Genomic DNA, 64207 nt, shown 5'->3' with positions numbered 1-64207 from the left:
ACATCAGTCCGCTGCTGCTCCAGTCAGAGCAGCAGCAACCGAAATGCTGACCCTCATCTTTCACAAGGTCCCACTTCCTATTCAACACACATTTACATCAGCTAAAAAGAATACACGTGTGTGTATGTCTATGTGTCTATCGTCTGCACATTTCTGTGTGGTGTGGGTTCCTGAATGTGCTCGCAAGAAACAGTTTGGGTGCATGTGTGCTGTAGTACATGTGTGTTCCTGCGTGTGAGTGTGTGCGTGCGCGCGTGCGTGCGTGCAGGTGTGAGTGAGTGACAGAGTGTGTGTGAATGTGTTGATGGGGGATGGTGTAGAAGGATACAGTCCAGAAAAAAAAAGAGCCAAGAAAAATCAATACTTGTGTGCATTAATCACTCGGCTGCCAGGGTGACTTATGAGAACATGAGCTGAAGGATGCATTTGTGCATTTGCAGCATGAGTGCTGTGAAAAAAAAGGAGTTTGGGGAATTCAGGAAGGAGACTGGCTCCTCTTATATGACTGTGTGAGAAACAACTGCGGGATGTTCAGTTTGTCTACTCGACGGAGAATCCTGCAAATGTATGCCGTGTCTGAAAAAGGGCGTATTGTATGTATTCTTGAGAAATATCGTGTGAAAGGATTTTTGTTCTGATGTTGAAGTCAAATGTTTGGTTTTGTGTGTGTTTCAGCTGTCAGAATTGAATATTATTGCACAGAAAAATCTTTCATCTTTGTCTGTCAAACCGCTGGCTACAGAGAATATGAGACAGATTTTACAGGGCATGGTTTTCACAATTGGTGAATTCATCCAGAATTCCTTTTTTTCTTATCATAAAAACGCTGAAAGGTAAACGTACTCTTCACATTTATAAATAAAGGTTTGCGGACAATCATCTCCGAGATCAAATACTTCATTAAAAAATCAGTCAAACCGTATCCGGGCCTGTTTTTCTGGAGGAGATAAAGCAACAGATATCAGGCCGGCATGGTGGCTGTTCTCCAGCCTGCTGCTCCACACGGCCTCCGGAAAAACAAACAACTGTTGATCAAAGCCAGTGCCAGATGGTTTCACTTCAATGTTTACTGATAAATAAGAGCAATATGGCGGCCATTAGGCGCGTTGGGGAGGAGAATGATTAGGCGTTGATCTGTGTTGCGCTGTGGGAGTAAGAGACAGTTCCATCTTCAATAAGTGGGGGATAGGTGGTGCGTTTTAGTTTGGCACCAGGCATTTGAACAGGCCCCTTCACAGGGTTTATGGATGACAGGGCCCATTTGGTCTGGAACTGGTCCAGAACCCAACATGGCTGCGGGCCAAAGAACAGATTAGTAATAAGCACAGTGTGAGCTAATTACGGGCAGAACAACCAATTAATTTTCTGTTTATAAACTCCCCAAGATGTGAGGGTTGTGTTTACCCATGATGCCCTGGGGCAAGTGTGTCTCGGTGAGCTAAAATACCAGGTGGCAGGTCAGAACCATATGTCCCAAAAGGAGCTTTGGATGAACAGTGAAGAAAAGGGACACATTTATGCAACAGTGTCTGATCCCATCTTAAAAGTGTGTGTTTTAGAAAAAGAAATAACGTCACTTAAAGATCCAAAGCTCGCTGACCAAATGGATATTCCACCTTCCAAACCCCCCTTCCAATCTGAGATTAAGGCATCATCTTATTCCCCACTCAGGGTAGTAAATCAACAAAAAAATAATACAGTAAATCGCATTGAGCCCCTTAAACTTTCACACTAATGCCATTACTATTATGTCAACACTTGGTCCCTCAGCCCAGATTAGAACCAGTCAAGGTATTAAGGACACTGAAGTAAACTAATCAAATGGAGTGTGTCACTGTTTCTCTTTCATCCTGTGTAGCAAAGAAATCATCCAATAAAATGTGCTGTCATCTATAGTCAACCGAACAGTAGCCTTCATTTCACTGGCCATGAACGGTGGGTTTGCTGTTAGACTGCTCTTAGAAATCCAGAGAAGAAATGGGTATAGTAAGTTAATGATAATGATGATGGGTACCAGACCTTGAGTTCAATGATACAGTGATTCTTGGGTGACCCCTCTCGCCTGCTGGAATCCTCCTCTCCCTAACTTCCTGCCCTTCTCCTGCCCTCTCCTCCCCTCGTTCCTCTCCTCAACACTTCCCCAGTGACCGGGGACACTCGGCCCGCTCGTCCTTCACCTCTCCTTGCTTTAGCAGCAGCCCACAGCACCAGACACATCTCAGCTATCACCCCAATTCCCTGTACAGCACCAGTAAGTGGCTCTGGTCAAAACCAGCGCCCTAGATAAGGAATAGGGTGTCAGTTGAGCCCCAGTCGATGTCTCCTCTGAGTTTCAATGTGTCTCACTGCGAAGGTGAGAGTCAGCCGTGTGGAGTGTCCTGGGGTAACTGTATGATTATTCGTATTTTTGTTATCGCAAGATGTGTGTGTGTGTACTGTAAGTGTGTGTGTGTGTGTGTCTGTCTTTTGTGTGTGTGCGCAGGATGTGTGTGCTCCTATTCCTCATTTTTGGATTGCCTAGCGATTAGCAGAGCGTTGGTACAGTACGCCGTGAAGGACAGAATGGAGGAGGGGTGGGGATGGGGGGGATGGAGGAGGAAGGGGGGGGGGTGGCCGTGCTTCTCTCTCTCTCTTCATTAGCGCTGATGAGAGTCATTCGTTCAGAGAGGTGTCATAGTTGCTGAGTGGTCCTTCTAGTGGGGAGCGGGTCTCACACGAAGACGCTCTCTCTCTGAATCCTACCTCCAGAGGCAGCAGGCTTCCCTGGCGACATGCCGGCCCAAGCTCTAGTAAAAACAAAGGAATCATTTGAAAAACGTATTTATTCAAAACCAATGCGAGTAGATATTTCCTTTTGTGGGACGTCAGGTGCAGGTTAGGAACCTGGTGTTTTACCCCAGCACTAAGAATTTTGGATTAAAATATTGGCAGTGTATTTGGACAAGCACAAAAAAACGTACGACCGTGTTGCCCAGTCGTTCAGAAAATCAATTCCGAGGGAATTCACTTCCTTCTGAGCCGTAGCATATGCGATGGATAGAAAACTCCTCAGTAAGCTCTCAATACAGCTGTATTGATGTAGAGGGAAGCCATTTTCCATCTCTGTGTTGGTGTGGTGAGACCGGCCACCCTGTCGTTGACGGCCGTGACGTGGCGGGGAGGTGGCCGTGCGGAGTGGCCTTTTCACAGACGCAGCCTGCAATCTGCACATCTGCGTAGGAGTTCCCTCGGCCAATCAGAGCGCCTCAGTCGCCTCGCAGTCTTATCACCTGCGTGCAGCTGCTGTTGCCCCTCCGAGGGAGTGAAGGAGGAGAAGGGGCGGCGAGAGGGAGGGAGGGAGGGGGGGGAGGGAGGGGGGGAAACAGAATGAATGGTGTGTCCAGGACAGAGCGTCATTTGTGCTTTATGTGCTGAATGTGTTACACACGGTTTCCTGTAAGACCTGCGTTGCTGAATATTTTTGGTTTGTTCAAAATATCTAGGTAGAATGGCAGACCAGATCTGATTAAATAGAATAATATATTGCTCTAATATATATTGTCATCAGGAAAAAGGTGTGCTTTCTCAAGTACGAGGCAACTAGAGACATAATGAAAACAGGAATTCCGAGCAAAGCATGCATCGTAGCTCTGGTAATATGGCCAAAAAATACAAAATAAAAGAATTGAGAGAGAGAGAAGCTCAATCTGAATTGATTTTCCTCGTACTTTCTGCTGTACTTGAGTTGCCATGGTAACGTGGTCAGGTTTTCTGGGCCTCCTAGGGCAAGTGTAATTGTTGTCTGTTTCTCTCAGCCAGATTCTCCACCTCTCTCGATTGGTTCATCTGCAGATCACAGAGGAAAACATTCTCAAGGATGCATCATCCTCACAGAGTCTCTGCATTTGACTATGGGAGATTGATGGATCTTGTTTGCCATTCAGTCTCTCTCAACACAGTCGTTCAATCGTAAAGCAAAATATGCATCGATTTAGGCTTTCATAAGGGTAATGTGTTGGAATAGCTTGTAATTAAATTCATTGTCGCTATTTTTTTTAATCTAACCTTTATTTATATGGGCAGGTTTTCTGAGACTGAGAATGAGTTCTGACTATAAGAGAGTCCTTATTGGAATGAACTTTTAGTGATAAGAATAGTATTATCTCCCCCACTCAATAGCAGTCTGTGTGCATGTAATTGCAGGTAATAAGATGATTTTCATCATGCTCCGTTTTACATACAGGTAATCATGTCATGACTTCAAACTGGCCGTGAAAGATTCACACATTTCAACAAATACATTTCAAAATGACTCCCGCTTCTCCATGCTTGAGACAAGAGTGAGGGAGCCGTTGGGAAATCAAGTGTACAGAGATGTATCTCAAGATCTGGGCCTGTACCAGTAGAGAATAACATGGACATGTCTGCAAGAGCTGTGGAGTTTTGTCCCCAGGAATAATGAACCTGGGCTGTGCATGGCTCTGGGCGGAGACCCTGCCTTCTCAGGAGGAAGACCTGGTCCCTCACAGCTTTATTCTGCATCAGAAGAGTCCCAGGTTGACCTGGGTCTCCTCAGTGGTGTGCGGTGGAGTCGTGTCCGTAGACAGTGCCGGACCTGTCCTAATGGGCTGCCTGTTTTCCTTCACCGGATCAATGCTAATTAATACAGGCATCCCTTAGGGGACAGTCAAGTCCCCATGCGGGGAATTGTCCCCGAGCCATGCTGTAGTGAAGGTGGCTCGTCCGTACTCTCGTCGGCTACCTTTGCTTGGCGGGCCAAATTCGATTATCGCATGTGGGCAGCTCAGCTTTGTGATACCGTGACCACAGTGGTCACATGAAATCGGGACTGTCCCCTTTTAGCCTCACCTCTCTCAACCTTTCTCCCCCACCCCCCTTCCCCCCCTTCTCCCCGGAAATGCCTCCATTAAAACAAGTGAAGGTAGCAACATGAAACATGTATCTTGTGTGCCTGGCGGACCTCTCGAGGCTGCCTAACTAGCAGTTTTCTTCTGAAGTGGGAGAAATCTATTTGCTTGTGGAAGCTGCTCGCATAATCCTTTAGTTACACTTGCCAGCTGTGAGCAAAGATACAGCACTGTGGGATTTGGCCTGAATATCATTGGGAGGACAAAGAAATGAAACCGATAAAGTGTACGGGCGCAGGGCCCTTTGCATAATCCAGGCAAACCTCTAATCTGAGCTCTTAAAATTGACTCTGGAATAGAAAATGAGGGAAAACGTTACTGAGAGTGTGGCGGTTCAAGTTTAGGAGAGGCAGAAACCAAGTCACGCAATCCGTTTTGTTTTAGTCCTTCTGAAAAAATCTACATTTGGGGGTCTTGATTTTAAGCACATATTAATTCTTACATTGTGGTTGAATTTTTTTTATTTTATATACCTTATATTTGATGCTTGAAATGTTCATATGTACATATATTAGGAGAGTAGTGCACAGTAGAGCCTCTGTACCTTCTGAACAACATGAACGGGGTGCTTTGAAAGCCACATCTGGTGACACTCCAGTCTCATGAACTTCATGACGTGGAACATGTGTGTTTGTCTCTCCCTCCCGCCATCCAGTAAACAGTGTTCAGTACAGGAAGGAAAAGAAACCCCTCACTCAACGCCTCTCAATGCATCTGTCGTTCTCTCTCCTTCCCTCTCTGCATTTGTTTGCCCAGCCCTCGCCTTCCCTGGCGCCGGCATCCCGGGCGATGTGTGTGCTTTGTGCGCTTGAGTGTAATGGACAGCTGCTGAAAGCTAGCCCACCGCACAGACCAGCGGGGCGGCCTCCGCCACACAGAGACCCCAGACGACTGCAGAGGCATCAGCCCAAGGATAGAGTCAATCACGATCAAACCCTTTCCTTCTTTCTTCTTTCCTTTCGCGCGGCGCTCTGCCGACGCACGCGCCCCGGTTTGCAACATGGCCGACGTTCCTGTGTTTGGCCTGCTTCTGCCTGTCAGGCACAAGTACCATCAACGTTTCATTATGGGATGTGATCCAGTCGTAATGTATGAGAAGAAGGACATGTCGGGATCCAGAGGGTCTGTAATATTTATGAGGGTGTGAGGTAAATGGCTCCAAATCGGAGCGAAAGGGTGAAAGAGAGGAGCGAGTAGGGCTCGGAGACAGGAGCAGACATTGCTTGTACGTTGCTCTCTCAAAGGCTCGAACGCATAATCAATGAAGTGTGTGTGTGTGTGTTTGTGTGTCGTAGACCGGGCTCTGAGATGGCTCCACAGAAGCTCAACCTATTTTTACAGGGAAGACAGGTTGGTTGCTATGCTCTTTGAGAAGGTCTCCATCATGCTGTTTAGAAGAAGAAAAAAAAGATATCAAAGAGAGAGCGAGTTGGCCACTGACATCACACCTCCGCTGTGGACAGGAGCTATAGGGCTGAAATGAGCAGCCCTGGTAGGAGAATTTAGTTGATTATTGATGATTTGATTCCATTAGGCACTCCGGAAGGAGTGTGTTAACACCTTCAAGAATAGATGCTGTATTTCTTTACTTTTGGAAACGGGAAGGTGCTAATGCACAAAGGCCCCTTCCCATCTCACACCCAAAAGGTGTATCTCTCTTATTTATGATTGTGTGGATGCATACAATACGAGAAAGCACTCTACCAAAATCCGATTACACTGTGCATACATTTGGTACAGCATGTATGGTTATGAAGAGGTCATTTCATTTACCAGCCTATCATAAATAATACAAATTAAAGTTGTCCAGACTGTATTTACTGGGAGTTCACTCCTCCAGATGTTTTCCATCACCGCTGGGATTAGGAGGGAGTCATCTTGGATTAGACAATCCAGAGCTGGGGTCTTGAGGTGCTGAAGCACGGATGAGACTGCTGGGCTGTGTGCGTTGGATTACTTGATCCCAGTTTAGCCCCAAACCAGGATTACATAGTATGTAAAAATCTGGGGTGCTCCAATGTTCTACCAAAATAACATTATAAATCAGTGTCAAACAGTTAAACTGCAAACAGAAAGTAATCTGTGGCCGTGCAGGGGCACATCCAAACACAGACAGAAAGTGGGTTAACTACAATGTGTGCTTTGGTTAGACTACTAGGTTTCAGAAGTTTGCTGTTCGATGATCAATTGTGTAACACCAAAGTGTGTGTGTGCGTGTGTGTACGTGTGTGTTCGCATAAAAGAGACAAGCGACAGCAAGAGACAAAGAAAGAGAGTGCAAGCGTATGCAGTTGTGTGTATGAGGCAGGTAATCAGGCCTGCGGCACAGACAGCTCTAGCTGGTGGTAATAACGGTTATTTTCTCTTCTCCTTTGCTCAGCGTTTGTGCCTGGGCCTCGTGTCAGATAGATGAGGACGATAACATCTTCTAATTGGGGGAGGCTGGCTGGGGCTGAATGTAAGAGGGTGGGGCTGGGGCAGGGGCTGGGGCAGGGGCTGGGGTTGAAGCTTGGATTGGGCCTGGGGTGTGAACTTGGACTGAGGCTGGGACTAGGGCTGGGGATGGGGCTACGGTGGGGGTGGGGCTGGGGCTGGGGCTGGGGCTACGGCTACGGTGGGGCTGGGGCTGGTGATGGGGCTGGGTCTGGTGATGAGGCTAGGGCTGGGGCTGGGGATAGGGCTGGGGATGGGGCTGGGGCTAGGGCTGGAGGTGACAATAGAAGGGTGGAGCTAGGGCTAAGGGATAGATACATAACTTACATCTCATATCAATAATAGGCGAAAGCTAGGTGTGAACCTGAGGCTGTAGCCAGGAACACAAAGCCTTCCACAATCTAGAGAGGTGGATTCATCACCTGTAAACCTCCATCTTTTCTCTGGGGGGGGCCGCCTGCTACCAGAACAACTTCTTTACATCCAGGACCACTGTCAGAATACAAATACCCTGTGTCTGAGCTAGAGGATGGAGGAGAACTACATTATTATTACATTGTGTTTCTGTGCTTCAGGAGGAAGGGTGTCTATCTGTACCAGGAATCACATTCACAATATGTGGGACGTCGCCCACACCTTCATCACACACGATCGATTCTGCGATCGGGTGATGATTTCATTAATGTATGACATTATTGGAGAGGAAAGGGGCTGTGATTTCCTTACATAATATACCTGGCTGTGAGATTCATTTCTCTGCCATTTGCGTTTTCTGTCTCTCAGCAATTGCGTTCCCTGGGCAGAAAAAGAAAATGATCTGAAAATGAAATATGACGTGTCATTCTTGTGTTCACTGCGTATTTCCACGACGGGTCTCATGATGGTCGTCTGGAGGGAAGTGACGAGTGTGTGTGTGTGTGAGAGAGAGCGCGCGTGCATGTGTCATTACATTTCTCTTGTGTATAAATGTCTGGCATGAGTCTGAGCCGGGCTGCGTGTGGGTGCGTGTGTGTGTGTGTTTCCAGTTGTGTTTGTCACTCTTCTCCAGGGGAGTGTGTGTGTCATGTCTGATTACAGTTAACCCCTCTGAGGAGGCTGCTGCTTCTCTCCTCTTCCTCCCCCATCCCCCTTTCTCTCTCTCCTCCTCCTCCTCCCGGCTTTCAGACGGCACAGCCCCCCCCCCCCCCCCCTCCCGGTCCCCCCTCCTTCACTCTCCCGCGGGTGGCGTCTCCTTGGCAACAGTGTCAGAGTTGACTGGGGAGTGCAGATGGATTGGTGCCCTTTATCAGGTTACACGATTGCCCCATTAAAGATAACCAGCCTGTCCTTCTGAAGCTACCCCCCCCCCCAAGCTTTTCTCACCCTAAATGGACTGCTCTACCCCACCTGTCACATCTGGACAGAAAGTGCCTTGGCCCAACGAGTGTGTGTGTGCGTGTGTGTGCGTGCGCGCGCGTGTGTGCGTATAAGCATGCAAGGCGTGACCGTCTATGTGTGGCTGATGAAGGGTATCTCTCTGTGAATAGGACGGAGGGAAAGCAATTCTGCTCAAGTATCTTCCCTCACGCTGTCCTTGGGAGAGAATCAAAATGGAGACCAGTATTTCCTCTCAGAGTCACACACTGCCTGGAAAATGTTACGGTCAAAGCCTTGAAAATCCACCTCTCATCTGACACTGTACGCACAATTTCTTTCAAGGGAAGACATTTAAAAGCGCTCTAGCCAGAGGCTGTAAAGGTACATAAATCCAACTGATGAATAACTAGTGATGTTCAATTAGCACTGACTAACTGGAGGGCCTCACCTTACCTCATCGCCACGCATACATTATCCACCGTGTACAGGGAACCAGGCACATCCTCACATCTCACCTTGACCTCCGCTCCCTGGCCACGTTTCGGTCTGGGCTGAACATCCGGCCCGACCCCACCCCGGTCCGGCCAGACCCAGGAAGACAGGGATCGATGTCCTGACTGTAATTCAGACAGTCAGAGGTACTACTCTTTATCCTGGTAATGACCCCCGGCCCCGGCCCCAGCCCCAGCCCCGGCCCCAGCCCCGGCCCCAGCCCCGGCCCCGGCCCCCTGCCACTCAGCCTCCACAGCACGTGGGAGTCCTGATAGCAGAAGGAGATGGAGGGATTGAACTCTCTGGAGGCGATAAAGACATTAAACTGTCCCAGGGCCGGGTACTTTGCGTGTGTGTGCGTGTGCGCGCGCGTGCGTGCATGCGCTCTAATGCCAATTAAGATCATGAAGTGATAGCCTAGACGTTCTGTTTGTGTCGTAGGATGATGATAAACTGGAAGAAGCGGATGGGGAGGGGAGGAGAAAAGGAACAAAAGATACAAGTGATATCAGTGTCCTTGTCCTAGAAAAGCTACAGAACAACCTTAGCAGGGGAGGCCATAGAGTTTGATAGCGCACACACACACGCCCCCCCCCAAAAAAATCTGCCATATCGTCCTCATCACATTCTCAACAGAGACGCCCCCTGAGAGGGTTTGTAAACTGCCACGGAGCCTATACTTAGACCCCTTTTGCTTCACTCTCCATCCCATTTCTGCTCCCTTTTTTAGGCGCAAGGGTATCTTTCCTATCTGATCTGCATCAATAAACCTCGGTAAGCAAGGCTTTTAATGCCTAATTGCCCTGTAATGAGCTGTCGCATTATGCAGAGTGCTGGGGTTCAAGCTTATTAGTTGCTTGGTTGCCCATAACATTTTAGTTCTTCCTCCCCTGTTTCAATTTTACACGATTGTCAATGAGATTTTTTTTTTTTCTCTGTCTCTTTCTCTTTTTTCACTGTCTGTCTAAAAATAGAGTCCTATTATCCCTGAGGCCTAGCTTGGGCCCTTACACAGTGTGTCAGCAATCAGCATGCCGGGTGCAAGACTAAAGAAATCACAATGGCTGCTGGCGCGCTAACGCTAGCTAATTCTAGTGCTACAACGCCCTGCTTGGTTGAAGTTATTTGATTGAGCAGAGGCATATAATCTCCATTTTTAAGGTTTTCTAACAGTTCATCTATATAGGTCTGCAAGCAATTCAGCTTCCGTTTCTTTCTTACAGAGGTACTGGATTTGGACTGAAGACAACAGTCCACATTGACTCTATTCTATGTGTCAAGCTTCTAATTCTAGGACTATTCTAGAACTCTTGATTTAATTGGACCTCTACCTTTATTCACATCAGCTGAGCATAGTAGCCTACCCTCATTATAAAACTACATTTTCATCTTTCCCCGTCAGAACAAGGTTTAAAATAGAAAAAAGAGGAACTCGAAAGGGCCTGAGGGCAAGTGTTGACATTGTGTTCCTAGTCGGCGCCCCGTTCTGCCAACCCAACCTCAACACCCCCCCCAACCCATTACTCCGAGGTAGACAGCGTCGCTAAATGGGGGGCCCTGTTACTGATTCATCTAAATCTACATAGAGTACTGTAGCGCCAGAGGGCATGCACAGATGAAAGCGTTTTACCGTACGTGTGTGTCGTCCCCCCCCCCTCCCCCCAACTGACTGGGTCCTCTGTTAACTTGTCACTTCCAATCGCCAAAGAAAAGCGAAGAAATGCCGTGCGGTGTGTGGGTGCACGTGCACACAGACGTGGCACAGGCACTCGCACACCCTCGTCTCCACAGTGCAAAAATGACAGAGCGATCCCCCCCCCCCCCCCCCCCCCCCCCTGCTAACGGGTCTCAGATGATGAAAGAGTGTTTTCTGCGTGTGATTTGGGATCTACGGCGCGTGGATCAGAGAGACTGTGTTCGAGCGTTTCTCTGTCTGTCTCTCTCTCTCTTTTCCCCTCCCTCTCTCTGCATAATGTGCTCTCCGTTACCTGTTATGGTACAAAAACACTCGACGTGTATGGTGACATCCAGGTTTCCAGTTGATATCTAAATCTCCTGTGTGTGTGTGTGCGCGTGCGTGTGTGTCATTCCGCTTTGTCTGTGTGATGCTCAGACTGTCTCACCGCCGTCTGCGCGGATGTCACTGTCACTGCAGTTGCCAAGGCGAGGGAACCCCCCACCCTTTGACGTCATGGCGTCAGACGTCAACGACTGTGTGATTGACAGGGACTTGTCCATTTCATTTCATTAGTTCTGATATGACAGGGATGATCTGCCTGCGTGCTCACGTTGATCTGCCTGCTTGTGTGCGTGTTGGCGTGTGCATGCGTGTTCGTGTGTGTGTTTGTGGGGGTGTTTGTGGGTGTGTTTGTGTGTGTGTTTGTGTTTGTGTGTGTTTGTATAAGTGTTTTTGTGTGTGTTTGTGGGTGTGTTTGTGGGGGTGTTTGTGGGTGTGTTTGTGGGTGTGTTTGTGGGTGTGTTTGTGGGTGTGTTTGTGTGTGTGTTTGTGTTTGTGTGTGTTTGTATAAGTGTTTTTGTGTGTGTTTGTGGGTGTGTTTGTGTGTGTGTTTGTGGGTGCGTTTGCGTCTGGGCTTGTGCATTCACGTTAAAGAGTGTATAAACAGAGGGTCTGTTTACTGTGTATGTATGCATGTGTCATACGTGATCTCACACAGGGGTTAAACTTGATTTAAAATGCTGAGTGTGCACCCGTGGGGAAAAAGACGATACTTGAATCCAAATTCAATGTATCAAACAAGTACTTCATACATTTTCTTTTTTATACACAACTGGAAGCATACAGACTTAAAGACTTGCGTTTCACAAACGTATTTACAACTTGAATATACTGTATGTATAAGTATGTTTTTACTTACACATTCTAAGTATGCCTAGTGTAGCCTTTAAGAATATTTCTTTGCTTGTGTAGAGCCATTTTTAAGCTCTACGTGTATGTGTGTGTGTATGTGTGTGTGTGTGTGTGTGTGTGTGTGTGTACACTCCTGGCCACTTGTGAGTAAGATTATATTAAACTGTACTGAATGGACCATAACTTCAATAAGCCAGTCCATGTGTTCACATTGAGCAGGTGCGTCCTCTCCACAAGGCTGGCCTGTCATGTATGTTCTAATGCCTCGGCGCTGTGTTACACCCGTGTGCGTGTGAGCGCCGGGGAGGCCTTGGGAGGAACGCCACCCGGACGTTTGTCTTGATAGGCTGGACTTCGGGGGTGTGTGTACATGTGTACGAGGAGACCCATAAACCACGGCGAGGACGACCATTGGCGACAGCTGCCGTATAATCAGATGACCTCTCCTTCAATCTGGGCTGGATGTCGGTGTGTGTGTGTGTGCGTGCGCTGGGCGAGAGGGAGTGTGTGTGAGCGGGGTGTGCCTGCCGTGTGCAACGGGGATGTGTGCGTGTGTGGGCAACGCGCTTGCCCGCGTGGGTTGGTTTTTTCTTGCGTCGCGTGTTAATCTTTGCGGGTGTGTCCCCCTTCTCTCTCCCTGTGTGTTTCTGTGGCGTGGTGTGCGTGTGCTGTGCATGCGTGTAGGGCCCGCGTCATGTGACTGCCGTATGTCTAACCCTGTTTGTTTGCCTGTGACCTGCCTGCAGTGGATGGTCCAGATTAACTCAATTTAACAGCCTCTGTTTTGTTTTGTTTTTTTTTGGGGGGGGGGGGGGGGGGGGGTTACAAAGCATGCTACTGTGTCAGACAGGCAAGGCTTTCACGACTGAGCCCCCCTCGCCGTGAACGCTGTCTCTCTTCCTCGTCATCGCAGCCCACCCGCCCCGCCCCCCCGTCCTCCCTCCCTCGCTCTGTCTCTACCCAGTCTCTCCTCCCTCGCTCTGTCTCTCCCCAGTCTCTCCTCCCTCGCTCTGTCTCTCCCCAGTCTCTCCTCCCTCGCTCTGTCTCTCCCCAGTCTCTCCTCCCTCGCTCTGTCTCTCCCCAGTCTCTCCTCCCTCGCTCTGTCTCTACCCAGTCTCTCCTCCCTCGCTCTGTCTCTCCCCAGTCTCTCCTCCCTCGCTCTGTCTCTCCCCAGTCTCTCCTCCCTCGCTCTGTCTCTCCCCAGTCTCTCCTCCCTCGCTCTGTCTCTACCCAGTCTCTCCTCCCTCGCTCTGTCTCTCCCCAGTCTCTCCTCCCTCGCTCTGTCTCTCCCCAGTCTCTCCTCCCTCGCTCTGTCTCTCCCCAGTCTCTCCTCCCTCGCTCTGTCTCTCCCCAGTCTCTCCTCCCTCGCTCTCTCTCTCCCCAGTCTCTCCTCCCTCGCTCTGTCTCTCCCCATTCGCGCTTCCCTCCCTCCCACTGCCTACTGTCAAGCACTCTGAAGGTAATTAGTGTTGAAAAGGACGTTTTTAGCAAAAAGCTTTCAAATGCTATTTAGTTCTCTCCTTGAGCTCAATGGGCTGTCTCTCGCTCCACGTCCTTTGATATTGTCTCTGTCTCGTGACGTCGGAGCGAAGCCTCTCCACGCTCTTCTGGGTTGTTTCTGTTCAAGTCTGCTCTCGCTGAAAGCATTTGTGTGTGTGTGTGGTGTGTGTTGATCTCTACGTGTGTAGCGTACTGCGGAAGACACCACCCGAGTCTATGTAAAGGGTCCGCAAATCCACATTCTGTGTGTGTGTGTGTGTGTGTTTGTGTGCACAATATGCATGCTGGCTTGTTTACAGTGCGGGCTGGTGGCCCACTGGGCCCATTTGGCACCTCCAATCTGGACATGCCAACATCTCGTGGTGTTGAAGAGCTGCAAAGGTCATCCTCACCACAGGGGGCGACGTCCTCACTCCTGCCACCCCACAAGGCTGTGTTTCCTCCCCCTCCGCCTCCCCGCTGGCAGCCTCCGACCCCCTGGCTCTCTGGGTCACAGGGTCACTGGACTCAGTGGCGCCCACGGCCCACGGGCATCCAGAGATGCACACGCAGTCACCCTCCTCAGCCACGAGAGCTGACACCTCCTTATGGAGTGTTGGGTAGGAGTGGTGGATGATTGGGATTGGTGGACAAGACTGTCACTCACTAAAGTTAGCCCCACCCCTCGTTGCCAACCATCACTTCCTAGCTCAGAGAAGATTCACAGAAACGTGTTTGTTAATTACAGTTCAGTGGATCTCAAAGCAAAATAAAACGTCTAAAATAAAAAGTCTAAAATTAAAGTTGATCATTTAAGTATTTATATATATGTATAGTGTGGTTTATGATTTCAAGGGCAGGCACTGTTGGTTTCCTTGGGTATGCCTACAGTAGACAGAGATATATGTATTGCTGGTATTCAACAGGAACACACTCTATACATCTTACCATCCCAGAGACAGGAGGATAGCATTACCACAGCTGTAACAGTAGCAGTCTATGCAGTTTTTATTTGTGAACAGTTTACACTGTGTGTACTGCTAACTTAATGAAACAACAGCTGAAATATAATGGCAGCTACTCTGTCCTGCCAGCTAGATTCACATTCAGTCCCTGCTTTGTGCTTTGTGCAAACATGGTAAGAAATACTTTCATATTTAGTAACCCTGCAACACACATTCAAGGGACAATTGTGAATGTAACAGTGTCAATGCTTGTGTTTGTAATGTCTCTCCACTCTCCCATTCCCCCATCTGGCTCTAGTCTCTGATCGGCCTCTTAGAGCTCTAGGTGGAGTGTGTGGAGTCGGTTGCTGCTGCCATGATGAAACACACACACACACACACAGCACCCCGCCACCCCGCCTCTCACCTCCCACTGTTGTCACAGTAACCATCTCACCTTCCCTCTCCAGACCCCATCTAATGAGATGAGTGTGTCTGCAAGAGCTGTAGGACAGAGAGAGAGAGAGAGAGAGAGAGAGAGAGAGAGAGAGAGAGAGACGGAGGGGGAGGGAGGGGTGGAGGGAGGGAGGGAGGGAGAAGGGCAGCCAGGTTTGTAGAGAGAATGAAAAGAAAAAAAAGAGGGAGGGGAGGAGGAGTAGAAGAAAAAAGATGATACACTGCAGAGAGGCTGAATCGGTGTTTTGTTCCCCTTCACTGCATCAGATATCTCCCTTTCCTGTCAATTGAAACCAAGGAGCAAGAAGTCCTTCTGTAGAAAGGAACAGATGTCCATGTGTGTGTGTGTGTGCGCGCCCGCACATGTGGTACGTGTGTGTGTCTGTGAAAAGAGAGAGAGAGCGAGAGAGGAGAAGGCCAACAGCACTTCCGTGAGTGGCTGATTACCCTGATCTAAGGAAATTAAGATTACAATCGCAAATTAAAATTCAATTAAGAACGTTCCAGGCACCGTTGTCTTGGCACACATTCCTATAGATTTAAACCCGAAAACGACATGTACAGAGATGGTACTCAAAGCTCGGCTCCCATTGGAAGGCTAGCTAGGCTACCTGTAGCCTACTGTCAATTATACTGGATGATGAGTCATTATAAGCTAGCACCAAAACCGTCCCACACGCTGGAGCGTCTGTTAAACAGAACAACGGCTCGACAAAAACCCAAGCTTCCTTCTCCCCTCAGAGTAATTCAGGTTTAGCTGTCTGTCATCTGCATCTCCCCCGCCTGTCTCCTGTCTCCTCCCACAGCAGGGACAGGGAGATGGTTGAGGTGCGGCTAAGAGCGACAGTCTGTTTGCATCTGTTGCTCAGCGTTGTCGGAACACTGCCGAGGCAGTGCGGGGCCTTGAAAGGCCCAGATGGAGAGAAGAACAGAGGCCTTTCAAGGGCTCGGCCCAGATTGGCTATTATTGACATGAGCAGTAGCACCTCAAATGCAAATGGGACCAGGTGATGGAAGTAGGTGTGGAAAAACCAACAAGAATCGATTTGAATGTTGTTTTTTTAGGTAGGTTCCGAGCCTGCTTTGACTGGAAGGACAGGGAAAAATGTGTCAGTGTCTATGTGTGAGGGTGGGTGGGTGTGTGGACCAGAGTGATAGTTCTGTGCACTCTCGTGACAAGTCACCTAAACAGTATCTCCAGAACATTCCATCCTTCCTGTCATCCCGTCTGCTGATGGAGATCTCACACATCCCCTAACCGTCTCTACATCCGTCAGCCTCAGTCTGCTGCCTGTTCTCCTACTCAAGTGGGATGGTCAATATTTACAGTCAGCAGCCTGACTCCCGAGCGAAGGCAGTCTCCGCCACGTTCCGTTTCCCTGCGCTTTCTCACCGTCGACTTAATTAGTCCCATCTCAGTTTAATTACATCAAGAGGAGGAAGTCACAATCTCAAGTAGATCAAATTAAGCCTTATGCGAATCTCGAAGAGTCTCGTCGTCGTCGCCCCCCCCCCCCCCCCCCCCCTGCCGTGGCTACAATCTCCTATCTTTTTCGGAGCGCCGGGTCACGTGACGAGGCTCGACCGCTAAATGGGATCTTGACAGCGGAGATCGTCCCGTTGGCATGGTTAAGTGACTGCCTGCGCACTCCTCCTGGTGAGAAGTGGCTTGTCCAGGGCGGAACTGAGGACGGGATCTCGATTCATGTTGAAAATGTTTTTAGTCGGATGCATATTTAGTTTACACAGCTTTGTATTCATAGGATATCCCACTGTGGTGTTCATGTGGTTATTACTGCAGAGGCTGCCTGACACAGGTAGATACGATACTTCTAGAATCTTTCGCTGCATTAAGCGTTTAGACCACGAAGCCATTTGAAGCGTGGTTGCTTTCATCAACTGTTATTTAACATACAGTATGCCAAAAAACAACGCCCTTCTCAGCCCACTGTGATTTTTTTTGCAGCCATGTTCCTAGAAACGTTGTATTTACAGTTAACAAGAGATCAAATATATAAATTGTATGTCTCAAATGACAAGACTAAACCTTTTGGTGAAGCTGTATCAATGATATCCACTCAACTCATTAAGAAACATCACGTTGGGCTCAGAAAGTCCTCCTGAGACTATGGAACCTTCAGTTTCACCTCAGTGAGGAACCGTCAGAGAAGCCAATTCAGTCGTGACCTTTCCGATATGTACACAAGGCCTGGGAGCATCGTTTAATTAATCTGCCCAAGTGGATGAGTGTCGTGACCTTGTGGCGTGTGGATTTCGGCGACAAGCTTTACTCAACGTGTCATTAACATTCTAGACGAGGGACGAGGCTCTGGCCCTGTCTCGGGCCGCCCCCCCCCCCCCACACACACACACACACGCTGCTCTCCCCGTAAGGAAATAGCAAAATAAGTGCTAGGCTTTTTGGGGCGATAAAGATATTTCAAGATTGATCTGTTTTTCCAGATAATTTATATTTCATCTTCTTTTACATGTCGTTTGACTGTCGGTCGAACACTTGTGTTTATTAGATGAATTGATACTGTTGTAGGCAGGGGCACCAGCTGCATAGGGTGGGACACAGGGTGGGGCACAGGGTGGGGCACAGGGTGGGGCACAGGGTGGGACACAGGGTGGGGCACAGGGTGGGGAACAGGGTGGGGCACAGGGTGGGGAACAGGGTGGGACACAGGGTGGGGAACAGGGTGGGGCACAGGGTGGGGCACAGGGTGGGACACAGGCTGGGGCACAGGGTGGGGCACAGGGTGGGGCACAGGGTGGGGAACAGGGTGGGGCACAGGGTGGGACACAGGGTGGGGCACAGGGTGGGGCACAGGGTGGGACACAGGGTGGGGCACAGGTGGGGCACAGGGTGGGACACAGGGTGGGGCACAGGGTGGGGCACAGGGTGGGACACAGGGTGGGGCACAGGGTGGGGAACAGGGTGGGGCACAGGGTGGGACACAGGGTGGGGCACAGGGTGGGGCACAGGGTGGGACACAGGGTGGGGCACAGGTGGGGCACAGGGTGGGACACAGGGTGGGGCACAGGGTGGGACACAGGGTGGGGCACAGGGTGGGACACAGGGTGGGGCACAGGGTGGGGCACAGGGTGGGGAACAGGGTGGGGCACAGGGTGGGACACAGGGTGGGGCACAGGGTGGGGCACAGGGTGGGACACAGGGTGGGGCACAGGGTGGGACACAGGGTGGGGCACAGGGTGGGGAACAGGGTGGGACACAGGGTGGGGCACAGGGTGGGGAACAGGGTGGGACACAGGGTGGGGCACAGGGTGGGGCACAGGGTGGGACACAGGGTGGGGCACAGGGTGGGACACAGGGTGGGACACAGGGTGGGGCACAGGGTGGGACACAGGGTGGGGCACAGGGTGGGGCACAGGGTGGGACACAGGCTGGGGCACAGGGTGGGACACAGGGTGGGACACAGGGTGGGACACAGGGTGGGGCACAGGGTGGGACACAGGGTGGGGCACAGGGTGGGGCACAGGGTGGGGCACGCTTGCTTGCGTACAAGAAGTGTGCAATACAATGCACTATACAAACTTCCCTTGCTTACCCTGCTTACGTATACCCCGCTATATGTACAGTTCAGGGACGTAGGTTTGATATCATCTTAGACAGGGACATCAATAGTACTGCCAACGCGCGGCACGACTGGGTGCCTGGGTCTGGGTCCACCACTGGATGTAAATTGCTGTAGAGGCCACAACATTGATGACGGATTTAATCTGGATTATTTTTCATTAGTGATGTGTCATGGAAAGGATTTAATCAAAATGTTCTCTTCACTCAGCCCCTTACCAACTCTATGTTTGTTGTCATATCGTATTTTCAGGCAATAAAACAGCTGGGTATTGTGTAGTAATTGAAGCAGGGATGATCCCTGAACAGTAAATATTGCATTAGGCCAGCTGTGTACTGGGAATAGGAGGACTGTTCTGTGCCTGCATACAGAAAACATCGAAAAGGATGGAGGCTGGAAATCATCTCATAAATTAAATCATATTTGCTTGTGGTGGGATTATAATTCTCATAATAATCTCAAATTTGTCTCCCTAGAGATGTCTTGGCCTTGTTTCATTCGCGGGGTGCCAGAATGAGTGTATCTTTGAATGTGAATGGTTTGGACTGCTAATTTGGGTAATCATTTTAAATTCTTGATTGATGCCCATAAACGGGAGAGGGAGGGCATCAGGGAGAGAGGGAGCGAGGGGAGATGATGAAAGGGAGAAGGGGAAGACTTCAAGGAAGGATAGCAGGTGGGGAGGGAGAGATGGAGGGAAATCGGAAACAAGGCGGAATGGAATGGAGAAGGCCAGAGAGGGAGGGAGGGAGGGGGTCGAGGCAGGTGTAGAGAAAGAGAGGGAGAGGAAGAGAAGGGCTCTGGCTTCCTTGAGACAGCTGGGGATGTGCAGCTGTCTGAGGGGCAGTGTTGCTCCCCACAGCCTCACAGTCTGGCCTCTGAATTGGGATAGAGGAGGAGGAGGAGGAGGAGGAGGAGAAGGAGGAGGAGGAGGGGGGGGGAAGAAAGATGATGAAGGGTGGAAAAAATGGTAAAGGACAAAAGGGGAAATCACTGTAGAGGGAAATGATGAATTGCTCCTATATAAGGAAAACGATCAGTGGGAGGATCCAGAAGCCATCATGGTGTTTCACAAAGTCACATATTTACTCACTTTACATCGGTCAGGTTTTAGTTATTCTCAGTTGTTAGGTGAAAAATTCAGTGTAATAAAGTTTGTCCAATATCTATTCATATTGTAAAATATACTGTTTGTTTGTAAAAAATATTAGCTCACATAGGATTAGGATTAATTCATTGTAGGTTAGCTTTGCAATAGGTTTAGTCTGGAAGGAAGCTGTCAAGAGGAGCAGGACCAAATAATTCAAATTCCTGCACCTGCATTTGTTTACATAATGCATCATTTCCCTTTGATATTTTGACCTTTTGTTGACTAGACTGATTATCAGCCTTCATTCAGTCAAATGGGGAAAATCAGTGGCAAGTCTCCCTCTTTGGCCTTGTCTGTCTCCAAAGACACTTTTAAGTGTCCTCAAAGCCTTTCTGGTATGTTTGTAGAGTCCCGGGTTTGTAGGTAAACACAGCAGAGCTGAGGGTAGACATGAGGGAGTCGGGCCAGCGAGAGAGAGTGAAGCAGACGGTAGCGCTGGGGTCGCTGTAATAATGTCTTCTCCTGTGTTTTCCCCTCAGACTGAGTTAATATGGTTTTTGCTGGGTAATGATACAGAGACGTGAGCGCATATCCCCCCAGTAATTGATCCTGCTGGCTACCGCCGCGCGCTAACGAGCTAAACGAACGGGAAACCCCTCCTAGCCAAGAGACGGGCAAACGAATCCACGCGAGTCAGATTTAGAAGAGAGAGAGGAATAAAAAAAATATACAATTTCAAATACAAAGACGTTCTGGGGTTTGATCCGTTACTATGACGGCGGCGGCGTGCTGTAACAGATCAAAGGGAGTGTTGTAAAATGGTTGAAGAGAGAGAAAGAGAGAGAGACAGAGAGAGGGCTGCTTGAGTATTCACTCCTTTTCTCTCCCGACCCCAGAGAGAAAGAGAGAGTGAGATAAAAGAAGAGAGAGAGAGAGAGAGAGAGAGAGAGAGAGAGAGAGAGAGAGAGAGAGAGAGAGAGAGAGAGAGAGAGAGAGAGAGAGAGAGAGAGAGAGAGAGAGAGAGAGAGAGAGAGGACAGCATTCTCTCTTTCATCTTTGACAACATCCACAGGGGGATTGGGGGCTATTGTGAACTTGGAGTGAAATATTTCAAAGGGGTGGTAGAAGAGAAGACCGTCTCCAACCACGTCGGCTTCTTGCTTGCGAGGAGATGAAAAACACCTGTTTTATCCACACTGCCCTTTTTCTTTGATTAAATATCAATATTTATTTTAAACCTGACACCATAGGCACACAATGGTTAACTTATAATTGCAAGTCTGAATTCAAATGTAATGAAACCTTCGGTGATATCCCAATTTTCCCAACTACACAAGAAAGTCTAGTTCTTTCTTTGCATTCTGTGTTGGTTTTGAATACGGTCTGCTTTGTAACTGTCAGTTTGTTTACACAGCATATGGCTAATTGCCTGTATTAAGCAATCCGATCTAGTTTAACTGTTGTTGATTGCCACTGAGTACATAATCAAGAATTTATTAGCAGCTAATTACATTTCATGAATATAACTGCTGGAGTCTAACCCTCACTCTTTCTTTTCTCTTTTCTCTTTCCTGCATCCTCAACCATTCCTGGGAACAAGCAGGTAAACCTTCTTGGTATTCCATGTGTGAAGTAGTGATTCCATGTTCTCGGTACAGCATAAACCTAGCTCAGTTGAGAGCCCCTGATTAGCTTGGATCCCTCATAGATATGTCACACACTCAAAAGACAAACGACCAACACTCGCCAAAGCATAAACAAAGCCTGGATTGAGAACAGCGGCTCCTATGTGAGAAAGATGTGTGCGTCTCTGTGTGTGTGTGTGTGTGTGTGTGTGTGTGTTTGTTGCTGGGGCTGAAACAGAGCTGGAGCATACATACTGAATATTCATGGGGCGTGCTTGGTGGGGCCGAGAGATAAGACGTTTATGTTCTGGCAGCCGGAGAAGAAGGGGGGGGGGGGAGAATGGGGCCAATGGGTGCCGTGGCAACGTGTAGACATCAGTGGTTTAATGGCTTGAATCTAACTCGAGCCAATTAAAAGGCATGCAGTGTGCGCCGGGGTGGGCGTCCATTCATTTCAGGGGAAATTGAGGTTGAAATGAGCCCATTGTTGGGCCACGTGGCCTGGGTGCAAACTGAGTGCCAAACCCAGCCCTGGCCCCGGCCTCCGGCCCCTGGCCCAGCCTGGCCCCAACCCTGGCCCCGCCGGCCCAGCCCAGCCCAGCCCAGCCCAGCTCCTGGCCTGGCCTGGCCCTGGCCCCTGCCCCTGCTGTGGCACCCTCTCTAAAGAGACAGACAGAGGAGAGAGGAGGGCATCTGTCCAGGCCGGAGACTGGAGTGGACAAGGAGAGGCAGTGTGAAGGAAGGGGGGAGGAAAGGGAGGGGCAAGCAGATGCAGGAATTGGGGTGGCCAGGGAGACAGACAGGAAGGCAGGCAGACAGATAGATAGATAGACAAGCAGACAGACAGACAGGCACAGACAGGCACAGACAGGCAGGCAGGCAAAGACATGCTAATACAGCTTTTCAAGAAAACCCAGTATTTATGTTTTTTTTGGACATGGTGTTCCACAGTAACAGATTCCCTATCACAAAATATTAGTCCTCCTGTTCTTCATATTCATGCCCCTGACACAACATAATCTCTGTAGAAACATCTTCATCCTCCTACTCTCTGCACACCAAGTTTCCTTACCATACATCGCATTTCATCTTCTCATGACATTGTCTCATGCACATGAAGTTAGGATGGAGACACAAAGCTTTGACAATCCCTCTCTGTGTAGACCTCATCCGGCTTGTCTGATTGGTCGATAGCATATCCCAGGGAGCCTAGCTGTCAGGGCGGCTGCTGAATGGGTCTGCATGTGACCTTTGGTTAATGTCACACGTCACAGGCTTTTATGTCACCCCAAGACAACATGACATGACAGGAATCTTTAGTGACTTTTTTTCTTTCCTAATTTGCTCCTCAAACAAGCGGCCATCATCAAGGATATTTCGAGCAGGCGGGCAACATTAATTATCCTTGTGAGTGGTCTTGATGGACAAAGGGCAGTCAGCTAGAATAGAAAGGCTGGGCGGCGCCTTTATGTGTGTGTGTGTGTGTGTGTGTGTGTGTGTGTGTGTGATTTAAGGGGTTCCCTAGAGAAAGACATAGAGGACAATTTGTGACCTGTAGTTGTTGAACTTCCCTCAAATATAGGAAGGTCCCTGCAAAACAAAACTGTACCTTCACAGCATGCTAGTAAGTATTTTAGAGGCCTCAAAACAAGCAAACATAACTACGATTTTTACAGTATTTTCAGTTTCATATTTTATTTATTTTTATTTAACCTTTATTTACCCAGGCAAGATCATTAAGAACAAATTCTTATTTACAATGATGGCCTGATGTGATATGACTACACTATAGATGATATAGATGATATAGATATGATGGCCATATCTATAGGATATCCATTTGAAAGTGTATACACATTTTCCAAATAGAAAGCCGTTCCAAAATATCAAACATTTTGGAAACTCGTAGTCTGTCAAGAGTCTTTCGCTAATAAGACAAGATGCAGGGGAAATATGTTGTGAAAGTGAGCACCAGAGAGAGTACAGGAGAGCAGAGGGCCAGTGTTAGCGGAGGGCTGAGATGGACCCGCCCAGGTCTGCAGGTAGAGTGTTTAACGAGCTCCGGCCTGATCAAGCCGTGCGTGTCATTTGATTACTGGAGCTCCACTTCTTCTTCTCTATCTCTCTCTTTCTCTCTCTCTCTCCTCCCCCTCTCTCTTCTCTCTGTCCTTTGTCCCTCTGCAGTATCTTGGTCCTTTCATTTTGCTCGCCGGTCTCACTCTACCTTCTTCTCTGCTTCCAATCCCTTTCTCTCCCTTTCTCTCCCTCTCCTCCTCTAAGGTAAATGATGGCCCGAGGCTGATGTGTGTGCTGAAGTCGGTCTCTGCTTCTTTTGTTAATCTTTAATTTGAGTCATCGTATGAGAACGGCTGTAAACCTCATATCGGGAATAGATGTTCCTGTTGTTTTTCAGTATCAGATCACAGATATGACAAAATGTTGCCTTTGGGCAAATGTGTCAGACGGTGGATATTTTGCAAATAAACGGGGATATTTCTAGTCGTTATTTAGGTCAAATCGAGCCAAGTTGTTTTTTGTGTTAAAACTTTGGTATCTGAGCAATGCATTAGGGCATATGTTTAAGCAAGTGTCCAAATGTATGCAGTATGATATCTCAATAAATTGTATATAGTGCTAGGAAAGAGGATTCACACATCTCTCAAAAGTTGTAAACGATATCCACCTTTATTCTTTATTGTAATCATTGACCGTATTGCTGTACTGTTTTCATTGTAGAGTATGGCCAGTGTCGTCAGAATGCAAAGCCTGACTCTTCTGCAAGCTTTTAAAAGGGCATGCATCAATAGCTGTATATTCTCTCACTTGACATGCCATGCATAATTTATGACAGGCGTTGTCAATACTTTTGCTATGTCTTTTTTTTCTTCTTTCCACTGTGATCGACCGATATATTTATCGCCAGCAGTTTCTGTTGCTCACTCGGCAGTGGAGCTCTTTAGCTTAGTGCAGACTGCAGACATCCTATTTTCCTACACTGTGTTTGTTTACATGGATTAGAAAATAATGGATATTGTGTTGAGAATTGTTGGTGATTGGCCCACAGCTTGATACTGTAGAGGTGTCTAAGCCCTAAGAGTATGTGAATCGATTGTATTGTTGCGGCTGTGGGTGGATTCGTCAGGTCTGGCAGTGTGGGTCTGTGTGTGTGTGTGTGTGTGTGTGTGTGTGTAGAGGCTGGTCAGGGCAGGGCAGGGTGTTGCTGTAAGTACACCCCCCAGCGCTGAAGCAACGCAACTAAAGGCAGCAAACACTGTAGCAGTTCTCCATCATGAACGGTTTGACACACAGAACTATGCAGTGAAGTCAGGACATGTGTGTGTGTGTGGGCTTATGTATGTTTGTCTGTGCTGTATGTGGGAGCATGTGTGTGTGTGTGTGTAAAGTATCTCCATGCATGCTTTTGTTCAACTGTGCACGCTCATGCCTGCCTGTATCGGTGTATCGTGTAGTGCATGCATGTCTGCTCTATGTTTCTATGTGCCTCTGGGTTTCCCGCTCACAGTGTGCTAACAGATTTTTGGACGAGGCCGCGAGCTAGATGTGAGGGAGAGGCAACAGTTGCCCTGACAACGACAGTAGCTGTCAACACCTCAGTCTTAATAGTGACAAATGGTACTTATTACATCAGCGTTAATTTCCCCCGATCTCCCTCAGATGAAGATAGTTAGCCTGCACTGATCAAATTGTGTCAGCGTAATTACTGGGAACAGACCCTATTAAAAGCCAGTGCCTCGGACTCAGTGTCCAGACTCATACTTACGCCTATCACTCACACGCATCTGGGAGAAGGCAATGTGGACAGGGGGGCTGAGATCTCTCTATACTAATATCCTTAAGTCCAGATATCAACTCAGAGAGAGAGGGAGAGAGAGGGAGAGAGAGAGAGAGAGAGAAAAAGAGAGAGAGAGAGCGAGCAAGCAAGCGAGGGGAAGATAAAGAGGGAGAAAAGGGGGTGGGGGGAGAAAGAGAGAGAGACAGGAAGAGGGAGAAAGAGAGAGAGAGAACAGAGGAGGGAGAGGAGGAAGAAAGACCAGAGAGGGTAATGGACTCTTTGTTGTTGACAAGATGGAGGCTGGTTTCTGTTACTGACACAGGTCTGTATCTGTATCCCTAACAGAACCAAGATGGAGGCACCGTAGAAAAGGTATGAAATGATTTTGATGTAACATTTTCCATACATCTAGGGGAGACTCTCAGGAGTGGCATCTCATCTGGGGAACTGAAGATAGCGAGCATCATCGGCCTCCTGAGGGGAGAAGTTGGGGAAATGTGCATCATTCAAAAACAAATGATTAAAACTCAAAATTTCATTAAAGTTTCATCCAGCTTTACAATAACTTCAATTACCATAAGCAATTTCAACAGCTTTCCAGATATGGATTATGCCAGTAGCTCAGTTGAGAATAGGCTACTGTCATCTCACTCTCACTCACTCTCTCTCTCTCTCTCTCTCTCTCTCTCTCTCTCTCTCTCTCTCTCTCTCTTCTCTCTCTCTCTCTCTCTCTCTCTCTCTCTCTTGCTTGCTCTCTCTATTTCACTTGTTGGGACTGGAATGAGAGAATGGAATTCACAAATTAGTCTAGTCTGATAGAAATATGTTAATTGCTGTTTTTAAGCTGCTGCAATAATGAGGTTATGATGGCAGACTGCTCCACATGGCACATTATTTAGCCCTGAGCCCACATCAACTGGCTGGAAGGGTGGTGTTGAAAATAGAGTGCTAAATGTAATCACTCGTTTAACAATCTGTGGGCCTACTCTACGTAGTCAAATATACATTAAAAGGGGTGAGTATCTCCAGCTGTGTGTTATGGAGATGTTTGCTTATAGCAGCCCCATTGAGAGAGACGTGAGATGGTCACATTGCTACAGTGGGTACCTTGCCAAAGACCATTGCGGGGAGAGACCAAATTGCCATTCTAACATCAGTTGGATGCTACTGTACTAACCAATGGCGCATGAATTCATCATTTGTGTCTGTTACAAAACCATGTGCTTCTGTGTTTGATGTTCTGTCAGTTTTATTACCAATGTCAAGCATTTTTTCTGGCGATTGTTTATTTGCTTATTTAAGCCTACGCTGACCATGTTGACATTAGCCAAACCTTCAATACCGTAAAAACAGGTCCAGTCACCACTGCATCTAATCAGCCTTAGGTAGAAACGCTTTTGCACCTGTAGCTAGCTAGCTAGCGGTGCTAGAAGAGTCTACCCTCCGTTTAGAATTGACCTTGTTGGGGTACACCTAGCACAGATTCGCTGTTCGAGAGTCAGGAAGAACTTTGACTACCGGACGGGAGTTGGGAGGGAGAATTACAGCGCTAATGAAACAGTATGTGCATGGAGCACATACTGTGGAACGAGAAAGCCAGGAGGGAGATGGGAGGATTAATTATGCATTCAGGTACAGTTGCTAGTTGGCTGCCCAGGCTCCAGGCTGTGTGTTTAGAAGAGGGAGCAGAGGAGAGAAGGTCCCAAGGCAGGCCGGCTGGAGTCCCACTCATAGCTTTGATGAGGCTAGAAGCACAGTAATCTCTCACGTAGGCCTTGTGCTGCGTAATCGGGCTCCCTGGTCTAACATGAAGAGAGGAGCTAGGAAGCCAACAGACAGGATTAGGCCTGTGTTCATGTAGAGGTTAATTCAGGTGAATAAACATTGTTTGTGATATACAGTATTTTGTAACATGCAAGCTGACTGTTAGTAACATAATATAGTCCACAGTGTAGTCTATACCCTGCACTCAACTGTATTTCTCTTTTTGGACCTAAATCTAATATGTCTTATTAATTCATATCTATTTACTATCACAATGCTGGAATAATGCATTGACAGAAATGTATACAAACTAGGATTTGTACATACCAAACAGACAATGCCTCTAAGATCTAAATCTGGTCCAACAATTTGTGTGATAATTATTGATAAAATAATTGTGATAGTTTTATCTGCTGTTGTCATGATTATCAGTCCATTAAACATAATTTAAGTGGTTATATTCTGTCAGGTTTTACACTGTAGACCATGTCAAGATATGTTGTTTTGTTTATGTAATGCTAATTTTGCAGACTGAATCACAGATTTTAAATAGTTGGATCAAAATCAAAGAGAAGGAACTACATGACATTTTGGAGAGAGAAAATGAACAGTACCAGCTACATGATTTATTAAGATGACATATTTCACTTGTATGATTCCTTTTATCAAATATGCATAGTTCATCTCATGGCAGCTGGGCATTTTTTGCATGGATTACAACCCATCTAAATAATGTACAACAAATGAAAATGCATCTTTAATTTAGACAGGACAGAATAATACCAGTTAGGGTTAGCAAATGGCAAACTTTTCAGCCCACACAAAAAAATCAAGTCGCTAAAAGGACTCCATTTTGTTTTTGGGTTTGCCCTTATCAGGAATGAGGGCTGTCTGAAAGAAACCCTGGCCTTGGGTGCTGTTTTGATGTTGTGCCCTAAAGAAATGGGAGGAAGAGGGCATGGCGACATGCTCAGCACCCTTACACACACATTCATTATTGACGCTCTGTGGTGCGTTCACCTCTCTACCCGTCGGTTTGTGGGGCACCAGCTGTGGTGTGTATGTGTGTGTGTGGGTGGGTGGGTGGGTGTATGTTTGTGTGGGTGTGTGTTTGTGTGGGTGTGTGTTTGTGTGTGGGCTCTTCAGTGGAAGAGATAGGAACACGTTTTTATTGACCCTGCATGCATCGTTCTAGACTCTCTAAACAAAATGGCATCTCCCTTCTGCTGCTTCACCACATGTCTGCATTCATACTGTAGTGAACATTCACACTTATACTGTAGTGAACATGCACACTTATACTGTAGTGAACATTCACACTTAAACCGTAGTGAACATTCACACAGTGGTTCCTGTCTTTAGGCTAGATGCAGAGTACAAGGGGGCTCGGTTGTAGTGTGTGCGCACTGGGTGTTTTTGCAGGGAAGTGACACAGCTATCCACTGTTGTCTCGCTCTTAATATTCTGGGCATACTTAGAGAGAACTAGGGAGAGACAAGTGAGGGATGAAGACAGGAGGGTAGAAGGAGGAGAAAGAAACCGGTAAAGATGAAGAGGTTCCGGCAAGATCTGACCAAAAAAAACCTTGAATGATAACAAAAACCTAGCGTACATTCTCTTGGTAATATACTGAGTTCATAATGCAAACCTACATAATAATAATATCAGATCAGAGAGGTTGGCTTGAGTCAAGGCACACTGATAACCCCCCCCCCCCCCCAGCGGGCACCAATTAGAGCCACCCCACTCTGGCCCACTGTGACATCACCATGGAGAGGAGCAGGCTGAGATAAGGGTTGAATCTATATTCATAACAGACTTGAAGGCTTAGCTAGACGACATAGAGTTCTCACGACTTCCCAGTTGATGTTTTGAGAACGACTTGTCGTGTTGAAGGATACAATTGAGTGTTTTGGAATATTAGAAACCTCTGCTGTACAAGAAGTCTATATATATACCCATGGCACATTTAGTACAGTTACAAACAGGGTTCGAATTATGGACGGGTTTGAGGGGGATTTGACCCCCCTAATTAAGACTTGGACCCCCCCAAAAGAGGTAAAAACAACAGGTCGGGGAGGTCGATACATGCCCTGGAGTAGAAGTTGACCCCCTCGATTGTCTTTGTATAAGTCGCACTCTGGTTACAAGTACACACTAACTAATGTACGTATGTATACCTTTTCCCCTCATGCATTAGTTGTTGTGGCTATAGCCTACAAATAGAATCATTAATCTGCGTTTTAGTAGAATGGCTCGCTTCATGCAAACAGAATTAGGCCAGAGGAGTTACCACATAGCCTTTAGCTTGGAACAACTCCATCCATCATCTCTGAGGCGAAGTCCCTACTGAAGAACTGGGTCTCTTGCTGCCTGAGTCACCAAATCCAGTAGCTACTTCCTGATTTCCTCTCTCGGAGAAGACGATAGCTTCTCTCATCTATACGTCGCGCCTTATTTAGCATGCTAAGTATGAGGGTCGGCGGAAGATATTAGATTCTGTTCCCGGCAAAGTGAGGGTGATTAGATTAAGTGTGTGTCTGGAGAACGGAGAGCTTCATCCTGGCCCAGGCCAGGGGGAATGTGATGAGGGCTGCACACTCCAATCCCAACAGCAGGCTAGCTTTCTTTGAGTGTAAAGGAGTTAATATGTTCTATTTGACAGAGATGTTTTTGTTTGTTTGAATAATTAAAAAGAAATTGCATTTTCATAAATAATATTGTTCAGAGCAATTGTTTGTATATTTATATTGTTGCCATGTTATACTCCAAATCCTGTTTGTTAATAACGTGGAAGTAGAAAACTTTCAAAGTCAATACAAAAATGGAATTAAAGAAAAAATACTGTGAGGCAATGACCAGTTCTGGCATACTGTAGGAAAAGACAATACCCATCCTGTCATTTAGAAAAGGCTTGCGGTATGCTTTAGCCAACACTCTTATTTAGCCTACCCCAACCCCCTCCCTTTGGTCTGTCACAACACAATAACACAAGCTTGACGTCTTAAAAGCCACCAGAGGAGCTCGGAGGTGCTCGGAGAGAACATTGCAGCAGCACAAGAGCGGCTAGAGAGAAATAGCATTTTGTCTCGCTCAAGATGGGTTCCACAGTGAGATTTCAGAGGACCTGTACAGAATCAAAATGGAGAACTTGAAGAAAAAAAAGGGGAGGCGATGTGGACAGCTCCCCTCTGTGCCCCGGTATTGTGAAGGATATGTGTGAAGCGATGCCCCCTCACACACAATAATGTTTCTTTTTATATTGCATTTGTTTTGGGATATGGCAAATAAAGAAGTGTTGATGATTGTGCGTTATACTGCAGCTGGTAACAAAAGCCTCTTAGACAAGATTCACTCCCACAGATAAACACACACACATACACACACACACACATACACAAAAACACACACACTACCACCTCTATGGGTTGCGCTGCTGGTTGCCAGTCTACCATTTAAACCATGTGCTGAATCCCTCTAGGATACCAACTCCATGGACTCTGTCTTATCTAACTAGGTCAATGCTTACAATAGCTGCATACTTTTCCCCCTCTTTTGCCTCGATCTGTATGAATTTGCTTTCAAATTATGCCACAAGGTTGATTGCCCATTTATGTGTATAAACATTAATAATATTAGTAGCCCCACATTAGTATAATATAAAACTGTATACCCATATTATTTGCATGTTTTTTCTCTGTTGTCCTACTTCACCCTGAGTTTGGTGGAGGATTTAAAGTGGTTGGAATCCTTGTTTTATCAAAGCTAGCTGGGTGCATAATTGTTTTGTGAACATTGACATTTCCTTGTTTTTTTTCAGTAGTATTTGGTTTTGATTTGGGGGGGGGGGGGGGGGGCAACTGGATCCACATAATTCAAAAACGCTTTGCACATAAAACCGTTGCTGTATTTCGACTGCTATTCAGATCATAGCTAGACGGTTTGTTTCCCAAACCAACATTGAAATGATACATCTTCAATTATTCTTTGCACCTAATAGAATACATTTTTATGTTAAACACGGGTTGTATTGCACAGTCTATTTTTCTCAGGCCTTATCTAGGGACACCCTTCTCCTGTTTTCAGTGGCCCTTGCTGCTTCTCATTGGCGCTGCCCCCAACTGCAGTTCCTTGGGGGCCTAAACGCTGCGTAAGCTGCCTCTGTCTTAGCATGCTCACGACAACACGGGAAAGACAATCTCCTGTAAATTGCTTTTTCGATCAGTTTTGACATCAATCAGCTCCCATGGGGATATGGTATGCAAGTGATTTCCAGAAGAAGGTATCATTCCTTATGGATGTTGACAGCCCTACTCAGTCTAGCTTGATCCCCGGAATTAACATAATATTACTGCTGAAACTGAACTGGCTGTGACACATTGTGTAATTGTGCTTACTGTGGTTGGTGTTAACTAGCGCACTGGGACCAGTGGGGGCAAGGGTCAAATGGATAGGCTATGTTTTTAGGCTTGAAGCAAAGGTCACCCGTGAATGTGTGTTGGGATATCCTGGAGGGCTTACAGCATCATTATCTCCAAATAGGTCTGTAATGGAATATAAAGTTGGTAGGTTTTTCCATGCTTCAATGACTACTTACCTGTCCTACTGGTCTGACCTGAAACATAAAAGCTCTCTCTCTCTCTCTCTCTCTCTCTCTCTCTCTCTCTCTCTCTCTCTCTCTCTCTCTCTCTCTCTCTCTCTCTCTCTCTCTCTCTCTCTCTCTCTCCCTTCTTCTCTCCCCTCTTTATCTCTCTCCTCGTGCTATTCCAGGACAGAGATATCTTATCACATCTACCGGAGCCTTGTATATCCTGGATGTGCTGCTTGAGGATGGCTTGAATAACTACCGCTGCACCACTCGGCACCGCTACACCGGGGAGACCCGACAGAGCAACAGCGCCCGGCTTTTTGTGTCAGGTCAGTGGCGGCCTACATCGTGATATTAAGAGTTTGGGTTATCTTCCCCAAAATGAAAATGAACGATGATGATATGTTTCTCTCTGTACGAGTCTGTAATGGAATACAAAGTTGGTGGGTTTTTACCTTTTGAGTAACGGTAAACACCCCCCCCCCCCTCCAACCCCATCAGATCCTACCAACTCCGAGCCAGGCATCCTCGATGGCTTCGACCGGCAAGAGGTCATGGCGTCCCAGCGCGTGGAGCTGCCCTGCAAGGCGTCGGGCTACCCCATGCCCAAGTACCGCTGGCTGAAGGACAACAGCCCCCTGGAGCCTGACAGCCGCTCCCGCCAGACCCTCACGGGCCTGCTGATCGAGAGCGCCCAGCCCACGGACGAGGGCATCTACGTGTGTGAGGTGTGGAACAGCTACGGCAACGCAGAGGTCATGGGGCAGCTGGTGGTCAAACGTGAGTCGTAGAGATTTCAATAGGGGTTATTTATTTATGAACAAATACTGTTTGATGTCACTTTCATTTATTTAGGGAGTTTCATTTATTTTTGGATCTTATATCCTTTGTTTATTTATTTATTATTATATACGTTTCCTACATATACACAGACTCACACCCAAATATGAACCTGTAGATACAAACGTATAGCCTGGCATCGACAAACCGCAAATATGGACTTTTCGACAGGTCTGCATATGCCTTTGTAAGCAGAGATTTGTTAAAACGTTTGTTGACCGAGACCGTAGTCCAAAGTCCATATTTGGTTTCTTATATACTACAACAATAATCTGTCAGAAGAATGAAAAAGCAGATGCCAAGTTGTAAACATCTCCAAGGCAACCGCTTGTTTCTAGGTCCGTAAAAGCGTTTGCAGACCTCTGCGAACTTTCAGAAGTCTGCAAACGGTTTTGCGGACTTCTTTGAACCTCTCTGGACCAATAAGAACAGCGTATTGGTCTAATTATAATAATAGTATATAACAAACAATTTGCGTATGTGTACTATTCTGGAACCTCTCCATTCATTTTCTAAATCTAATGGGCGTTATCCACAGTCGCAGACTGAAATGCCTCTGTACACAATTGGATAGAATTGGATAGATACAACCAATCTTTGTACAGTCATTGTATTAAACCCGCCCCAAATCATATAAACAGTTTTGATTGGTCCAGCACGTTTCATGCCGGAGGGAAACCTGTTTGAATGGGAGGGTGGCCAGATCCATCTGCCAGAGCACAGAAACCATGAGCTGGCAGATTGTTCTGGTTCCAGGGCTAACAAGTGTACATGCCACAAGCACTGTCACATTTATCCAAACGTTCCCTCCCCCTGATCTGTTGTCTCCAGAGCCTCTGAAGGCGGTGGTGAGTCCACGCAAGGTGAAAGGCAGCGTGGGTAGCAAGGTGTCCCTGTCCTGCAGCGTGACTGGCTCAGACGACTACGAGCTGTCCTGGTACCGCAACGGCGAGATCATCTATCCCGGCAACAACGTGCGGATCACCGGGATCAACCGGGAGAACCTGATCATGGAGGGGATGGCCAAGAGTGATGGGGGAGCATACCAGTGCTTCGCCAGGAGGGGGAAAATGTCCGCCCAGGACTTTGTCCAGGTCATCCTGGAGGGTGAGAGAGAGTCCTGTCCCTTTGAAGAGGATGGCTTCAGTGTGGCTAGGGAAAATCTTTTTTTGTCATGTGACACAGGACATATTTTAGTGTCACATGACAAAACAGGCGTTTATACGAGTGTATCACGTAGGCATGTGTGTGTTCGCTGTAATCCCTGCTGTGGCGCCCGCGATGCAGCCAGTGTCATTAGGGTTAGTCCTACCCGCTCCAAATTGCTTACCTGAGCCCGGTTGCTTGGGCAACTGTCTCCCATGGCGGTGGAACAGTATAAAGAGGATATTGATAATCTATAATGATGTAGAGCATGCCAGGGTTATCAGAGAGCAGCAGCAGGCACGCGTTTCAAAGGCCGCGCGGCAGCCTCTGAAAATACAGCTGTTTTTTATCCGGCTCAGACTGCACCCTCGAAAGATAGATAGATAGACGAATGGATAGATGGGGATGAGAGTCACTGGGCAGCGTTTGGAGACAGGACTTTGCGCTGGACATAAGAGCAACTGGGTTTCATTGTGTAGGATGTCAACTCTTGTGTTTGGTCCTTTTTCCTTTTTTTTCCGTCACCAATATGTTATTTGGTCTTGTGCTGAATACTGTTTATTGTTGACTGATCTGTAGTACGCAGTATGTCACCACTGTTTTAACGTGACCTATGCTGCTGTAAAGATGAAACAAAACCATACCTAGATTAGTCCCACAAACTATTCAATGGAACTTGATTTTAATGTCACCTTTTTGGTACTGTTTATTGCTGTTACCAAAAATGGATGAGTGCATGGCAGCCATCTTGAGGAATGGCACTCCAGTCCCACTGTCTAACCTTCTTGCATTCCCCATCCTTTCCCTCTCTCTTCCCCTCCTCCCTCCCCACCCTCTCTCTCTCTCCCCACCTCTCCTCCCTGCTCATCCTCTGTTTCTCCCCCTCTCATCCGACCCTCATCCTCCCTTCCTTTCTCTCTTTTCTCCTTAACGCCCCTCTCTTCTCCCTCTCCCATCTCTCTCCTCCTCACCTGCCTCACCAATCCTCTCTCTCTCCCCCCCCCCCTCCTCCCTCCCCCATATTCCCTCTCTCCCCTCCCCCATTTCCCCTATCTCTCCCCCCCTCCCCCATCCTCTCTCTTTTCTCTCTGACCCTCCCCCATCCTCCCCGCCACCAGACGGCACCCCCAAGATCCTGTCCTCGTTCAGCGAGAAGGTGGTCAACCCCAACGAGGCCGTCTTCCTGGTGTGCAACGTGAAGGGAACGCCTCCGCCCTCCTGCACCTGGTCCCTGGACGACGACCCGGTGATCAAGGACGGCCACCACCACCTGGGCCACTACGAGAGCCACGAGGGACACGTGGTGAGCCAGCTGAACGTCAGCCACACCCAGGTGCAGGACGGGGGCGTGTACCGATGCACCTGCAGCAACTCGGCCGGGACCGTCTACCACCAGGCTCGCATAAACGTAAGAGGTGCTTGTCAGATCAGCTCCTCCAAAACAACAACAAACATGATGACACACCTTAATGTTGACTTTTGATGCTTGTCTTTCTTTTTCTTTCTGTTTTCTTTCCCGTGCTCTCCAAGTGCTTTCCAGACACCAAACATTCTCCCATCGAGCTTTTCTTGTTGCTTCCTTTATGTTTTGTTTTTCTCATCTTTTGGTGTCTTGTCTTTTGGTTCCAGGCTGTGGGCTATCACTTTCTTTTTCCTTTCACTTTCTCCACGTTGTGTGTTTTCAAATCTTTGTCTGTAATTCCATTGTGAGATATCTCTTTTTTTCTCTCACTCTCTCTCCTTCGTGCTTTTTAGTGCTGTTACTTTTGTCTAACAATGCTAGTTCAAATTATTTCTTTCTCTCTCTCTCTCTCTCTCTCTCTCTCTCTCTCTCTCTCTCTCTCTCTCTCTCTCTCTCTCTTTCTCTCTGTCTCTCTCTCTCACACACACTATTGTTCCCCCTCTTCATGTGTGTCCTTGTGTTTGCAATAATCTATTGTGTTTTATTTGTCTAGATTCATTTGTTCTTTTCATACAGATTGTAGTTGCTGAAACATTTCATTCACACACTGACTAATTTACCACTGTAACGTTCTCTTCTTTGCAGGTTTTTACAGTATAGAACAGAACATAATTTTATCCAGCCATCGTATTGTACAGCTTTATCTATTGGCCAGCGATATACATATCTTTAGAGCATATGCTTAAAATGTCCTTAAATCAGTCAAGTTACAAGCTATCAGATTCTAAAAAGAACACAGTGTGAATGTTCCCCACTAAAAAAAGTTCTGTCTTTCAGCCGTCAGTCAACACTTGTCAATAATCTGGTCGTGATTTCACAGTCCTGTCCTGACTGAACCATGGGGTCCTGTGGTAAACCAACAGAAAACAAACGTATTTTGTTGTGGTGTACTCACTACTTCGTGTTAGCGTCATGTCGCAGTTCTCCCCCCTTAAATGTGTTTATAGAGAGCTCTCTCTCCCTCTCTGTCATTTTAGGCCGTGCCAGCATCCGACCAATGAAAAACCTCACGGCTATTGCCGGGCGGGACGCCTATGTGCACTGCCGCGTGATTGGCTACCCGTACTACTCCATCAAGTGGTACAAGAACTCGGCCCTGCTCCCGTTCAACCATCGACAGCGGGCGTTCGAGAACAACGGCACGCTGAAGCTGTCCAACGTCCAGCAGGTGGACGAGGGGGAGTACAACTGCAAGGTGATGGTGCAGCCCAACAAGATGGACTCCCAGAGTGTCCACGTCAGCGTTAAAGGTACAATCAGCGTTTGAGCACAGACCTCCGAACACCTGAGGCTCTCCTTTTTTATTATTTGGACTGAATCGTGTTCCGTTCGGAGGGATGTCGTCACTTTTCAATACATGGGGGCAGGAAAGTAACTTCACTAACGCGACCACGGCACCTAAAAGAGAATAAATCAGAGTGAATCCAATGATGCCAAAAGGCTGACCATTTGAATTATTCAAAGAAACCAAATCGGACCTTACTCGGCCCTTTACTCGAAACCCTTCTTTTCCCGCAAACCAACCTGAAGACACGAGGCAGCTGTTGGCAACTCATGAGATAGAGTCCATGTACATTAGTGTTACTGATATTGCATTACACAAGCAATTGAGCTTGATAAAGTCGTTAGAACCCATAATGGGTATGCTTCCCTCTCGCTTCATCTCCTCTACTACACGAGGCCATGAATGATGTAAACCCCTACTTAAGACGTTTCTACAGTGTGTGTGTGTGTGTGTACGTGCGTGTGTGTGTGTGTGTGGGGGGGGTTATATGCATTTACAGTGCACGTGTGTGTGCGCAAACGAGTGTGTGCGAGGAGGAGAGGAGGGGGTGGGGGGGGGGCATGGAGACGGAGCCCGTGATCTAAAGCAACGCTTCCCCTCTGTGAGTGCGTTAGTTAATTTGCTCTGCTCACGCTTAAAAATCCTGCGCCGTCTCGGGGCATCCCAGGAGTCCATTATCCCCACTTTGTTATGAATTAAATCAGCGGCGGGAGTGCTGCTTATTCCAATGTTATTTTAACTCATTGGATTCTCAAATACAGATGACTGGCACTAGGGCTAGTCATTCCCCAGAGAGGGAAGCACTGACAGACCACCATACGTCTGGGTTATTTCCTTCAATAGAGAGAGCTCTCAGTTCATTGGATTAACATGATGCTTATAGGCCCACCATTTATGGTTTTCACACGTGTGTGTATATCCATGTAAATCTCCGTCCTTCCAGACACGGAGAATGAGTCACCGAAAGACTCTGAGAACTCAAACTTTGCTGAAATAACTCGGTGCACCTTGGCGCGCTGTGCATTCTAAGAGCACACTGTGGAATGACATGGAATTATGGGATGTCAGGCTTTAAGAGCCATTGTGTTTCACTGCCAGCGGTGAACAAATGAAAATCTCGATTGATAGGCGGCTGAGAAGAGATTGGAAACCGCTTTGAACCTAGGCGGAGTTGACGTCGAAATTGCACTGCCTTGTCTCATCCCCAATGTCTTCTCTTGCCCCTCTTCCCTTCATCCTCTCCTCCTCTTCTTCCTCCTCGCCCTCCTCCTCCTTCTCCCCCTTCTCCTCCCCCCCAGTCCCTCCTTACATCCAGCCCTTCGCCTTCCAGCGCTTCTCCATTGGTCAGCGCGTCTTCATCCCCTGCGTGGTCATGTCAGGTGACCAGCCCCTGGACATCACCTGGCAGAAAGATGGCCGTCCCATCCCCGCCAGCCTGGGCGTCACCATCGACAACATCGAGTTCACCAGCTCGCTGCGGATCTCCAACCTGTCCCCCGACCACAACGGCAACTACACCTGCATCGCCCGCAACGAGGCGGCGGCTGTGGAGCACCAGAGCCAGCTCATCGTCAGGGGTGGGTGGTCTCTCTTGTGCTCTCTCTCGCTCTCTCTCTCTTTCTCTCTCACACATACCTCTGGCTTCTATCCATCTCACCTGTCTCGTGTTTATTTTTCTCTCGTTTGTTTGCCTGGCTAGCCGACTCTCCCTTCTCCCTTCCCCTCGCTCAGTCTTTCTCTCTGTCTCGGACACTAGATTTGATTTTATTGCACTCATTCTCCTTCCCTCTGTCTTTCTTTCTCTCGATATCTCTTTGTTTGTAGTTCCTCCCCAGTTTGTGGTGCAGCCTGAGGATCAGGATGGTATCTATGGCAAGGCCGTGACCCTCAACTGCTCCGCCGAGGGCTACCCGCGCCCCACCATCGTGTGGAAGCACTCCAAAGGTACCTGCCAAACCCGTTGTGTTCCACACCAAGGTTCCTGCAGAACACATTTGTACCACACCGAGGTAGCTGGAGAACACACTTTGTGCCATGCCAAGGTGGCTACAGAATGGTGTGCCACAACAGAGGCACAGCCCCCTGGTCATACTTCGTTTGGACACAACATGGCAACGCCATGGTTCAACAACCGATTTCCCAGCAATGTAGTCCGCAGAAGCGCATCATTGTTTGCCCTAAATAGGTCGGCAGCCTTTTTGATCTCAGTGGGACTCCGGGGGGGATGTGGGTCATCTGTTTGATGCACAGCCCATAGGTGATGTGCTTGATGCGCAGGTGTGTGGTGCAGGCAGGCGCAGGTGCGGACACTGTTGGCCGTGAGGAAGACGGGAGCTTCCAGCTGTTGGGAAGGTGGGCCTCAGAGAGGCACGCAGGGCAGGGGGATGCGCATGTGGGCGTGTTAGTAAACAGGTGAAAAAAGTGGCACATGACCTTACTAGTTCAAGATGGGCTGCAGGTGTCTGCCTCCTCATTTGTGACAACAAGCGATCAAAGCTCCTCCTATGGACACACAGACAGACAGACAGGTAGACAGACAGACAGACAGACAGGGGTTCATGTAAGACAATGTAATGCCTGACATAATCCACAGCCATACCTTGACTGCTCTACAGTTCATGACTTCACTTCATCAGGACTCGTACCTCTGGTCACACTCCATTTTCTGTAAGTTGTGGCTGGACAGCCAGGGTTCTATGTTCCCGTCGTGGGGTGAGCAAGCCCAGGAAGGCGTGGGCGGGTGGGGGGCTGATGGGAAAGGTCAGCCCGGATTTGAATACCAGCTAGCTCTCTTTGGATATGCAAAAATACATAATTCAAGCACATCCTCTCTTTTTTCTTTCTTTTTCTCCCTCTCTCTCTCTCTCTCTCTCTCTCTCTCTCCCCCTCCCCCTCTCTTTCCCTCTCTCTCTCTCTCTCTCTCTCTTTCTCTCTCTCTCTCTCTCTCTCTCTCTCTCTCTCGCTCTCTGCCTGTCTTTCTCTCCCTCCCCCTTTCTCTCCATCCATAAGGCAGCGGAGTGGGAATAGCACAGCCACTTGACCCCTCGCTAAGCAGAGGCACTTGACTGCATTTTTAATTAGGACCGAAAACCCACAGCTCGCTAAATGGGCCTTATCTTTCCCCGTTAACTTTAGCGCATGCTAATGTAGCAGCCACTGTTCAGACACATGTTTAATACTCGATGAGCGCACAGGAATATGCCGCTTTTGCCATCATAAAAGTAGACCACTAAAGCTGTGAGAGCATTTCCCTTTACAAGCAACTCCTTGACCTGAACATGTTCACGATTACCCGTTTCCTACTAAAGTAGTTTGACCGTTTTAGGACGAGACTGTCCAACAGTATTTCCAACAGAAACATAGGCTCTGACTACAACAGAGTACACAGTGTTCTTTATCCGACCAGGGTACCTCCAGCACCGTTCCTGTTGAATGTTATTAGTTTGGGCATCAGGGATATGGCGAGAAATATATTGTTTAATGTAACACGATGTAGTTGGGAAAATACTTTATTAGCAATTGCATGTACAGTACAAGATATACTTTTCTCTTCAGACAAATTGATAGTGAACTGCAATGAGCAAAAGAGAAACCTTGCATAAAATATTTATATTTTGTTTATGTCATTTGTCAACAACAACAGGTTTTTCAATGTACTGTACAAGGCCACATGTACATATTATGTTATACAGTAAGCTCCGAGATTCAGACAATTAAATCCAGATACAGAAAAAAAGGTTCGAGTTGCAAAGTTAGCTACATAATGGAATCTTGTTGTTTTCCCCTGCACCAATCAACTGGCTTGTTGAACATGGGGCATTTTGGTCGACAGTGATTACCTCATATTAGCAGCTAGCTGTATTCTCCACAGCATCTGTCTGGGATTTAGATGGTGTTAAGTGTGTTTACAAGCTACACTACCCTACAAGCTTTGTCACCAAATGGCTAAACACACACACACAAACACCCACAACCCAGACAAATAAACCCAAGCATCTGTCCATGGTCTGTTTGACCTAAAACATTGTTACATGATACAAACAACATACATCAACACAATTGGATAAGCCGTATTGGTTTGGTTTAGTAAGGAACAATTGTTCACCCTGGTGATGTATTGGTAAAACACGGTGGTAATCTCCAATCATGTACGCATGACCTGACCACCATTCCTATTTTCTCCTTTCTCTTCCCCTCTCCTGACCTTTTCTCTCTCTCCCCCTCCCGGTGCCCCTCAGGTGCGGGTGTGCCCCAGTTCCAGCCCATCCCTCTCAACACAGGCTCCCGCATCCAGCTGCTGGCCAATGGCTCTCTGCTCATCAAGCACGTCCTGGAGGAAGACAACGGCTACTACCTGTGCAAGGTCAGCAACGACGTGGGAGCCGACGTCAAGCAAGTCCATGTACCTCACCGTCAAAAGTAAGGCTCTCTCGTTCACTCTCTCTCTCTCTCTCTCTCTCTCTCTCTCTCTCTCTCTCTCTCTCTCTCTCTCTCTCTCTCTCTCTCTCTCTCTCTCTCTCTCTCTCTCTCTCTCTCTCTCTCTCTCTCTCTCTCTCTGTAAGCATGAGGGTGAGTGTGTGCATGTTCGTCCCTGTGTCAGACGTGCAATAGTTCATATGTTGAGTAGCCAAGGAATTCGCCACCCTATTTTATACTTTCAGACCTCATGGAAAGTCTACCATGTGAAAGAGAAGAGAGAGAAGAGAGAGAGATTTAGGCATACCAAAAGATACCAAAAGAATAAGCGAGTGACCAAGAGAAAAAAGACAAAAACGTTGCATGCCCTCCCCTCCCTCACTCTAGTTCAACTCATGATGTCACAGAATCCCAATTCTGGCTTTTAAAGTCACTGTTGGGCAACGTTAGACGTACACCGTCTGTACTTAGTCCGTCTCTTCACATCGATTTCCTCTGGAAGGTTCTTTTTCCTCTTGTGTACAACATGTTGAACAACAAAGTAGTCCTAAGAGCTTCACCCCAGTCCACAAATCTATTTTAATCAGCCTGAAGAGCCTATGAGCAAACGTCCGCCCTCCTAATCACTTTCTGACCACTCACAAAAACCCACCACAGAGAGAGCCAAGGAGAGCAAAGCTAAGCACCCTGGGATAGATGCCATGAGGTTTTGACATCACTAGGGATTGGACGGCGGCCATGATTGCACTTCTTACCTAGAGAATGACCTCGAATGAGGTTCATGAAACACTAAGCGAGGGCACCTTTGTAAAAATTCATTATCGGGGAACGTTTCTTTCCGTACATGTCACCCTACTCCAGCGGTCTTCAACCCTGGACCTCAGTGCCCACTGTCCTGGGTGTTTTAAATGTTTCCCTGCTCCGACACACCTGATTCGAATGGTCGTTACCAGGCTTCTGCAGAACTTGATCAAACCCAGTCATTTGAATCTGGTGTGTTTGTGTTGAAGCAGGGAATCATCTAAAACATACAGGACAAACATCCAAGGTGAAATTGAATCACGTGAAAGCTCGCTTCGGGGGGGGGGGGGGGGGTGCTTTGCAGGAAAATTGTGGTTGGCCCCACCAAATACCAAATCTCACTCCAAGGTTTTTGGAAAAGTTGGCAGCCCTGAGTGTCCTATCTGCTAGTGCTAATGGTAATGCTAGCCTGGCTAACTAGCTTGTGTCATACCTGCCACTGCCTGCGTAAATGATAATGCTAACCGGGATAGCTTGCTAATTCCCCACCTGCCAGTGCTAACGATGATGCTAGCTCCGGGCTCTAGGCACCCCTCGTGTGAGGGCGAAGTATTCTCATTTGGCGGTGTTGAGATGTGAGTGTGGCTTATTTCCCTGTGCTGCCCTTATCAAGCAGGCGCAGGAGACCCCCTGCCAGGCTGCCCCCCAACCCTCGCCCCCCCCCCCCCCCCCCCCCCACCCCCCACCCCCTCCTCCTCCTCGCTGTTGCCGCCAATGTCTGCTCCCTCCTGGCACTGCTACACAAGGGCGCAAAAGACAAAACGAGTGCGGAGACGCACGTGCACACGCACGGGTAGACACACACACACAGGCACAAGCGTCCACACGCAAGCACGTCCTGTACGGTTACGGTAACAACAACAACACGACCAGAGGGAAGGAGGACCCTCCTCTCTGCCCTCTCCCAGAGGAGGTCATCTCTCCCTGCTCTCTGCGCCAGGCTGACAGGTTGATGTGTGTGTGTGTAGGTGTGTGTGTGTGTCTAAGCTCATAGCCTGAGTAATGGGCCAGGACAAAGGGGCATTAGAGGGGTACAGCGGGCAGATTTACTCAACCAGGCATGCCTACGGTATGTGTGTGCACGGTGAAAGCCCTGACGTTGTCCGGAGGAAGTGTATGTGTGCGTGTGTTTACTGCGTGCATATGTGTAATGGTGTGGGTCTGTGGGGTGCAACATTCCTGTTATTTGTGCGAACTGTACATGGCTTCTAGTTAGTGTGTGTGTGTGTGTGTGAGTGTGTTTGGGGGCTATGGCCCAGTGAGGCTTGTCTTCGTGGCCTACTTTTCCAGGGTGCCCGTCGAGGAGATGATGAAATAAAGGCTGAAGTGTATTATCCTCACCCAGGCGCCATGACACTGAGACCAGCATGCCGCAGGAGAGCGGGCTGGAAGGGGTGGGGGGAGGGTGGAGATTGATTCCCTTGTACCCTATCAGTTTGTTTATGCTGTGTGTGTGTGTGTGTCTGCGTGCTTGTGTGTGCTTGCGTTTGTGTGTTCTGCTATTGCTGTCCCCGTTCCACAGTTTGACTTGTGAGACGTACTAGACACAGCCTCTCATTTAATCGATAATTTAAAAAAAATACAAAAAATAAAACAGAGAGCTCTAATGTGAAGTCAGCCATTATACTATAATGTATCCTGGCGTCAGTGTGCCCAAGGATCTTTCCAGTACAAAAATCAACAGCTCTGAGAACTGGAAAGGCAGATTACCGAAACACTATACTACTCCTAAGGAGTCTTGGGGACCTCACAAAGTGTCCCTAAGCTATTAGTGTGGCCCTGAGTGTTGCCTCATTACGCGCTGCCTCGGCTGTGCGCTTGTCACCCATCAAACGATCACATTTCCTGCCTTTAACCCCCCGAACTGTGCTCACGTCAGCTCAGGATGCTTGCTGTAAAAGTGTACTTACACGGCTGGGTGGGTTGAAAAGGAAGACCATTAGTGTCCTAGTATGCCCCCCCCCCCGACCACACCACACGCCACCTCTAGTTTGGCTGTGTTTGTTTGTTGGTGTGTGGTACCCAAATACTGTTATGGTGTGGTTTTGTGTTACCATGCTCATAACATGTATACACATTATGTATAGATTACTGTGTGTGTGTATGTGTGTGTGAAGGTGAGAGAGACACAGGGCGATCTCTTCAGTGCATTTCTGCTTCATTTGATACCGTCAATACCTCAATTAGAGGCCGACCAAGGGCCCAAGGGAGGCGCTATTTGTATGCTTTGTTCTGCTTTATTTGCGGTCTCTTTTTCTCTTCCTTGCTCTTTCTCTCTCTCTTAGTCAAAGAAAATCAGATACAAAATACATTATAAAGTGTGATTTTAGCCCTCTGCAATTTACTTAACAGTAACTACAAGCACTATTAAGATGTCACATTTTTTAGAGCCGCCTTCAACTGTAGTTCTTTTGTTTTTTGTATCGAGTGATTGTGGTAGTTGTAGTCTGTCTAAAATAGCATCCACCCCCCTCAGCATGTCCCTCTGCCCAGTGACAGGCAGGCTGAGTGCGACCTGACAGCAGGGAGAGGAAGAGAGCATGGGAGAGATGGGCTTTCTCTGTCTATGTCTCTCGCCCTCTGCTTTTACTTTTTTCTCTCTTTCTCTCCACGTCATTGTCTATCGCTCCACTCTCTTCTCCAGTCTCTCCATCTCACTTTCTCCATCCGGCATTCTTTCTCTTTCTCCCTCCCTCCCTCCCTCCCTCCCTCCCTCCCTCCCTCCCTCCCTCCCCTCCCTCCCTCCCTCCCTCCCTCCCTCCCTCCCTCCCAGCCTTTTTTATTACCGGGCTCAGTAATATCACTGGATATAAAAAAATATACATCAACCAAGCAATTATGAGCTATCAAAAAGGAAACGCCTTGCCTTTGGGTGGCTGCTTTTGTGCAGTGTGTGTGTGCGTGTGTGTGCGTGTGTGTGTAACCTTGCCAGCTTACCTTTTCATATTGGTTTATAAAACACAGCAGTGTATATGTCCCAAATCTATCATCACACCAGAGGCCTGAGCTGTACCTTTAGCAGTGTCACAGTCGAGTACAGTATCAAAGCACACACGCCATGTAGCCCTTTCAGACAATGCTACAGGAGCAGACGTTTCTTTAGGCTGAGATCATGGGGAAATGTGCTGATCACACAGTGAAAAGCCAGATTTGCTGTCTGCGTGTGTGTGTGTGTGTGTGTGTGTGTGAGAGAGAGAGATAACGAGAACGGGTCGTTCATTCGCGAGCGTCGTTTGAAAGACTTGTCGAGACGAGGATTTTTTGCCCATGTCCTCCTCCTCCTCCTCCCGCTCCCTCCGTCTCCCTCTTTGCTCCTCTCCTCGAAGGCGGAGCACCTGTCATGGCGTGTCGTCGCCCTCTCTCCCTCTCTCCCTCTCTCCCTCCTTCTCTCGCCTTCTCTTTTACCATCTATTTCTCTCTCTCCGTCTCTCTCTCCCTCTCTCTTTCTCTCTCTCTCTCTCTCTCTCTCTCTCTCTCTCTCTCTCTCTCTCTCTCTCTCTCTCCCTCTCTCTCTCTCTCTCTCTCTCTCTCTCTCTCTCTCTCTCTCTCTCTCTCTCTCTCTCTCTCTCTCGTCTCCCTCTCTCTCTCTCTCTCTCTCTCTCTCTCTCTCTCTCTCTCGTCGTGTCCCTAACTACCATGAGGCAGGTCTCAGACTGCGTGCGTCCGCCCCGGCGCCCCGTACCTCCGTCAGCGCAGGAGCGCTCCGCCGCGGAGGAGCAATAACATTTAGAGAGGGAGCTGAGGAGGCTTTTTTAATGGGCCTCGCTTCAAATTCATAGTTGTCATGCAAAATAAATCAGCGTTCTCTTCAGGGGTGGTGCGGGGGGACAGGGGGGAGGGGTTGGGGCGCGGCGGGGGTGCTCTTGTGTGTTGGGCGCGTGGGGGGGTGGGGGGGGGGGGGGGGTGGGGGGGGGGGGTGAATAAGAGATGAGGCTTAAACGTTGGCAGCCCTTAGTCTGACACATTCCATCATGTCAGAGAACGGGCGGGGGGGGGGGGGCCCTGCAGGGCTGCCATCCCCCCCTGTCCTCCCCCCCACCCTCTCACGCATGCATGCACACACCCACACTCTTAACCCCTCCCTCCTTTAGGCCCCCCGTGAGGTTAGGCCTCAGATGGGGAGGTGCACTGCGAGCGAGGCTCCTGGTGAGGGCTGGAGAGGAGGAGTGCGTACAGGGACGTGTGTGTGTGTGCATGTGTGTGTGTGTGTGTGTCCGTCAACTGGGAATACGTGTGTCTCGTTCTCTGCCTTGTGGTATGCTTTCCTCCTGCGAATGCCTCAGTGAATTGCTGTTTTTGCATGTGCTGCATGTGTGGGTGTCAGGTGTGTGTGGGTCTCAGGTGTGGAGTGTGTGTGTGTGTGTGTGTGCGTGTAGACACGGTGTAGTGAGATAGTAGCTGGGCCAGAAGACCAGTCTTGTCTGGCGTGTATGAATAATCAAAGTGGTCTCTCATCATTAAATCATAGACATCCTGGTGGGATAGCAGAGAGATCGAGAGAGAGAGAGAGAGAGAGAGAGAGAGAGAGAGAGAGAGAGAGAGAGCGCGATGGAGGGAAGGAGAGGAGGGCGAGAGAGAGAGAGAGATCATAGCAACACCGCTGCAGGGGTACATGCTCTCGCTCTCTCTCTCCGACGGTGTAGTTGAGATGTGTCATGAGTCCTCTTCTCTCTCGCTACCCACTTAGCTCCTCCAGACACTGGCAGGAGAACACCCGGGAACCTCTCTCTCTCACGCACACACACACACACACACAGAGAGAGAGAGCCTCCTGCTGGAGCGCTAGCTAGCGAGGCTGTACTCTGCTGTCTCCGTGGTGCAGTCCTCTCATCCAGACGTGTGTTTACATATTCCGCTGTCCGCCTGCAAGGCTCTTCCTGTCAGAGTGTTGAACCGGCAGTGTGGAAGTGTACACAGTGCAGTTAGCTATGGGCAGGGATGCACAAGAAACCATCAGTGGGAGTCGGGAACGATATAACACCCAGGATTGTGCGAGCGGGGATCTTTCATCCGCGAATCAAACGCGTGGTTGAAATTCGAGATTTCAGACCTCATCCCTTGTCCGTGCGTGTGTGCGTGCGTGCGTGTGTGTGGCAGGGGGGCGCCCGTGTGAGTTTGTTAGCTGGTTTGTTTCGTGTCGGGCTGGCTGAGGTTCAATGCTTCGAGAGGGATATTTCCCCAAGCTTTGTGCGTGCGACAGAGAGAGAGTTCGGGAGCCCCCACAAACACACATATACGCGCGCACGCACATACCCGCCCGGAGCGCTTCTTGCTAATGAGCGCGGTGCGCCGCGGCGTCTGACACCAGAAGAGCTTGGCGCTCACCGACGGGAGTTCAGACCGGAGTCACAGCGTGGCTCCGTCTGCTGTGCTGGAGAGCTCCCCGCCTCCACTCCACACATTCTGCCTTCATAGCAGCACGCCAACACCGGCCGCTACCTCTATCAAAGATAGGGAACGAGCAACAAGGCGACCCACCTCCAGGGTCACTGTGGAGCTGTTGCGGCGCGCAGTGCATTGTGGGAAGGCGGTGGGAAAGGAGGCTGCGCTCAATCCCTGGATGATTGGTGTCGAAGAAAAGTTGCTAGCTCCTGCTCTTATTTTTGTAGCTGCTCTATACGTGTGTACGCTGGTGGAGCCTGTTTGTTCGCTGTACTAACTTTCCCCCCTCTCTCTCTCTCTCTCTCTCTCTCTCTCTCTCTCTCTCTCTCTCTCTCTCTCTCTCTCTCTCCTCTCCCGCCCCCCTCTCCCAGTCCCGGCCATGATCACGTCGTACCCCAACACCACGCTGGCCACGCAGGGCGAGGAGAAGAAGATGAGCTGCACGGCGCACGGCGAGAAGCCCATCATGGTCCGCTGGGAGAAGGAGGAGCGCATCATCAACCCGGAGACGAGTCGCTACGTGGTCACCGTCAAGGAGGTGGCCGACGAGGTCATCTCCACGCTGCAGGTACGGTGTTGGCGAGGGAGCCTTCGGCGGGTTTGCTCTCGTCCCAGCCGGACGTGTTCTCTTCCTCGCCCCCACGTCGGCCGACGGTTCAGCCTTTTTCTCCTCTCGACGTTTGCGTCTGGGTCGACCGATCTCTCCTCGTCTCTCCTCAGATCATGCCCACTGTGCGTGAGGACTCTGGCTTCTTCTCCTGCCACGCCATCAACTCGTTTGGGGAAGACCGAGGGATCATACAGCTGACAGTCCAAGGTGAAAACCAAACCAAAAAAACTAAAGCATTCATTTCCTCAGCGTTCCTCAGTCGCCTCTCTCTTCTCTCATCCCTTTTTCAGGTCAAACCTAACCTTCACTAACCTCTGATTAACCTTTAACCATCCCTTCATCCACCCTGTTCCAGAGGCCCCGGACCCTCCCGAAGTGGAGATCCGAGAGGTGAGGGACCGCACCATCGCCCTGCGCTGGACCATGGGCTTCGACGGCAACAGCCCCATCACAGGATATGACATCGAGTGCAAGAACAAATCAGGTCAGAGTTGAGACAGGATGCGTGTCCAGTATGTGTGCATATTGTTTAGTTATTTGGGCTCGAATTGAAAGAATGAAATGGAGTAAAAGAAACTGGATGAATCTTCATGTACGTTCATTAGTATGACCTCATGTCTAAGAATGTGTTCATTGCAGGTAGGGCTCCCTACTGTAGAAACATTTGTAGGTTGTGCGTCTTGACACGTTGGACCTCTGACGTCTATGCTAACAGTAGTGTTTCTGTCCCCGTGCTGTCCCTCTGTCCCTCTGTCCCTCTGTCCCTCTGTCCCTCTGTCCCTCTGTCCCTCTGTCCCTCTGTCCCTCTGTCCCCAGCCTCCTGGCTCTCAGCCCAGGTGACCAAAGATGTGTCTCCTCAACTCAACCAGGCCACCATCATCGACCTCCATCCCTCCTCCACCTACAACATCCGCATGGTGGCTAAAAACACCATCGGCAACAGCGACCCCAGCAACGAGCTCACCATCACCACAGACGAAGCAGGTGAGCTGGGCCTCTTCAGCGTGGCAGGAGGGCAGCTTTGAAACCAGATCCTATCCTGCTTCCAGCTTGTTTTAAACCAGTTTACATCTGCATATAAGAGTTTATTACAAAATTGACTTGAAGACTTCCTCGATGCCTGAGTTTACCGGTCTTCTCAGGATGGTGACAAGGTTTTTTTAAGTCTCCGTCGCCCCCTGGTGGAGAATTTTCAGAATGCGGTCTATTGGCAGGTTGATTTCCACGTAGGTGTCAGAAAAAAATGTTTTTCTTTGTTTTGTAGCCCCTGACGGCCCTCCACAGGATGTCCAACTGGAGGCCACCTCCCCTCAGAGCATCAAAGTCACCTGGAAGGTAAGTGACATTGTACTTTACCCACAGATTCCCCCTAAGGATTGCCTACTAGCATGATTATGATTATCAGTCATTAGCACGATATGACTTATCTCATTACGAGCATGGCTGCACTGGAATACTAAAGAAACATCCTTACCTTTATAATGCCGAAGACAACATTGGATTAACTGGACAGGTAGAATCACGTGCCTCTCTGTCTCACGACTCACCCTGTCAGATCAAATCGCTCATTTTCCGATGGAGGGGAAAAAATGATGAGATTAGGAAATTTGCCAGTTAGTTCCAAACCACCTTTCGTTGCTACACTCACGTGACATCTTCTAACGCCCCCACGTGACCTCCTCCGCCTCCTCCCCCAGCCCCCCCAGAGGTACCTGCAGAACGGGGTGATCCGGGGCTACCAGGTGGGCTTCCGGGAGTACAGCCCGGGGGGCAGCCACCAGTTCACCATCATCAGCATGGACTCCACAGGGGACAGCAGCGAGAGCCTCATCCTGGACAACCTCCGCAAGTTCACCCAGTACAGCGTGGTGGTCCAGGCAGCCAACCGGGCCGGCACGGGGCCCTCCTCCCAGCAGGTGGTCACCAAGACCCTGGAGGACGGTGAGCGCCGTGGGGAGGGGGGGGGGGTGAGGGTGGGGGTGGTAGGGGGTGTGAGGTGTGTGTATCTCTCTGTGTGTGTAAACAACATGACATCCTCTGTTGTTAAACTCATTTCACCGTAAGATAAAACACACATGCAATATAGGCAGACTGCCATCTTGTGGATATATAGTTAAACTACAGTCCTATTGTGTATCGATGTACTTTTTGGGGGGAAAATAGCTTTTTTTCCTCACACACAGTACTAGGATCAGCCAGTAGATGGTGTTGTCATGCTGTTTCTCCCCCCTCATCCCCTGCGGTCCTCTCCTGTCCCCTGGCAGTGCCCTCTCGGCCCCCTGAGAATGTCCTGGCCACCGCCAAGTCTCCGGAGGTCATCTCTCTGTCCTGGCTGCCCCTCCCCAAGGAGGCCCTCAACGGAAACCTGCAGGGATACAGAGTCATCTACTGGGCCAACCTGCCTGATGGAGGTGAGGCCTCACGACACACCTGCATGGAGACACATCTCTCCATGGAATCTTGCATTTTCTTGCCTGTACCTTCTTTCACCACTAGGTGTTGCTATGGCTCTGTTTTAATGTATCACTAGGCAGTCGTGTGCAAGGTTGCTAAAAGAAAAGATTCCGCTGGAAAGGAGCTAGTTTTCACATTTGTTTGTCAACGTTGGTATATAAATAATAGATATTGATTGAAAAATTTTGATTGTGCAAAACATGGTGTTGATAGACAGAGGTATAAAGTGAGCTCTCTGCTCAAGCCCCAGCCAATGCCCCAGCCCAGGCCCAGCCCCAGCCCAGCCCAGCCCCAGGCCCAGCCCCAGGCCCAGCCCCAGGCCCAGGCCCAGCCCCAGGCCCAGCCCCAGGCCCAGTGGCAGAGCCCCAGCCAGCAGCCTGGTGCAGCCTGGTGCAGCCCCATCAATAATTCACAGTCAGAAGTGTGTGAGGGTCATGGGCTCCAGCCCAGGACACCGAGTCAAGGACAGAGCCAAGGAAACACAGCAGCCGACCAGAAACACCCTGTGTTCTACACAAACCAGCTATCAGACCAATCCTTTTCATGGAGGAAAAATACTGTTCATACAGTATTAGTAAAACATTAACATCAAAATAAGATAAGTGTGTGTGTGTGTTCTCTCAGAGCTGGGTGAGATCAGGAACGTTACGACCGGCCAGCCGTCGCTGGAGCTGGACGGTCTGGAGAAGTACACCAACTACAGCATCCAGGTGCTGGCCTTCACCAGGGCTGGAGACGGCGTCCGCAGCGAGCAGATCTTCACCAGGACCAAGGAGGACGGTGAGACACACACACACACACACACACACACGTACACACATGAAATGAATGTGATGCATTCGGGATAATCATGCTATTGTTCTTTGTATCTACTCATATCGATAATGTTCAACGCTCCCATATGCAGTGAAGCATCTTTAGACAGTATGACATCATTATATATACACATAACAACTTTATATATGACACCTTGAATCAATACAATGAAAACAAATTCTAACTTACATGTAAAAGTCAATCATGTTTACATGAATACGAACCCCAATGAAGGGCTGTATAAGTGACTGTACCCCCCCCCCCCCCCCCCCTAGTTCCTGGTGCCCCTGCAGGTGTGAAGGCTGCAGCCTCCACCAGCTCTGTGGTGTTCGTCTCCTGGCTTCCTCCTCTCAAACTCAACGGCATCATCAGGAAGTACATAGTGTTCTGCTCCAACCTGCACCCCATGGTACGACCCGAGCACACTGCAGTACATGCACAGATATGCAGCTCCGTACTCATTTGTGCTCCGGAAACCTTGTTTAAACCAGGCTTCACCGGGTGTGCGTTTGAAACGTTCTTTTTTCTCTCTCTTCTCACTCTCGCTCTCTCCCTCTTTCTCCTCTCCCTCCCCATCGCTCCTCTCCAGGTGATGAGTGAGTTTGAGGCTTCTCCGGACATGTATTTCTACAGGATACCAAATTTGGCCCGCAACAGACAGTACAGCATCTGGGTGGTTGCTGTGACAGCAGCCGGCCACGGTAACAACAGTGAGAAGATCACCGTGGAACCCCTGGCCAAAGGTATACAATTATGGGATGTCCAGCAGGATCCGTGACAGGTTACTGTTTCTAAAAGGGATAGATCAGTCTGATTGCTGTCGTGTGTGAACATGTGCTCACCTAAATGTTTGTGTGTGTGATCACTTGAATGTGTGTGTGTTTGTGTGTGTGTGTTTAGCTCCTGCTGGGATCCTAACCTTTAACGGCACAGTGACCACCCCCTGGATGAAGGACATTGTCCTGCCCTGCAAGGCTGTGGGCGACCCTCCACCCACCATAAAGTGGCTCAAAGGAAAGTAAGTGACATGTCATTCTGTAATATTCGGATCCTCATTTCAACAGTTAAGGGGGCAACAATTTGTGTATTTTAGAATATGGTAGATGGATATATTATATTCAGCCTACGTATCTTTTGTTTGTTTGTTTGTTTCTAACACCTAAATCTCTCCATCTCTCTCACTCACCTTCTCTTGCTCTCTGTTTCACTCTCATCTTCTTTCTCTCTCTTTCTCTGTCTCTCTCTCTCTCTTTTCCTCAGCACCAATGGAACCCCTACCCCGGTTCTGGTGGATGGACGACGCAGTGTCCATGGCAACGGCAGTTTCATTATTCGGACAGTGAAAGCCGAGGATTCTGGGAACTACAGCTGTGTGGCAAGCAACAACTGGGGCTCTGATGAGATTACACTCAACCTGCAGGTTCAAGGTACAAGAGACGCTGGAAAGGCTTTTTCCGGAAAGCTTCTGGTCAGAAGAAGCTTTTCTGTAACCAGAGTTGGTTTTTGGTTGAAGGACATAGCAAACAACTCTGTGAACCTCCTCTCTCCCTCAGTTCCCCCAGACCAGCCCCGCCTCACCGTTACCAAGACAACCACCACATCAATCACTTTGTCCTGGATACCGGGAGACAACGGAGGGAGCTCCATCAGAGGTGAGACACATGAACACACACGCACGCATACGCACACAAACACACGCACACACACACACACATACAAACACACACAGGCACACCCAGACTCAAACACACAAGAACACAATGGCATTTCAGGGAGAATCGATTGATCTTTACAGCACCATCTCAATGTGTCTTATCTTACTAAATACACATACAAATGTGTATTTAGACTCACATGCAGATCAATAACCCTAACCCTGGTTCAAACAAATTTCCCCCGGTGCATTGTTCTGTCACCAAAGACACGCAACAAGACACCGACCAATAGACACACTTACACTTTGGGACAACTTTGACACCCGTTGATGGGATCGGTCCTAGAAGTTAGTCCCTCTCCTCATCCTCGTTAGCTACGACAGAGCAGGCCACGGCGCTGAGCAGAGGGGTAGGGCAGCGGAGGAGAGGGGGAACAGATTAAAAAGGAAGAGAGAAGATTAGGTGGGTTCAAGTGGAAGATTAAAGCACTCCGTCAAGACGAGGGCCTGGTCAGAGGAGGGCTGGCTGGGGTGATTCATCATAGCGGGTAATCACAAGGACATAAAACAACGCCTCTGGCCTCTTAGACTTTGTAGATCAGGGTGTCCATGATTGGTTTTGTGTGTAATATGTTTGGGGACGGATGCTACAGTAATATTGCTTGTTTTGGGGGATTGTCCTCGAGTGTGTTTTCTGAGATTAGACACTGAGAGGGAAGCGATGTTCCTGCTCAGTCACAAAGTTTTCTGTTACGACACTTTCAGTACTTTAGTCCCTTAGTGAGAATGCTGTCAGTGACTATACACGGGTTATCAACACAGTGCTTCTCTCTCTCTTTCTTGCTCTGTCCATTTCCCCCGCTCTCCCCAACTATCTTGTTCATCTCTCTCCCCATCCCTGTGTCACCCTCTCTCTCCAGGCTACATCCTCCAGTACTCAGAGGACAACAGCGAGCAGTGGGGCAGCTATCCCATCAGCCCTAGCGAGCGCTCCTACCGTCTGGAGAACCTCAAGTGTGGCACCTGGTACAAGTTCACCTTGACGGCCCAGAACGGCGTGGGCCCCGGACGCATCAGCGAGATCATTGAAGCAAAGACTCATGGGAAAGGTAGTACTTGAAGCTTGTCAACCCCACTGTACAGTCTTTGCTAATGCAAAGCAGCCAGGGTAACACAAATACACACTGTGCCACTGCACAGCAACAGTAATCACTCTCTCATGTGGCTTTATTTGGCACAGTACTGTAGCTCTGTGAAATATAGCAATTTTTATCACGTCATCCCATATAAAAATAATTTTTTTAATACATCTTTTATTCTGTATTTGGGAAACGTTCATATCCTTTTATCCCTTCGTCTTCCCAGAACCTCAGTTCGCCAAAGAACACGAACTCTTCGCAAGCATCAACTCCACCCGCGTGCGGCTCAACCTGATTGGCTGGAACAACGGCGGCTGTCCAATCACCTCCTTCACTTTGGAGTACCGCCCCGTGGACACGGCGGTGTGGACCACGGCCCAGCGCACCTCGCTGACCAAGAGCTACATCCTGTATGACCTGCAGGAGGCCACCTGGTACGAGCTGCAGATGAAGGTCACCAACAGCGCCGGCTCCGCAGACAAGAAGATCACCTTCGCCACGCTGAACGCCGATGGAAGTAAGTCCCAACTCTGCTTCCAGTGTCGACTTTCATTGTCAACAAAGTGCATGGTTGACTCTGTGTGGAGCCAAATAGAAACATCTAGAATGTGTGGTCCGTTTCTCGGTTTTGATCTGGTAAGGCTCCAAAGGGTTCCGTAGGACCTCCTCAGGAGTGTGTGTGGGTGTGTTTGAGTGTGTTTTCAGTTGAGTTAAAGGTCAAACGGCAGGCAGCGGGCTGTTGTCCCGTGGTGCAGCTAGCTGCCCTAGAGCACCGTTCATTGTGTTGACTGGAGACTCTGAACACAACAGGACTCCCAAACAGTGCACCCGTGACTGGACCTGAAACCGTGTGCACAGGCAGACATTTTCGACGTGCTTCGATTGAAATCCCGAACTTCAGAAAAGGGTCGATTGACATGAAACGTTTTTGCACTGTAAAGCATACTAACACTGGAATGGCTGTATCCAAACACTGCCGTAAAGCATGATCGAATAGAACTTTCTCATCATACCGTGCAGTACACGGGATACAGTAAAAGGTCGTTTGCGTCGTCAATGACCCGCATTATAAACGGCTTCGAGCTCGTCCAGATCGTCCATACGACAGACTTCCGGCCGTGGCTCATACGGGAGCCGTGCGGTGCTTCTCTGCCTCCTCAGGTACCATTCCCCCCCTGCTGAAGACGGTGGACCCCATCTCGGACAACATGTCCGGGAGCGGCAGCCTGAAGATGATGGTGACCATCACCAGCCTCCTGGTGGCCGGCGTCCTGGTCTTCATCCTCTTCATGGTGCTGAAGAGGAGGAGGCGGGAACAGAGGTTGAAGAGGCTACGCGGTGAGTCACGCACACGCCGTCGGTGTACACACACACACGCGCGCACGCGCGCACACACTATGGTAGCCATGTGTAAACGTGTATGGACTCGGACTATGTACGTCCATTTTTCATCACACTATACAGATGTCACACACATACAGTATGGTGCTGATATGCCGTTGAAGAGAGGCCGAGATATGAACACGGGCGCACGTACACACACATTACACACACCGGCACCTCCACATAGGAGCTCGCAACCTCACAAAGAGCTTGGACATCGTTTTGAAAACTAATTGGTAATTAAAATCTCTGTACACCTGAGTGAGCAAGGATCAATGAAAGCATGCAGGGCCCCTCCGACAAAGGCTATCGTATTGACTTTGCTCGTGTAATTAAGAGGCTATCACTTAAACAACTTAGTATTGTCCGACCCTATTAAGTTTTCCCAAATCCATCTCCTCGCAGCACTTTTCTCTGTGCTGTGCCGCATAAACAGCTTCGGTTTGTACTTCCGGTTTCCCTGCTGTATGTCGTGGCCCTTTGCTGGGTGGTGCTAACTGGCTGTCCGCTGACTTTACAGATGCAAAGAGCCTGGCCGAGATGCTGATGAGGTAGGTTAGCAGGCATGCCCCTGCATCTACATCCAACACACCCTGACCTGTGTCACATCCCTTGACGTCAATAAAGCTGCATATTCAATCGAGCAATAGAAGATGAGAAAACAACATTGTTCAAACTGTTCCATATTTCTGTCATTCCGTGCTACGGGTTTCCATCACCCATCAAGTGTTTCTATTCGGGGGGTTTTATCCGTCTAAACTTGTTTTAAATCAGTCCAAACTTGTCTCCCAGTAAGAACACGCGGACCCCGGACACGGTGAACAAGCAGCAGCAGACCCTGAGGATGCACATCGACATCCCCAGAGCTCAGCTGCTCATCGAGGAGAGAGACACCATGGAGACCATCGGTAAGACAGCCCCTGCTCCAGACCCAGGGAAACCCTGTGCACACTGACGCTGTTTGGAACTCAGTTGGCGCAGCCGAATCATCTTCAAGCAGTAAATCATGTTGACAAGCATAGTTCTTCTTTTCTGAAACAGAATTGTTTGCCCTGTACTTCGTCTGCTGTCGTTTCGTTCAAACTGTACTGACTGTATTCCCCGTCTTTTGTTCCCTCTCTGCCTTTCCTCTCCTCCCCTTTTCACTTCATCCCCCCCTCCCTCCCCCCCCCCCCCCCCCCACACCCCCCCCCCCCCCACACACACACACCCCCCAACTCTCTTCCCCTCGTCCTTTGCTCAGACGACAGGTCCACAGTGCTGCTGACCGACAATGACTTTGGGGAGACGTCCAAGCAGAAGTCTTCCACCGTGACCCACACGGTCCACTACCAGTCCCTGTCCCAGGCCACCGGCCCCCTGGTGGACGTGTCCGACGCCCGGCCTGGAACCAGTGAGATACCTCTTCTTATTGTGACCCGCTCTGACCTCAACCACACTCACCTGGTCCAGAACCCACATACTGTTTTTACTGAGTCAGTGTGTATGTTGTCTCCAATGCCCCTGGCTGTTCACAGTTGCTGGCTGGAATGCACTCAACTGATTAAGATAAAGCAATGCTTAATGGCTTTGATAGGTTTTGGTTGACGTTCACCCAGTGTTCACCTTTGCCTCGCCTCTCTGAGTCTCTCTCTCTCTCTGCCTCTGTCTCTGCATCTCTCTGCCACTGCCTCTCTCCCTCTGCCTCTCGCTCTATCCCCCTCTCTGCCTCCCTTTCTCTCCCTGCCTCTCTCGTTCTCTCTCTCCCCCTGCTCCTGTAGAGCTGAACTAATGAAGACTAGGTAGGTGTCTGGATCCACCTGACAGAGTAGCTGATTGGCCCATTCAGGCTGACCAGCCAGGCCTGAAGCTTATCAGCTGACTCAGCCAGATCCCCCATGCTGGGCACACACACATGTACACACACACACACTCCCTCCATCATCTATGGAATTATACCCCCTCTGCCCTACTACAGTTACACAGACCATTCTTCTCTGTCCACACCCAATCACGTCCCTCCAATGAGTCTTCTCTGATTTGGCCCAGCGGTGCATAGCCCAGTAGGATAGCTGTCTGGGTCACACTGAATATGATACTATTTCTAAATGTCTGTGTGATGATATTTGGAGCCGGGATTGGCTTGGAGTGATCATGTCTCACCTATTGTCACGTCCTATTTGTTGATTGTGATATTGGATATGGAGGTATTGTGATATTTGCCGTGACAGGAAACGGAAGGTTCCAAGTGAGGATTAAATGGCGAGCCTGTTGAACACATGCAGTGCAATCACAGAACTTGGCCCTTAGCACCAAGTTAGGCCTGACGACCTTTCCCCTCTTCCCCCTCCCTCGACCCCAGACCCGCCGCACCGCCGCACGGCCAAAGCGGGCCCCGCTGCTGCCCGGAGCCGCTACGCCAGCCAGTGGACCCTGAACCGGCCCAACCCCCCTAGCTCCTCCCACACTCTGACCACCGACTGGCGGCTGCCCACGCCGCGCGCCACCGGCTCTGTGGACAAGGAGAGCGACAGCTACAGCGTCAGCCCCTCTCAGGACACAGGTGCTGCTTCTACCGACGCACACTAACTAACACAGCCCAGCTGCCACGCCTCATGGAGGCACTTAGAGTCCCTGCAAGCAATGTAGAGGGATCTGACACAACAACATAGATGATGAGAAGCGTTCTAGAAGTGTGGATACACTGTTGTCGATAGTATTAGTGATGGTACAAACGACAATACCTTAGATTGCATATTGTACACAGAGAATGATGGTGTGTGCGTGTGTCTCTGTTTCTGTGTGTGTTTCTGTGTGTGTTTGTCTTTGTGTGTGTGTGTGTGTACCCGTCTCCTCAGACCGGGCGCGGAGCAGCATGGTCTCCACGGAGAGCGCCTCCTCCACCTACGAGGAGCTGGCGCGGGCCTACGAGCACGCCAAGATGGAGGAGCAGCTGCGCCACGCCAAGTTCACCATCACCGAGTGCTTCATCTCCGACACGTCCTCGGAGCAGATGACGGCGGGCACCAACGACTACACGGACAGCCTGGCGTCCAGTACGCCCTCCGAGTCGGGCATCTGCCGCTTCACCGCCTCGCCGCCCAAGCCCCAGGACGTCAGCCGCGTCATGAACATGGCCGTGCCCAAGGCCCACAGACCGGGTGAGCCTGCACACACACACACACACACACACGATTGAAACTCTGGGAGTAGTATTGTATTCGTCTAGTCAGCAGAGTGGAAAGAGAGATCTCCCACAACACACACACACACACACGCACACATACATACAAACACACTGTTTTGGTTCCACATGCTCTCTGAACCCCATTCATTCTGTGACATGTTAGGCCGTGTCTGTGTTCTAATTAGGTCCCAAGCAGGAGCAGAGAGTGATCCCAGGGCCTGTTAAAACTTTCATGGTCACAATTTAGCACAGCACATTACCAAGTGGCCAACGCAAGTAATGATAATGATCATGAGATATAGCTGCTTCCTGAGCAAGCGCCCCTCTGGACTGGCTGCAGGGTCTCGATGAAATACAGAGTGTTATTAGAACTAAGTAAAAGGGTTTCTCAGTAGTAATCACCCTCAGTGCTCTGTTGTGCTGCGTCTGCACATACGGGTCGCAGACCAGGGGGAACGCACTGCTCCCCCACTCCTCCCCCCTCGCCTCACTTGACCCCACACACAGCACTTATCTCCCCTCCCCTCCGGATTCATTACTTCGTCTGACATAGCGCGTGGACAGACGGCGGTCCACACACACACACACACACACACTGTGTACATTGCTGTCAGCGTTCCCTGATCTGGTTGTGTTGTCAGTCTGGGCCGCTGTGGGCGAGGTCTCTGAGGTGTCTGCGCCCCAGGGGTTATGGTGAGACCTGGGAACAGGCTGGGTTTAAGGTATCGTTAGCAGGTCTTCAGTTTCAGACCGCATTATCAATTGATCTGGGGGCCCGCGGGCCAGCTGCCATCAGTCGTCAGCGGGGAAGAGACCTTAGACCTGCTGTCGAGTTCAAGTCGAGGGCTATCTGTCAGCCTCATCTACTGCTATCGTCTGTCAATACAAAACAGCACTTTAGAGACACAATGAGCGAGCGATCAACGCCACGTCAGCCTTTGCAGACGCCGCCGCCGCAGTCGGCCCCGTCAGCGCCCCACCAGCCTCTGTGTCGCTTTCATCGAGCAGCGGGGAGATGGAGACGCAGACAGGAGACGCAGACAGGAGACGCAGACAGGAGACGCAGACAGGAGACGTGGCGGAGAGTCTGCGGGTCGCTGTTGTAGACCGCTTGTCTGGACTGAACTGTACTAATCAGCTCTATTGTGGCAGATACAAAGACAACATTCTTTGTCTGGCCTGTGTTAGTTCGTGGGGGGGGGAATGCATTGCAAGAATGAACGGATGGGCTGTTTTTATCTACGGACAGAATACTCTGTGCCAGATTAGATTAGAATTGTTTTAATATATATTTCTTTTTATTATTATTAGAAAAGTCTGAAAAGTGGTACCACAACACTGAGGTGAGGTACACTGGCAACACCTAAAGTATGGTAACATCATCCCGCTGTCTGTTGAGCTCAAGACCTTGACCTGAGGCAACTTGATTGACAGACGATCACTGGGCCCCACCTGGCCCCTGCTCCCCATCTAGCATCAAACCTCTGACCTGGGGACAACCTGTCTGTCAAACGCGGCAGGGAGGGGACGGGAAACTAGAGTGTCACATGAGTGTGGGTGAGAGAGACGACGTGTGACTGGGCGGTTGGGACTGGAATGATATGTTTGAAGTATGTTTGCTTTTGCAAGCTCGGTGGCTGCGGAATGGGGGTTGACCTCTCGTAAATAGCCTGTCCTATTACTGAGAGTGTTCTTGAACGCCGAGGTAATAAACATTTACAGCAACACCAGTAATAGTCGGGGACCTGTCCAGAGTCAACATGTGATAGACCAGTAAACCTGTGATGTCATAAATTGTGTCTTATGGGAGAGCTAAAAAAAGAGGAAATGAAAACGTCACCTTCTCCTACAGCTTGACTGGCCTTTGAGGACACTGTTAACACACTCGTCCACCCGAGTTAAAAAGATTTATAGCATGGTTGGGACGTAGGTATTGTGCAGCGATACACGTTCCAACCTTATACCCCGCTGAACAATTTACACACTGATGGATTTTTGGAGAAATAAATGCTTAATGAGATCCTGAAGAAAGCCTAAATCTATATTTAATTCAATTAAAACTGCTGGTCATTCATCATCTTTACTGGTTTTAATAAAGCCTATTATATACACGATAAATTATTCATGTTCCTAGTGAACTATAGGTTCAGTCACCAAGGTCACTGGTGGGATTGAATCTATAGCAAGCTCCACGACCTCCACTTTGGTGTGACTTTAAGGTTGGTGTGTGTGAGTGTGCACGCATGAGGGTTATTGAAAAGCCACCCCATTCAAGGCTTCTCATCTGCCTGTGAGAGTTGAATGCAAAGACAGGATCTGCTTTTGCATTAGCCAGAACAATACAGGCCTCCACTTCTAATCAAGTGTTAAATCTTTACTTGGACATCCTGAAACCAGACCCTTTTTTGTGAGGAGCTAATTTCCTAAGTTAAATGTGTAATTTATTCAGTGCAGGAGATACGTTTACAAAAGGGTGTGTGCGCGTGTGCGCTGGTGTGTACATAATGTGAGTGTGTGCACATCTTTCTCTAATTCTCTCTCTCACTCCTGGTCAACAGTCGTGTAGAAAGCCTCACTGCCTAGTTCACTGGGAGGGCTTCTTAAATGCTGCAGTATCATTAACTAAATGCACACTGGAATTACGTCAGCCACCGACTCCAGTTATTTCAGTTTCCTGTTGCCAAAGACTTGGTCTAAATGAGATCTAAACGCTCGTCCTGCCTCGGCTAAAGCTACAGAGGAGGAGACGAGGACATTTGGAGTTAGCAGCGCCCGTCCCAGAAACTCTTATGAGAGATTTGAATGTGAATCAATGAGGTAGGATTGTTTCATAACTTATCCTCACTCTCCGTGAACATGAGAAATGATGCCGTTCCAAATCCAAATGGAATCTCTACGCAGGGTCAGTACGAACATATAGATTAGATTCTCTTATCAAAATCCCGGAATTACATTCCCCATCAGATTCCAGTCATGTCAAACAGCACACATTGTATTGTACCCTAGATTCACTGGGATTAGGCCCATAAGGACATTGCAGACCAACAAAATAGTGCTGCTGTTGAGTACTATTTACATTTACATTTATTAATTTAGCAGACGCTTTTATCCAAAGCGACTTCCAAGAGAGAGCTTTACAAAAGTGCATAGGTCACTGATCATAACAATGAGATATCCCCAAACATTGCGGGTAGCCAAAACACGAAGGCATACATTGTGAAAAAAAAAAAAAAAGTTCCAAAGGGAAGAACCATAAGAGCATGAGAACCATAAGAGCTATCTCTATCATTGAGTATTGGGTCTAAATGAGTTGGCTTGTGTGTGTCCCCTGTGTATTCTTCAGGAGGAGAGCTGGTTCACCTGCCGCCCTACCTACGCATGGACTTCCTTCTGAACCGCGGCGTCCCGGCGTCCGCCCGGCCCGGGGGCAGCAGCGCCACGGCCAGCGCCAGCAGCGTCGCCAGCGGAGGGGAGGGGGGAGGTGGTGGAGGAGGAGGAGGAGGAGGAGGAGGAGGAGGAGGAGGAGGAGGAGGAGGGGCGCTGGGCCAGGTGTGCCTGGAGCCCCAGAGGAGCCGCACCCTGAAGAGGCCCCCTCCCCTGGAGCCTACCCCCATGGAGGTGCCCTCTCCGCGGGAGGTGCAGCAGTGGCAGCCAGGGACTGCCTCCACGCTGCCCCAGAGAGAGCCCCCCAGGGAGGCCCAGAGGGAGGCTGGAGGAGACCTAGCCCAGGCCCAGGCAGCCAAGCTCAGCAGCTCACAGGAGTCGCTGCTGGACTCCAGAGGACACCTAAAACAGAGCAACAACCCTTACGCCAAGTCCTACACACTGGTATAACAGCAGGCGTACACCCATACTCTCTGAACTACTGAACTACTGCAGTTACCAGGACACTGGACAATGGATATGGACATTTTTGGGCAACAACTGATGTTGTACATAGATCTATTTCTGAACTCCAGTGGATGAGTTTCTTCGATCCTCTCTATTCTTTCTATCTTTTCTCTCTTATTTCTCTCTTTCTCTCTTTCATTCTTGCTCTCTTCCTTTCTTTCTGCCTGGTTCTCTCTGTTGCTTTCTGTCTTTCCTTTTGTTCCCTTCTTCTCCTGGCTGTTTTGATTTCTCACAGTTTTATTTTCTATGCGAGTATTCTTTTATTAAAAATGTCACCATATGAAGATTGCCAAAATGATTTATTTAAATTTGACAGAGAAAAATACTATTGAATTTATATCGAGGATAATTATAGTCATTATTATTATTATATAAAAAATAAAAAAAAACATCTAAAAACAAGAGCGGGGAAAAGAAAAGGACTGGAGCTCTCAGCAGGAGGACAACGCTTTCTTAATTTATTTCTTTTTTGTATGTCGCAGTGTGATCACAACAATGATTGGGTAGCTGACGTTTTTTCAAAAAAAGGGAGGAGCCAAGGAAGAGAACTGCAGTAAAGTGGGTCTGTGTGCGTTACAGTCCCACCTGTCTAGTTCCAATGCTTCGATTTTTAACCTTTCTGATGACTGCATGGCGACTGATCAAATGACAATTAATAAGAAAGGCTGGAAATCCAAAAATAAAATCCTTTTTTTTTTGTCACACTATTGAAATGAAACAATGTGAATACATATAAAGAGATCACTTTTATTTGTGGATATTACAGGGAAAATGATTTGGTTAATAAAGTCCTTAGTCATGTTTGCACACATTTGGGTTTGATTCAGAGTGACAAGCTCTTCCTCTCTCTCTCCTCTCTCTCTCTCTCTCTCTCTCTCTCTCTCTCTCTCTCTCTCTCTCTCCCTCTCCCTCTCCCTCTCCCTCTCCCTCTCTCTCTCTCTCTCTCTCTCCCTCTCCCTCTCCCTCTCCCTCTCCCTCTCCCTCTCTCTCTCTCTCCCTCTCCCTCTCTAATACAAACACTGGATGCCTGCGTGTGTGTGACTGTGTGTAGATGTGTCCTATACACTAGGTGTGTATAAGTATGTGTATCGGTACAGGATGTGTGTATGTGTGGGTATAACACAACCCTCTACTTCACAGTATGTTGATTTGTGTGTAAATGACTCTAAAGGGTCAAGTATATCTTGTTACACAGCAGGAAGGAGCACTCTGGTGAGGTAGTCTAGGTAGGAGGTAGGTATGTAAACCACCTGAGGTATTTAACTTGTCAAATCCCGCAATGTGGTCAAACAAATGTGTCATGAATGATAAATCACTTACTAACAGCTCATAAACACAGCAATTACCATTATTAGAAGGATTTATCTGCATTGCAGTGTCTGTGCAGAACCACATGATACATTTAGTAACAGTTAGAATTGCTTAGGGTACTTATCTCCATGCCTGACCTTTGACCTTAGATCAGCGAGATGGCACTCTTGAATCACATTTCTGAGGTCTGAATCTTTCCTGTCCTATAGCTCAACTCCCGCTTCAGTGTTTTGACATGTAGTTGAGATCACCAACAGATGGAGCTGTGTAGCAATGCAGTACAGTCTGCATGACTGTACTGAGAACCCATCAAGTTTGCTGGAGGATTGTACAGAACACATTTTGACAATTCCGTGTTAAGCTTCAAGGACAGGAAGGGAAGGGCCCAAACCTGAGCTGGGCCCTGCCAATGTGAGCGTCGTACCGCACAGAACACCATGAATTATTCATCCTCAGTCCTGCTCTGGGGCCCAGATCAGGTATACTTTGTCACGGTGATCCCACATCGGCCCCCATCGCCCCAGAACGGGAGGTATGCCGATTTAGACACGTCACCTCACTCACATACACCTGCGTGCACACACACACACACACACAAATACACCGAACCTACACGAAGAAACATCACGCGATGCCATACATGCAGCACTCGTGCAACACACACACACAACCCATGCTAAAGCAGAGGAGGTGAATGTCAATTCATCTGCAGCTCTTCAATAATTACATTGTCAACGACAGATCTAGATGCAATGTTGTTTTTAGCATCCAAATAGGGCTTCACACATACTGTGATCTCTGCACATTTTGCTGATACACACTAAATCAAACGGACTCACAATGCCTACAAAGGTCCAGTTTAACATAACAAGGTGACACTCGCAGTAAAAAAGGAAAGCATGTAATTGCACACATCCCACATTACTCACAACACTTTTCTATTTGCCTGAATCCATGTTCTTCCATGCTAAGACATTTGCTGTATAATAGAGATACATGAGATAATAAAGATACCATGCAGTGACTGAGAGCTATGACAGGGCAGTCAACCTTCTG

At 48.7% G+C, this 64207-nt stretch overlaps 1 protein-coding gene across 1 annotated transcript; it reads left to right on the top strand.

Moving 5' to 3' along the window:
- Positions 1 to 9355: 9355 nt before the first annotated feature.
- Positions 9356 to 61783, top strand: dscamb (Down syndrome cell adhesion molecule b). Its single transcript, XM_067246628.1, is given in 33 exon segments — positions 9356 to 9447; positions 13929 to 14149; positions 31578 to 31724; positions 31897 to 32175; positions 33067 to 33342; positions 34500 to 34796; positions 35821 to 36093; positions 37427 to 37705; positions 37953 to 38072; positions 40367 to 40518; positions 40520 to 40547; positions 47099 to 47295; positions 47448 to 47544; positions 47693 to 47821; positions 48154 to 48321; positions 48602 to 48672; positions 49035 to 49278; positions 49602 to 49748; positions 50416 to 50571; positions 50883 to 51016; positions 51197 to 51350; positions 51508 to 51625; positions 51868 to 52034; positions 52161 to 52259; positions 53182 to 53370; positions 53627 to 53917; positions 54562 to 54738; positions 55304 to 55334; positions 55576 to 55691; positions 56027 to 56176; positions 57125 to 57325; positions 57621 to 57923; positions 61293 to 61783. Coding segments are annotated over 33 exon segments (5994 nt in total).
- Positions 61784 to 64207: the final 2424 nt, after the last annotated feature.

This window comes from Osmerus mordax, chromosome 11, assembly GCF_038355195.1.
Source record: "Osmerus mordax isolate fOsmMor3 chromosome 11, fOsmMor3.pri, whole genome shotgun sequence".
Lineage (NCBI taxonomy): Eukaryota > Metazoa > Chordata > Actinopteri > Osmeriformes > Osmeridae > Osmerus > Osmerus mordax.
The sequence above is the reverse complement of the archived record's forward strand: the minus strand, read 5'-3'. Positions and strand labels throughout refer to the sequence as shown.